Source organism: Dendrobates tinctorius, unplaced genomic scaffold, assembly GCF_039654945.1.
Source record: "Dendrobates tinctorius isolate UK_male_01 unplaced genomic scaffold, ASM3965494v1 ptg000028l, whole genome shotgun sequence".
NCBI classification, from domain to species: domain Eukaryota; kingdom Metazoa; phylum Chordata; class Amphibia; order Anura; family Dendrobatidae; genus Dendrobates; species Dendrobates tinctorius.
Window position 1 is genome coordinate 90,389,483 of NW_027361696.1, and position 60,948 is coordinate 90,450,430.

The 60,948-nt window shown below is 44.4% G+C and overlaps 1 protein-coding gene across 4 annotated transcripts; it reads left to right on the forward strand.

The window, feature by feature from the left end:
• The first annotated feature begins 10,754 nt into the window (after nt 1–10,754).
• On the forward strand, nt 10,755–57,681 carry TMEM143 (transmembrane protein 143). Of its 4 annotated transcripts, none has more exons than XM_073571153.1 (8): nt 10,755–10,908; nt 13,463–13,683; nt 18,227–18,334; nt 19,336–19,533; nt 21,449–21,585; nt 21,794–22,073; nt 42,370–42,559; nt 56,578–57,681. In XM_073571153.1, the coding sequence occupies exons 2-8, from the start codon at nt 13,483–13,485 to the stop codon at nt 56,748–56,750; spliced, it is 1,287 nt and encodes a 428-aa protein (XP_073427254.1). In that variant the 5' UTR covers nt 10,755–10,908; nt 13,463–13,482; the 3' UTR covers nt 56,751–57,681. The 4 variants fall into 4 exon arrangements, with proteins under 4 accessions (XP_073427254.1, XP_073427255.1, XP_073427256.1 ...); XM_073571154.1 differs by lacking the exon at nt 10,755–10,908 and adding an exon at nt 10,960–11,318; XM_073571155.1 differs by lacking the exons at nt 10,755–10,908; nt 56,578–57,681 and adding exons at nt 11,892–12,028; nt 42,680–43,233.
• Nucleotides 57,682–60,948: the final 3,267 nt, after the last annotated feature.

Genomic DNA, 60,948 nt, shown 5'->3' on the forward strand with positions numbered 1-60,948 from the left:
AAAAGACGCTTTTTATTGTAAAAATAGTTTTTGCATCACCACATATTGAGAGCTATAATTTTTCCGTATTTTGACCCACCGAGTCATGTGAGGTCTTATTTTTTGCGGGACGAGTTGACGTTTTTATTGGTACCATTTTCGGGCACGTGACATTTTTTGATCGCTTTTTATTTTGATTTTTGGGACGCAGAATGAACAAAAACCAGCGTTTCATGAATTTCTTTTGGGGGGGTGCGTTTACACAGTTCCGCGTGCGGTAAAATTGATAAAGTGGTTTTATTCTTTGGGTCAGTACGGTTACAGCGATACCTCATTTAGGTCGTTTTTTTATGTTTTGTCGGTTTTTTGCAATGAAAACAATTTTATATAAAAAATAATTATTTTTGTTTCGCTTTATTCTGCGAGCTATAACTTTTTTATTTTTTTGCGGATGATGCTGTATGGCGGCTCGTTTTTTGTGGGACATGATGACGTTTTCAGCGGTACCATGGATATTTATATGCCTCTTTTTGATCGAGCGTTATTGCACTTTTTGTTCGGTGGTATGATAATAAATCATTATTTTTTGCTTTGTTTTTTATTTTTATTTTTTAAGGGGTTCGCTAAAGGGGTTAACTAATGGGACAGTTTTATAGGGCAGGTCATTACGGACGCGGCGATACCAAATATGTGTACTTTTATTGTTTTTGGGTTTTTTTATTTTGAAAAAATGGATTTATTGGGGAATATTTTTTTTTTTTTTACTAATTTATTTAGCGATTTTTTTTAAATTATTTTTAACACTTTTTTTTTTTTTTTTTTTTAACTTTATTACCTTGTCCCAGGTGGGACATCACTGTCCTGTGACAGATCGCTGATCTGTCACATCACAGATCACTGTGACAGATCAGCAATCTGTCACAGGCACTGCTGCAGACTTCCTCATGCCTGCGCTTTGCAGGCACTGAGGAAGCCAGCTTCCTCAGGCCCCCGTCGCCATCTTGGATTCGGGGGCCTGGAGGAAAGGAGCCCCCCGCAGCAGCGCTGCACATTGCGCTGCCGTGGGGGGCTCAGGGAAGCACGGAGGGAGCCCCCTCCCTGCCGATGCTTCCCTTTAACCCCCGGTACACCGCGATCGCGTTTGATCGCGGTGTGCAAGGGGTTAACGTGTCGGGGGCGGTCCGTGACCGCCCCTGACACATTGTGCCGGGTGTCAGCTATGATAATTAGCTGACACTCGGCCGCGATCAGCGGCGCTCACCACGTGGGCGCCGCTGATCGCGATGACGTAATATTCCGTCCATGGTAATTAGGTCCATGGTCACATGGACGGAATATTACGTCAATTGTAGGTAAGGGGTTAAGTCTACAAACTTCTGACAACATATCTCCCAATTTCCAAGCAATACATTTTTTATTTTTTTTCTGACAAAGAAAAATGGTCAAAATAAAAAACAAACAAACATTGCTTTCAGACCTCAAATAATGCAAAGAAAACAAGTTCATAATCATTTAGAAACAACGATACTAATGTTTTAACTCAGGAATAGTTCAGAAATCAATATTTTGTGGAATAACCATGATTTTTAATCACAGCTTTCATGCGTCTTGGCATGCTTTCCACCAGTCTTTCACACTGCTTCTAGCGCAAAAATTTAAGCAGTTCTTCGTTTGATGGCTTGTGACTATCATGAATTGATTGCCCCCCTGCGGGTCGGGTGACCGGGTTCACTGAAAGGTCACCCGACGCACACAGAGGACACTTAAAAGTTAACCCCAGGGGGCGTGGCTTAGCCCCCACGTGCCTACGATCGCTCTGATTGGCTGTTAAAAGTGAAACAACCAATCAGATCGATTTGTAATATTTCACCAATGAAATTTGGTGAAATATTACAATCCAGTCATGGCCGATGCTGCAATAGCATCGGACATGGCTGGACACCGAGACCGAGCCCTCCCACACCGACTGGCGGGGGAGATCGGCCCCCGCCACCGATGGACAGCGGTGATCGGTCACCGCGGTCATCTGCTCCCCCTCCCCTCCCCCCCACCTTCCGACCCCCCCTCACCTCCCGGTACCTCCGATGTCCTGCTGTTGCTCCCGGGGTCCCGCCGTCCTCAATCATGGGCGCTGCCATCTTGGAAAATGGCGGCACCCATGAATTTGCCGGCTTCCCATTCATTTTTCATTTTAATCACTGTGATAAACTCTCACAGTGATCAAAATGAAAAAAAAAGTAAATACACCCCCCCGTTTATCATCCCCATAGATAGGCACAAATAATAAAATAAAAAATATATTTTTATTTTTCCATTAGGGTTAGAATTAGGGTTAGGGTTTGAATTAGGGTTAGGGTTAGAGATAGGGTTAGCGTTAGAAATAGGGTTAGGGTTAGAATTAGGGTAAGAAATAGAGTTAGGGTTGGAATTAGGATTAGGGTTGGAATTAGGTTAGGGTTGGAATTAGGGTTAAGATTAGGGTTAGGGGTGGGTTGGGATTAGGGTTAGGCTTGTGGTTAGGGTTAGAGTTTGGATTAGGGTTAGGGGTGTGTTGGGGTTAGGGTTGTGGTTAGGGTTATGATTAGGGTTGGGTTTGGGGTGTGTTGGGATTGGAGTTGGAGTTAGAATTGAGGGGTTTCGACTGTTTAGGCACATCACGGGGTCTCCAAACGCGACATGGCGCCACGATTTATTCCAGCCAATTTTGCGTTCAAAAGTCAAACAGCGCTCCCTCCATTCCGAGCCCCGACGTGTGCCCAAACGGTGGTTTACCCACACATATGGGGTATCAGTGTACTCAGGAAAAATTGCACAACAACTGTGGGGGTCTAATTTCTCCTGTTACCCTTGGGAAAATAAAAAATTGGGGGCTAAAAAAATGATTTTTGTGGAAAAAAATGATTTTTTTATCTTCACGGCTCTGCGTTATAAACTTCTGTGAAGCACTTGGGGGTTCAAAGTGCTCACCACACATCTAGTTAAGTTCCTTGGGTGGTCTAGTTTCCAAAATGGGGTCACTTGTGGGGAGTTTCTACTGTTTAGGCACATCAGGGGCTCTGCAAACATAACATGACGCCCGCAGACTATTCCATCAAAGTCGACATTTCAAAATGTCACTACTTCCCTTCTGAGCACCAATGTGTGCCTGAACAGTGGTTCCCCCCCACATAAGGGGTACCAGCGTACTCAGGACAAACTGTACAACAACTTTTGGGGTCCAATTTATCCTGTTACTCTTGTGAAAATAAAAAATTGCGGACTAAAAAATCATTTTTTGAGGAAAAAAAAGATTTTTTATTTTCACGGCTCTGTGTAATAAACTTCTGTGAAGCACTTCGGGGTTCAAAATGCTCACCACACATCTAGGTAAGTTCCATGGGTGGTCTAGATCCAAAATGGGGTCATTTGTGGGGGTTTTCCACTGTTTAGGCACATCAGAGGCTCTGCAAACGTAACATGACACCCGCAGACCATTCCATCAAGTCGGCATTTCAAAACGTCACTACTTCGCTTCCGAGCCCCCGACGTGTGCCTAAACAGTGGTTCCCCCCCACATATGGGGTACCAGCGTACTCAGGGCAAACTGCACAACAACTTTTGGGGTCCAATTTCTCCTGTTACCATTGTGAAAATAAAAAATAGCGGGCTAAAAAAATAATTTTTTGAGGAAAAAAAAATATTTTTATTTTCACGGCTCTGCGTTATACACTTCTGCGAAGCACCTGGGGGTTCAAACTGCTCACTATGCATCTAGATAAGTTCCTTAGGGGGTCTAGTTTCCAAAATGGGGTCATTTGTGGGGGAGCTCCAAAGTCTAGGCACACAGGGGCTCTCCAAACACGACATGGTGTCTGCTAATGATTGGAGCTAATTTTCCATTCAAAAAGTGAAAAATGGCGCTCCTTCCCTTCTGAGCCCTGCCGTGCGCCCAAACAGTGGTTCCCCCCAACATATCCTGAGTACGCTGGTACCCCATGTGTTCCCCCCAAGATATAGGGGGGAACACATGGGGTACCAGCGTACTCAGGACACTGAACAACAACTTTAGGGGTCCAATTTATCCTGATACCCTTGTGAAAATAAAAAATAGCGGGCTAAAAAAATCATTTTTGAGGAAAAAAAATGATTTTTTATTTTCATGGCTCTGCGTCTATAAACTTCTGTGAAGCACTTGGTGGTTCAAAGTGCTCACTACATATCTAGATAAGCTCCTTGGGGGGTCTAATTTCCAAAATGGGGTTACTTGTGGGGGGTTTCTACTGTTTAGGCACATCAGGGGCTCTGCAAACGCAACATGATGCCCGCAGAACATTCCATCAAAGTCTGCATTCCAAAATCGCGCTCCTTCCCCCCTTCTGAGCTCTCCCATGCGCCCAAACAGTGGTTCCCCCCCACATATGGGGTATCGGTGTACTCAGGAGAAATTGCACAACAACTTTTGTGGTCCAATTTCTCCTTGTTAAAATAAAAAATAGCAGGCTAAAAAAATCATTTTTGAGGAAAAAAATGATTTTTTTATTTTCACTGCTCTGCGCTATAAACTTCTGTGAAGCACTTGGGGGGTTCAAAGTGCCCACCACACATCTAGATAAGTTCCTTGGGGGGTGTAGTTTCTAAAATGGGGTCACTTGTGGGGGAGTTCCAATGTTTAGGCGCACAGGGGCTCTCCAAACGCGACATGGTGTCCGCTAGCTATTGGAGCTAATTTTACATTCAAAAAGTCAAATGATGCTCCTTTTCTTCCGGGCCCTGCCGTGCACCCAAACAGTGGTTTATGACCACATATGAGGTATCGGTGTACTCAGGAGAAATTGCCCAACAAATTTTAGGATCCATTTTATCCTGTTGCCCATGTGAAAATGAAAAAACTGAGGCTAAAGGAAAATTTGTGAAAAAAAAGGCCTTTTTTCTTCTTCTACGGATCAATTTGTGAAGCACCTGGGGGTTCAAAGTGCTCACTATGCATCTAGACAAGTTCCTTGGAGGGTCTAGTTTCCAAAATGGGGTCACTTGAGGGGAAGCTCCAATGTTTAGGCACACAGGGACTCTCCAAACGCGACATGGCAACCGCTAAATTTTCCAGCATATTTTCCATTCAAAACGTAAAATGGCGCTCCTTCCCTTCTGAGCCCCGCTGTGCGCCCAAACAGTGGTTTATAACCACATATGAGGTATCGGTGTACTCAGGAGAAATTGCCAAAAAAATTTTAGGATCCATTTTATCCTGTTACCCATGTGAAAATGAAAAAATTGATGCAGGTCACTGATGTGTTGGCATGACAACCTGAGAGTCTGCAACAGACCCCCGTGGTTGTCATTGCCAGATTGCATTGAGCGCCGCCCAGCAGTCGGCGCTTATAGCAAGTGAGCTTTTCTGCTACACACAGGTGATCTCATAAGATCAAAGCTTCTAATCTCCCATGGAGACTATTGAAGCAAGTGAAAAGTAAAAACAAGTTTTGAAAAATATTTAAAAATAAAAAAATATAAAAGTTCCCCCCTTTCATCCCATTCAAAATAAAACAATTTTTAAAAAATATACATATCTGGTATCGTCGCTTTCAGAATAGCCTGATGTATAACGATATAAAAAGAATTAATCCAATCAGTAAATGTTGTAGCGAAGAAAAAGTCAAAGCGCCAGAATTACGTTTTTTGGGTCGCAGCAACATTGTAAATAAATGCAATAACGGGCGATCAAAAGATCATATCTACACCAAAATGATATTATTAAAAACATCAGCTCAGCACACAACAAATAAGCCTTCACCCAGCGCCAGATCATGAAAAATGGAGACGCTACTGGTCTCGGAAAATGTGGCAATTTTTTTTTTTTTTTACAAACTTTGGATTTTTTTTCACCACTCAATAAAAATGACCCTATACATGTTTGGTATCTACGAACTCGTAATGACCTGGAAACTAATAATGGCAGATCAGTCATACTCCCGGAAGAAGCTGGTGGTGAAACGCGTCGGGGGGGATGCTGTAGCGGCTATTTCTCATTTGGAAACTATGCTGGGCCCGAAGCGGTCCTTCATCAAGCTGCCCCGGACCCGTCCCAGCCATCCATCAGCGAGGAAGCACCTTGCAGGTCTGCACCACAGTCATCTGGAGACCAGGAAGCTGGTCGCTCAGATGTTCCCCTGTCCAAGGTCTCTGCCACTGGTTTTGCGGGCACTTCCCGCCAGCAGCGGCAGAGGACCTCGGACAGGCCCGTCATGCCCGAGTTCGTTGAATTGAGCTCGGTCTTTCAGAGTAGCCTCAAGGCACTCTCCGACAGACTTGAGAGTGGTTTCCTCCTTTTGGACCAACGCTACAAGTCTATCGAGGGTCGCCTTGAGCGCCTGGAAGTCGACCTCGCCAGACCAGCGCATCATTTCTATACACAAATAGCTCGGGACACGGCGGAACACCTTAGCCCTGAACTCCAGCTGACTGTCATGCAGGCCTGCAACAATGCTTTTATGCAGGCTATGCAGCAGAGTAGGTATATGCAGCAGTCAGCGGTGGCATTTCCACCGGTGCCACCGCTGACTCGATTCACAGCATTACCTACTTCTGCTGCATATCACTGCACGGCTACCACACTTCCAAGCCACGCCGGACACCAATATACCGCCCCAAGTCCGAGTGCAGCTGGACACTTCCCCGCCAACACCATGCCAAGCGCTGCTCCTGCCTGGCCCACCACTGCTGGCGCCACCACCACCGGATGGCCCGTCGTCGCCACCCCTGCCTGGAGCACCGCCACCACCCGGAGCACCACCCCTGACTGGAGCAACACCACCGCCACCACCATCACCGGGAGGACCACCCCGGTATGGACCGCCACCGCCAACACGCCTGCATGGACCGCCACCACCACCACCTCTGAGCAGCATCAGCTGGGGGACCCGCATTCACTATTTATGGCCCCTGCCAGGCCATCCACCACCACCATGCTACAGCAGCTACAGGATCCTGGCAGGCGGTCCACAAGCTCCAGGCGGTCCCCCAGCTCCAGCAGGTCCACGGCCTCCAGGCGGTCCACAGGCTCAAGGCAGTCCCCGGGGTCAAGCCAGTCCTCAGGCTCCAGGCGTTCCAGGTAGGACAGCAGCATGCCGATGGGCCACCATCATAAAAAAAAAAAAGAGGATTCTAACCCTCCCTACTCCCTCACCTCCCATTTCCCTTGCCTCTGCTGCCTTCCCCCACTTCTTTGGTTCCTCCTTCCCCTAGAACCCCTTCCTCCACCCTAAGCTGTTCCTCATCCTTCCACACCCCCAGTTTCCACCAACTGACCTCAAGTAAATTTTTTTTTTTTTTTAAATCTTAAATTCTTTTATTTAAATAAAGTTTAACGTTTGATTTGAAAATATTGTTTGGTTATTGTGTCTTTCGCCGCCTGCACACACTGCGCCGTTCACTTTATGTTTTTGATACCTCATAGCTCCAGTACTGACACGTTTCTTGTGTCAGTCCTGGAGCAATGTGATGTCAAAAACACAAATATATGACTTGTATTTTCATCCACCAGGCTCTTCAGTCTGCTAATATTGGTCAGACTGATGGTGGAGGGTGCAAGGCATATCTATTCTCACCTTTCCAGGTGTCATAAAGAGTAAATTGAGGATGGTGTGTTTTGCCCATCCCCATTTCACTCTTTGTGACACAAGGCCAGGGGATCCTAGATACCTTGTCATGAACCACATCATCTATACAGTCTGTGGCAAATAGACTGAATAGATGATGGAGAAATTACAGGCCATATCTACAAATACCCTGGCCTGGTGTCATAACTATTTAGCACACCTGGCCAGGTGAGTATACCTATGAGTTGTAATCTGCAGCGTTGCTTCAGTCTTCATTATCTACTGCACACAGACTGTAGAGATGCTGGAGGTTAACTCCTATGTGTATTCACCTGGCTAGGTGTCCAAAATTTCTGAAGTCAGGATATGTTTTTTGGGGGCATCATCAATTCATCATGACACCAGGCCAGGGGATTGTAAAAGTTGTATAAACCTTTATCATCTCTCCAATCTGCGTTCGACAGTGGAGATACTAAAACTAATAGTGTTAATCACATGGTCAGTTATCAGACAGAGTGAAGGATGTTACTGCATCCCAAAATCAATATACTTAGGCCAGGTGATATAAATATTAGTTGTATAATCTACACCTTCTCGCCAATATGCCTTATGAACATGGACTGGAGAAATGAGGAAGGTCATACAACCTTTATATGTAGGGTCACATGGTCAGGAGTCCTAGTAAAGTCAGGAAGCACAGCATCCTGATTTCACTGGACACCTGGGCAGGCAAGTAGTGGAGTGTATTAAGATACAGTACACTGGGAAAAAAAAAACGGTATTATATTATTAACAAACAACAAAGCTATTACACCATTTGATCCTGCCATGCTACACGACCCACATCGGATAAGAAGTCCGCAAATTGGTCCCTCATTTGGGCAACTTCGACTGATGACCGAAGAGGATGCTGATTAAAATCTGGCAAAGGGTTGGCAGCAGGTTCATCCATGTCAAAGTTCGGCCGCTCCTTTGCCATAACAAAATTGTGCAGAACCACGCACGCCTTCACCACCTCATCCAGTTTCAAGTTTGAGATTGATGGCGGTGCTGAGAATTCGCCATCTGGACACTAGAATGCCAAAGGCGCACTCTTCAGTCCTGCGTGCCCACGTAAGCCTGTAGTTGAATACTTTCTTGGAGTGGTCCAAGTCACGGCTGGAGTACGGCTTGAGCAGGTTTTGGCACATCTGAAATGCCTCATCCCCAACCACTACAAATGGCAGTGGTGGAGCTTGGGTTTGGGGAAGAGGCCGTGCCAGTGGAAAATTGAACTGGTTGCCGTACAACCTCCGGCCCATATCAGAGTTTTTAAAAGTCTGGGAATCGTTGCCCCGTCCGAATGCCCCTATGTCTACCGCCACAAACCGGCAGTCTGCATCCGCAATGGCCATGAGTACTGTCGAAAAGTACTTCTTGTAGTTGTAGTACTCAGAGCCACTTCTTGCGCGTTTTGTGATGCGGATGTGCTTCCCGTCCACCGCTCCTAGGCAGTTTGGGAAATTACAGACTGCCCAGAATTTGTCCGCTATTTGAAGCCACTTTTCGTCGGTGGGCAAGGGCAGAAACTCCGGACACAGAACATCCCACAGAGCCCTGCAGGTGTCGGCAACAATCCCGGATAAAGTGGAGATTCCCAGCCGGTACTGGAAATGCAGGGATGAAAGACTCTCTCCAGTTGCCAGGAACCTGCAAAACATAAAAAGAAAAAAAATTTATATTTCTGTCTAGGGTATTAATAAAAACACTGAAAATAAAAAGTACATGGCATAACTATTTTGCATGGTTTTTTAATACAACATAGCAGAAAAACATTTTATAAAAGCTTGTGGTTAGTACATGACAGAAGAAAAACCATTATGCAAAAAAGCAATTTCCCAAAAATAATGTTAAAATTCATTACCAAAAAACACAGAATTTTTTAGCCACCCAAAAAAAAAAAAAATGAAAAAAAACATGCAAACATAAAAACATTACATACCGTAAGGTGACGAGGAGCCTTTCTTCGGGAGGAATGGCACGCCGGAGCTGAGTGTCCCGTCTCCGGATGATTCCTTCAACCATAGCCAGCAAGTCCAGGAAGCTTTGCTGGGACATCCGGGTATACTCTGCAAATTTCTCCTGGAGCTCGCTGTACAGCGTGTGATACGCTCCACGGCTTTCCCGGAGTTCAATTATTGGATTCCTCCAAAACCGACGCCGCTGCAGTCTATGCTGTCTCTCCCTCTGTTGCTGGGAAGAAAAGGCATACGCCTGAGACAGCGCAATGTCAAGATCCAACTTGAATCGGAAATTATCCAGACGCAGGTCCATCTTGAAACCGGAAACAGCAGCAAAATCTGAGGAATTCATATTACAGGGTCTATATAAAACATTGCAATAACACACGCCCACTGGTGTCCCATTGGTGTACTCTTTCTATTGCTTTTAAAGGAATGTGAACTGTCACGCCTAGAAACGCATGCGTCAAAAAAACGCAAACGCATGCAAAAACGCATGTAAAACGCAAGAAACGCTGCGCTTTTTTGACGCATCAGCGAACGCATGACGCTTAAAAAACGCGCGTTTGTATTGCGTTTGCATGCGTTTTTCGTTGCGGTTTTTATGCGCACGATGCGCTGCGCAAAAACATGCTAATGTGAAACTAGCCTAACGCATCATTGTGCAGGACGGGCAGCAGCGATGAAGCGTCGATAACTTCTGCATGCGCTGATTGGCTGCAGCGGTCATGCACCATCTTAATTGGAAAGGGCAGGGGGTGATTGATAAACGAGCTGAAGCAGGCGAGTCTGTATTTTTGTTTTAGACCAAACAGAGGGATGAGAACAACCCCCGTGGGGCCTGTGAGCCACTGGGGACATTGCCTCCATTTTCATCCTCACATTTAGCAAAGCTGTCTAGAAGAAAGACTTTCCTGCCCACAGCAGAAATAGAAACCAGCCGTGACTGGCTGCTATTGTTAATAGTTTCAATAAAAGCGCCACATAGTGTTATACCACCAGCGGCTGGTGAACATCGAGGACGGTATATGGAGGAGAGCCCAGCCGCTGGGCGGGAAAACGCTGAAAGATCACATGTACATTAAAGCTTCATTGTCCCACTTTCTCCAGGTTTCAGCTCTCAGGCTGAAGTCCCTGAATCTCCTACAACCACAGTCACAGGACTGCCGCCATTACTATTCTCACCACAGAGATAGAGAGCGTCCACGACTGAATAAGGGCGGGAAAGTCTGACCATGCGCAGTTCTCTCTTTCGTACGTCGTGACGTCGAGGATCGGATGGAAATGAGGCGGAAGTGTGAGAGGCTGTCACTGCGCATGCCCGGGATCTCAATGTCAGCTCTGCTCGCACAGAGGTTAGCGCTCTTAGTATAACGCAGGCGGGGAGGGGGGTGGACGTGTCCATGACGACAGATAGTCGCCGCTAGAATACCGGCTATGTGTGTTTGAGGGGAACGCAGAGAGCGGGGCACGGCAGTGCCATTAACTCTGCGGGGCTCGCACCAGCCTGCCAGCAATAGCCGAGAGTCCTAATAAACTCAGGAGCCTGCTGCTGTTTCTTGGGGGCCATGTGTCTTAAAAGGGATGATTCTGTCAGGGTTAATAGATGATAGCTATGAATGTGTGCTAATCATTGAGGTGCGGTGCCCACCCCAAGCTTATTGGGTTTACCCGAGGTGCGGTGTCAGCCCCAGGGCGTACCGGAGGTGCGGCGCCCACAATGGGCGTATGTAGAGGTGTGGTGCCCAACCCGAGCATACCGGAGGTATAATGCCCAGCATGGGTCTACTGTAGGTGTGATGCCCACACCGGGCGTATGTAGAGGTGCGGTGCCCAACCCGAGCATACCGGAGGTGTGACACCCAGCACGGGCCTACTGGAGGTGTGATGCCCACACTGGGCATATGTAGAGGTGCTGTGCCCACCCCGGGCGTACCGGAGGTGTGATGCCCACACTGGGCATATGTAGAGGTGCTGTGCCCACCCAATACTATAATATCACTGAACCGGCTGTGATACGTGGGAATAATTATGGGATTACTGCCAGTAAATGCACTTTTCTATCCCTTTTGTCGTACAGTTGATGTCCTCATTTCATTTTGTGGAAGGGTCTTTATAAAGTTTCAAATGCTTTTTAAGGGCTCGTTCAGACTAGCATCATTGTGTTAAAGGGGTTGTCAACTACTCTGATCAGCAATTCCCAGTTACTGTATGTCCCAGTGTGCATGGAACCAGCCTGTACTCCCCTCTGGTAAATCGCTGGAACGCTGCCGGCTTGTCGTTACTCCAGGTGACCCCTGCAGCCAATCAGCAACCTCTTCACTCTGGCATCCAAAAGATGTGAGATCTGCTCTGTTCTCTGACCGCTTCCAGGTGTCGGCTATGTCCGAAGGATGTGAGAGTGACGCAGACGATGATTGGCTGCAGGGGTAACAATGTCACGGGAGACCGGACGGTGCGGCAACTGCATCGGAAGTAAGTATGGGCTGTTTTTATTTTACACTGGGGAATATGACAATTGAGAAGAGGGTTTCTGACTTGTGAGCAGCCCTTTAACCCCCTATACCTTGTGTGTGCGTATACAAACCAAAGTACGGATGAAAATGGATTTTTTTTTAAGTGGCTGATTTTTGCATACACTTATTGGAACCCGACTTGCAGCTAGAGTATTATGGCTGCATGTTTGTCCTTTTTGTGTTCTAGTTACTTTTCTTTTTTCTGTTTTTGAATACTCGTTAACATTTTTTTTAAAAGATTCTTCAAATTAGCACACGTAGGTCATGAATATTCTGCCAAAGGAAAAAAAAATATTCTTTAGTTTTGTCTTTCTGAGTTAAAAAGTTGCTTAAAAAAAAAAAATCAAAATTTCCCTGAAAGTGTCGAGAAACTTGCACAGAAATGATAGACGTATATTAAATCCCTGTGAGGGTGGGGAACTTGAGTATATTTACGCAAAAATGTAGCGACTTAATAAAAAAAAACACTGAAAACAAGACAAAAAAAAGCAGAGTTGCTATATCGAATAATGTCCAGTTTTTTTGCATGGTTTGTGAAGCTGTTCTGCTTACAAATCCACATCAAAGTGATCTTAAAATGCTATGTGATGTGGTTTTTGGAGCAGACGCGCGCACACTGATCATTTCACTGTAAAAATGACTTGGTAATATCATTCTCCAGGTCAGTACGATTACAGAAATATCAAACTTGCAAAGTTAATATTTTGAGTGTGAAAAAAAATTCAGAAATAATAAATAAATAATATTTTGCTTTTGTTGCCATTTGCTGTGACTTTTTCTTTACATTTTTGGAATATGGACCTGGTCTTTGTGCCCCCAGTAGATGCTTTTATTGATGTCACTTTTGCATACACTACCGTTCAAAAGTTTAGGGTCACTTAGAAATTTCCTTATTTTTGAAAGAAAAGCGCAGTTTTTTCCAGTTATATTTTTAAGGGTGTTTTTTTTTTTTAACTTTTGCACTGTATTCATTAGTCCCCTTAGGGGACTTGAACCTGCGATCATCTTATTTACATAGCAGAAATTACTTGCTCCTATGAACACCAGCCTTGGGCTGGGGTAATAGGTATACCATCATGACAGGCACAGGGCTAAACACATTGGTGAGTTGGGGAGTGTCTGGAAAATAAAATTGGGCCCAGGAATTGTTTTTGGCATCTGGGGTGTTCTCTATTGTGTCAATGTGCACCTGAGATTATAGCCAGATGGGATCAGGTCTGCGAGTTGTATCACTGTGTGTCTGAACGCCTTGGACTGATTCTCCTGAACATTTGGATGGTGTCTTCCTCACACCGTTACAGTCATTGCTGTCATACTATGTATGTTGCTTTCTATAGCTAGGATATTACATGACCTTCTGTAATCATCGGGTCATTCTGTTTTTCTTGCCTAGGGACACTTTTGGCCTGCAGCATGATGCATGTAGCCTGGGGGGCTCTCCGAACTGGAATTGGGGTGAGGCATTCATTAACCCGTACAATGGGCTCACTGTCTGCTAAAATGGCAGAATACAGAAAAATGTGGAAACCAAGTCAACCCAAGGACTGGACTGTACAATATCAAGAGAGATGTATCCCGCTTTCTACAAATCAGCTGGTGAAGCATTTATCAGAGGTCAGTAAGTTAGATGGAGCCGGCGTTCTGCTGTCTGCACCGATTCTTCATATCTGCCTATTATAGTCAACATTTTCCTGGCTATCGGGACAAATGGGGCATGCTGGAATAATATAATATGTAAGAGCAGTAAAATGCATATGTCCCAATGGACAAATTTAAATAAGCAATAACAAATGGTAAAGAAAAATGAATTAATACAGATAATGGTGATTCCAACAAAAGTGCCCCCAAACACCGTATGATACCCACACAGTGAGTACCTCCAGTCCACGGTACCTTCAACACACAGATGATATGATTACCCTACCACCCCGGTCAATACCCAATACAAAGTACGGTGACCCCAACACAGTGTGATGCCCCAATTTTGATACCCACACAGCTCTCCGTACAGTGTAATGGGCCTCACACAGTCCTCCGTACAGTGTAATGGGCCTCACACAGTCCTCCGTACAGTGTAATGGGCCTCACACAGTCCTCCGTACAGTGTAATGGGCCTCACACAGTCCTCCGTACAGTGTAATGGGCCTCACACAGTCCTCCGTACAGTGTAATGGGCCTCACACAGTCCTCCGTACAGTGTAATGGGCCTCACACAGTCCTCCGTACAGTGTAATGGGCCTCACACAGTCCTCCGTACAGTGTAATGGGCCTCACACAGTCCTCCGTACAGTGTAATGGGCCTCACACAGTCCTCCGTACAGTGTAATGGGCCTCACACAGTCCTCCGTACAGTGTAATGGGCCTCACACAGTCCTCCGTACAGTGTAATGGGCCTCACACAGCCCTCCGTACAGTGTAATGGGCCTCACACAGCCCTCCGTACAGTGTAATGGGCCTCACACAGCCCTCCGTACAGTGTAATGGGCCTCACACAGCCCTCCGTACAGTGTAATGGGCCTCACACAGTCCTCCGTACAGTGTAATGGGCCTCACACAGTCCTCCGTACAGTGTAATGGGCCCCACACAGTCCTCCGTGCGGCATCAGGACCCAACATACAGTTGTGGCCAAAAGTATTGACACCCCTGCAATTCTGTCAGATAATACTCAGTTTCTTCCTGAAAATGATTGCAAACACAAATTCTATGCTATTATTATCTTCATTTAATTTGTCTTTAAATGAAAAAACACAAAAAGAATTGTCCTAAAGCCAAATTGGATATAATTCCACACCAAACATAAAAAAGAGGGTGGACAAAAGTATTGGCACTGTTCGAAAAATCATGTGATGCTTCTCTAATTTGTGTAATTAACAGCACCTGTAACTTACCTGTGGCACCTAACAGGTGTTGGCAATAATTAAATCACACTTGCAGCCAGTTGACATGGATTAAAGTTGACTCAACCTCTGTCCTGTGTCCTTGTGTGTACCACATTGAGCATGGAGAAAAGAAGACCAAAGAACTGAGGACTTGAGAAACCAAATTGTGAGGAAGCATGAGCAATCTCAAGGCTACAAGTCCATCTCCAAAGACCTGAATGTTCCTGTGTCTACGTGTCTACCGTGCGCAGTGTCATCTAGAAGTTTAAAGCCCATGGCACTGTGGCTAACCTCCCTAAATGTGGACGGAAAAGAAAAATTGACAAGAGATTTCAACGCAAGATTGTGCGGATGTTGGATAAAGAACCTCGACTAACATCCAAACAAGTTCAAGCTGCCCTGCAGTCCGAGGATACAACAGTGTCAACCTGTACTATCCGTCGGCGTCTAAATGAAAAGGCACTGCATGGTAGGAGACCCAGGAAGACCCCACTTCTTACCCCGAGGCATAAAAAAGCCAGGCTGGAGTTTGCCAAAACTGACCTGAAAAAGCCTAAAACGTTTTGGAAGAATGTTCTCTGGTCAGATGAGACAAAAGTAGAGCTTTTTGGGCAAAGGCATCAACATAGAGTTTACAGGAGAAAAAAAGAGGCATTCAAAGAAAAGAACATGGTCCCTACAGTCAAACATGGCGGAGGTTCCCTGATGTTTTGGGGTTGCTTTGCTGCCTCTGGCACTGGACTGCTTGACCGTGTGCATGGCATTATGCAAATTTTGCAGCATAATGTAGGGCCCAGTGTGAGAAAGCTGGGTCTCCCTCAGAGGTCAAAACACACTTCAAAAAGCACTAGAAAATGGTTTGAGAGAAAGCACTGGAGACTTCTAAGGTGGCCAGCAATGAGTCCAGACCTGAATCCCATAGAACACCTGTGGAGAGATCTAAAAATGGCAGTTTGGAGAAGGCACCCTTCTAATATCAGGGACCTGGAGCAGTTTGCCAAAAGAAGAATGGTCTAAAATTCCAGCAGTGCATTGTAAGAAACTCATTGATGGTTACCGGAAGCGGTTGGTCGCAGTTATTTTGGCTAAAGGTTGTGCAACCAAGTATTAGGCTGAAGGTGCCAATACTTTTGTGTGTCCCATTTTTGGAGTTTTGTGTGAAATGATCAATGTTTTGCTTTTTGCTTCATTCTCTTTTGTGTTTTTTCATTTAAGACAAATTAAATGAAGATGATAATACCAAAGAATTTGTGTTTGCAATCATTTTCAGGAAGAAACTGAGTATTATCTGACAAAATTGCAGGGGTGTCAATACTTTTGGCCACAACTGTAGTTTTCAGTGCAGTAAAATGGTCTCCACTCAATCCTCCGTACAGTATAATGGGCCCCACATTACCTTTCACAATTTTAGTTGGAGAGAATGTATTAAAGAGGAATAACGCGTCCCTTCCAATAGAAGTGAATCTTGTGACAACTTGGACACACACATGCTGCCTTCAGGTATTGCGTTGCCAACACAAGGTGAACATTTCAGGGTTTATTTTGTAGAGCTAATCTGGAGTTTTGTACCACCCCAATAATACCTTATGTTTCTTCTGACTTCCAAAAAAAATCAATTTTCGCCTCATTGTATGAGTTGCTGAGGGATGCGATGTTGAAAACATTTTGGGAACAGGATAACTGGCATCTACTGACTGAAACAAAATTTGAACACTCAAGTCCCCTATTTAGATATAAAGCTCTTCAATAATGTTTTTCTTCATGGAGTTTTTCTTTCACAAAGATTTTGACTTCAGAGAATCAGGGAGACAAAAAATGATATAGCCAACCTGGTCTGCTGAGCTCAGCGAATAGCTGCCGCTCTGCCGTCATGGTATCACTGCTGCAGCATGTACACAATCACTGAGGCGAGAGGACTAAAAGCTCAACTTGGGTGTTGCTTCTCCTCCCTGAGTCTCTGGAGCGAGTAACTTTGAAAATGGACAACCCCTATAAGGGCTTACCATGCTGTAATAACTGTTAGGCTGTGTGCACACGCTGCGGAAAAGGTGCGGATTCATCCGCGCGGATTTTGTACAATCCGCAGGTGAAACCGCAGGTCAAAAGACCTGCGGTTTTACCCAGGGCTGTGGAGTCGGAGTCGTGGAGTCGGAGTTGGTGCTCATTTTGGTGGAGTCGGAGTTGGAGTCGGTATAAAATGGACCGACTCCGACTCCTAAAATATATAATAAATTGGGTACAGTAATTCAATGCAGGATGTGCTGAATATTTATTCACAGGAGTTTGGGAAAGTTATGAAATGTCCTATAAATGGCTGTTATATTCCTGATCTAAGGCTACATTCACACACAGCGTTTTTCCTGTGTTTTTTGAGGATACGTTTTTCAGCTGCAAAAGTTGATCATCTTTTTAAAAAACTGCTCACCTGAAAGGTTTTTGAGCTCATAGATAATGTTCTCAATAGCAAAAGCAGATTAGAAATCTGCTCTATCTGTCCATTTATCCATATCGTATCTGTACCAAAAAGAATGAAAACCAGGTAGTACACCAATATATATTCTGTTCTATCTAAATATCTTGATTATTGGATCATAAAAATGATTAAATGTCTGAGGTTCACATTGTACTACAATAAATTTTTCACTTAAATATAAGCAATATGTGTGGGAGTTGGAGTCGGAGTTGGAGTCGGAGTTGGAGTCGGAGTTGGAGTCGGAGTCGGTGTAAGGGAAATTGAGGAGTCGGAGTCGCAGGTTTGGCTAACCGACTCCACAGCACTGGTTTTACCTGCGGATTGCTCTGCGGTTTTGCCCTGCGGTTTTTCATCTCCTCAATGGAGGAGATGGCAAACCGCAGGAGAATCCGCAGAAAGAATTGACATGTCAATTCTTTCTGCGGATTGAAAACCGCAGATAATCCGCGCGGAAAATTCCGCACCGTCTGCACTGCGGTTTTTGATTCCCATAGGGAATCATTGTACTGTACACCGCAGCAGAAACTGCTGTGGGTCCGCAGCGGCCAAAACCGCTGCGGAACCGCAGCAAAATCCGCAGCGTGTGCACACAGCCTTAAGGTTTTATCTCGGGCTGGTTAAAAAGTGGTAAATGCGTGTGCATCAGGAGTTGGACTTGGGAACAAATTGAATTTTTTTATGAAGTCTGCAGGAAAGGGACCCAAAAAGCCCATGGTCAAATAGCCAGCCCTGGATGTGCGATGTAATATATCATAGGAACGATAACTTATATAACCCCATCACCATTCTCTTTCTATCTTCCAGGAGTTCCACTCATCAAATCAGATAGAGAAGCAGGCCTTCCTCAGTTTTGTAAAACACCTGGAAGTCTCCCTTCTTCAGCCTTACCACTCCATCCTGCAGGAGCTTCAAGTGAGTGATCTCCTCATACCTCCTAAATGTAGCCCACTTCATCGTCCTCTGTTCTGTGGTGGGAGTTAGTAACGTGAGAAGGCTTTATGTGTTAATTCTACGCCTTGTGGACTGTTTGTGAAAACTTTTTTCATGAATTGATAACCCATTTAAAGGACTAAATATTGAACAGAGAGGGGCCCAACTGCTGGGATAAGCAGCATTTGGCAGAGCAAAGCACTTTTATCCCTGATAAATGTAGCAGCAGTGCACATGCTTTACCTCATGAGACATGTGTTTCTGGTTGTTTCCCCTCCTCAGTACAAAGCATGAGACCTGATTTGCGTTCTCTTCCTCTTTGAAGAGGCCGTTCATTCTCCTGTGAACTTGCTGCTCAGTGCGTCCCACAAATCGGAGAATGCACCCACATTCCAACGATGAAGGGGAAGAATTGTCCCTGAAACGCATTGTTTGTTGACTTTTCTTATCTGACCTGGGTGGTTCCTAACTCATAGCGTGGCACCCTGTGGGTCACCACCTCCCACTTTTCATTGTTTTTCCTCTCTGAAAAGGAAATATGCATATTTAATTTCCCAGCGGAGTATTTCATGGCCTATAAGCCTCCTTACCCTGGCATGTCACTTTCCACAAGAGAAACAATACCCCTTGGACCCCAGTCAGATGCCTCTCATGCAGCCATATCAGATCTCATGCTTTGCACTGACGAGGGGCAACACCCTGAAACATCGTCAGTAAATTGAGATTCTGGTTTGGCTTTTATCCTAAGTCATGTGGCAAAGCTCGTTAAAGGATCAATGACCTTTAGGATTGCTACCACCAGTAGGTGGCGCTAAAGATAAAATCCTCTACTTCTCTGAAGAGACAATTTGCACATACTTTCAGATCATGGTAATCTTTTACAATATGTAGATACAAATATTTAGAAACAGACATAAAACATAGTTGAAAATGTCATGGTAGTAAAGTTTGTACATAATGATTGCACAGTTTTTGTCTCTTAGGTCCTGTATGATCCTATTAACCCTGATCGTGATGCCCTGCTGGAAACTGCTGGCCTTTCAGACTCCGAGAAACTATCCAGGGAGAAGGAAGTGCTGGAACGCTTGCAGCCTATTTTGGATCAGGGAAATTTTAACGTCTTGTCAGAGGATGCCCTGGCATATGCTTTAATAGTGCACCACCCCCAGGATGGAGTGCAGGTTAGGGACTTGATGTTGTCTTCTTTGGGTTGGACCCATAGCCCCGAAAATGCTGCCAATTATTTGATTCTGAATCATTTTCTCATGAATATCTCACGTGCCTCAGGGGTGTCTGTCATTAAGGGGGTTTCACATTTCCAGAAAAGCTCTGTCCCCCCCCCCCCCAGCTGCAGTTTTGTATTGATAAAAACAAACTGTGCTTTATTCCTCCTCCTCCCAGGATCCAGGCCCTAGTATCCGGTGCTGCATTCATTGTTGCATACAGAGTGGACGTCACGTCAACAGCGTTGCAGCCACTCAACTCAGCGGCTTTAAGCAGCTTGTGCTGTCTACTTTGGTCATAGTCACTGATCTCACTGGTTGTAGTGCTGTCGTTGTGACCTCAGCACTGCAGACAATCAGACACCAGAAGCAGCATTGGAGATGTGTCAGTGGACCCATTCAGGGTTAGCAAAGCTTTTTTTTCTTTATAAACAACCAGGGGACTTAAAAAAACAGAAAATCATTTTAAAGTTAATTCCTCCCACACCCCAAAGGCATAATGATGGGGAATTTAAATTGTGAGCCCCAATGGGGAGAGTGCCAATTATGTATGTAAAGCACTGTGGCAATAATGGCGCTATATAAATGAGTAAAATAAAAGGGAATCTGTCACCAGGTTTTTGCTATCCCATCTGAGAGCAGCTTGATGGAGGAGCAGAGACACTGATTCCAGCAATATATCACTTACTGGGCTGCTTGCTGTCATGTTGATACAATTATCATCTGCAGATCTAGCAGTTTCCTTGAGCTCTGTGTAACGCTGCCCACACCACCAATTGGTAGCTTTCTCTCTATGCATAGTGCACACACAAAGCAGCCAATCTGTGATGGGATGAGGCCATAGTGAGCTCATGAATATCCAGGACTACCTGGCAGCAGGCTTACTAGTCCTGTAATGACAATATCCTGGTGATAAAACAATGATTTTTATCAAAATTACTGCAAGCAGCCCAGTAATTGACACATTACTGGAATCAGGGTCTCTACATCATGTTGCTCTTAGCAAAATCCAGATGACAGATTCCTTATAAGACAATGTTAGTACCTAAGCACATACGAATAATTTAATAAACTCTTTGGTCGTATATTTAGCATTTCTTTTTCGTGATACATATTTTGATACCTGCATTACTGCAACATGTTTTTATGTATTATCAGTTTTCTAAAGGGAACATCCATTAGGTCACCAGTATGGGAGCCCCCTGAATCTTGAATAGAATGCAAGTGGCCACAGCTCCTTTCATGGTCTATGGGCTGGAAAGACGTACGGCGGGCTACCTTCAGCAGTCCCATAGACTGTGAAAAGAGCTGTGATGATGCATGCAAACATCCACCCCATCTACACTGCGGAAATGCTGTTCTCTGCATCAGCGGGAACCCCAGACTTACCAATCGGACATATAACGCATCTCCATTGGATAAATGATACGTTTTTATTAGGGAAAATCCTTGTAAGGCCACAATTGGGCATTCAGAGCCTCAATCAGAGTTCACCAGGGTCCGTCTGTCAATTTCTCAGATTCCAACAGCAGAGCCATCTCGCTGTCACGGTTGATGTGCCATCTCGCTGTCACGGTTGATGTGCCATCTCACTGTCACTGTTGATGCGCCATGTCTCTGTTGATACGCCATGTCACTGTCACGGTGGATGCGATGCGCCATGTCTCTGTTGATGCGCCATGTCACTGTCACTGTTGATGCGCCATGTCACTGTTGATGCGCCATGTCACTGTCACGGTGGATGCGCCATGTCACTGTCACGGTGGATGCGCCATGTCACTGTCACGGTGGATGCGCCATGTCACGGTTGATGCGCCATCATGGCTTGACTCCTGGTTACAAATATTATTATTTACCGTAACTTATTTTTCAGGTGCATGTTAACCTCGACAAATATGAGTACATCCGTTACTGGGCTCTTGGCCAGAGATTAGGACCACTTGCTTTGCTAATGAGCCCCAAGCCTCAAGATTCTTGGTTCTCCAGATCTCCTCGCACCCCACCAGAAAGGCAAGACATGTTTCTGGGTGCTCGTCATGTACAATGTAAATATAGAAGTATATACTGTAGAATACATGTAATGTAGGCAGTCTGTTTCGGAGCACACTATAATAATAATTGTTAACCCTTTAATTAGACTGTTTAGTTGTTTCTAATGCTTTATATGTAGTTTAGTGTTTATATGTAGTGTAACGTGATTTTTTTTTTTTTTTGACAGGCGATACTTTAAGAGAGTCATAGTGGCAGCCCGCCCTAAAAATTCTCATATGGTCTTAAAGTGTTTCAAAGACATCCCTCTGGAGGGACTAGAACAACTCCTTCCCATAGTAAAGGTCCGGACGTCAAGTATTGACCGCACATTAATTAACACTATGCTGCTGGTGAGCGGAGGAATAGTGTTTGTCAATGTCGGGATGGTGGTCCTCACAGATCTGAAGATTGGAACTTCTGTCCTGCTCTTCTTATTTGCTGGGTTTATGACATTTCGAACTTGGAAGGTAAGAAGAGAAAAATGATAATTTCTTGCAAACTGCAAAGGCTGCTATAAAGTGGTCGTCCGTATTGAGTGTACAGAGATCATGCTGATCTACATACATGACCACAGTGCACATGGCATCTCACCTCCTGGCATCTGCATCAGTGCGTCCATGAAAAATATCTACCCCATCCTGCTTGTTTTATGCATTTTTACTATTATTTCTGTAACAGTCACCAATGACCGAAAATGAAGGACTGAATTACTCTTGTGTGACCACATGCGTGCGTACACTGAAAAAAGTAGAAAAGCTACTGACCAAAGAAAAGCAGGGATCACCAAAAAATAAATCTTATTGGACAACACCAATATAAAAACACTTAAAAAGTCATTCAACATGACAAAGGCATACACAAGGCTCATAATAAAGCCAACAAAGCATCCCCCACGTAAAGAGAGAGTAACTGAACAGTTCAAAGTAATTTATTAGCAAATCAGAGTGACAAGTAATGGATTGTGATTATAAGTTCATATGGTATACTGTAAAAAATATCATATATAATTCAGGTCATTGTTAATATCACCATCCCCTATCTGTGACAGTAGTAATAGTTATCATTTACCTATAAATAAATCACAGTACTGTAGCAGTATGAAAAGGCATCTGAGATGTATATAAAAACCGAATAATGGGCAATAGAATTAATAACACAAAATTTGCATAAATGCCTCAGAATGACCTGAAAGGTAACCAAGGAATTATTTAAAGTAATCACAATATATGGAAACAACCCATAGTTTTGTCCATAACAATAAATGAACCGTGGTCTTAATAGACTCTAACCATATCTTGCAATACAGCAGACAGTGCAGGTAGAAGATAAGAACAGACTGAAATAGATCCAAAATGAACAAGGACCATAACAAATGAAGGTGAGACAAAAAGGTCCTGCCCGCACTACGCTAATAGCATACAATTACATGGGGGAGCTTGTGAAGTGCACATGCGTGCGTACAGTTATAGGAAATCTTAATGGCCGCCCCGTCAGAGACACTTGTATGAGCACTAACCCTGATCGTAAAAATGTCTGAAATCATATTACACTAAGGTAAAAAGATTTACACTTCCTACAGTTGGAAGTTTGTTACATTTGGTGGTGTTAGGCAATTGCAGAAAAGTCCAGTTAACTTAGCACTCCCCCCTATTAGTTCAGAAGTTAATTCAAACTTGGGTCGTGTATTGCATCTAAAGTTTTTTGGCGGTGTTATTCTTAAGGATATCCATCTGTCGAGCTGTTTTACTTTTGTAGGTTTTTTTTCCATTAACCAAGATTCCTTGGCACAATATCTATTGGGCGCTAATCAATGCTTTCCCTTCATTTTCATTAGTCATTTAGCTGTTTTTTTCTCCCTAACATAATGGGATTTAGGGATGTGGATTGACATGGTTAAAGAGAAATGTCAGTGTCTAAAAAAAATTATCACCTATCCATTGAATAACCCCTTCGCGACTTGTGCCATACTAGTACTGCTCTGCAGGAGGTGCGTTCGTGCCAGCCGCAGTACTAGTACGGCGCCACAATTGCGCGGCCTCACATGGAGCACCTCAGCATTCGCGTGTGTGCGTCAGCTTTTTGTGACATCTGACACCCCTCAGCAATGCCCATGATCGGTGCTAGCACCGATCGTGGGCATTTAGGCCCTCTGATGCCGCTGTCAGGTGTAACAGCAGCCTAGAGAAACATCGCGCAGGGAGGGGACAACCTGCGCACTTGCATCAGAATTACCCAATGCAATTGCGTTGTTCTGTTGGTCTCCATGGAGACCCCGGGCACCAAGATGTCCACGGGATCCTTCCGGGTCCTGCAGGGAAGGTGGCTAGTGAGTGCCTCCTGAGAGCAGGCGCTGGAATGCCTCCTTCCCTTGCTGTCAGATCCTGTGAAGCACTTTGGGGGTTCAAGGTGGTCAATACACATCTAGATAAGGTCCCAAAAGGGTCTAGTTTCTAAAATGGTATCACTTGTGGGGGGGGTTTCCACTTTAGGCACATCAGGTGCTCTGCAAACGCGACATGGCGTCCGCTAGTTTTTCCAGCATATTCTGCATTCAAAAGTCAAAGTCAATTCTTCCTTCTGAGCCCTGCCGTGCACCCAAACAGTAGATTTCCCCCACATATGGGATATTGGCATGCTCAGGAGAAATTTCCCAACAAAATGTATTGTCCATTTTCTCCTGTTACCCTTGCAAAAGTAAAAAAAAAATTAGGTCTAAAGGAAAATTTTTGTGAAAGAAAAGTACGGTAAATGTTTATTTTTTCCTTCCACATTCCAAAAATTCCTGAAGGGTTATTACACTACTTGAATGTGGTTTTGAGCACCTTGAGGGGTGCAGTTTTTAGAATAGTGTCATTTTTGGGTACCGCATTTTCCGGCGTATAAGGCCGGTTTCACATTAGCGCTTTTTCAGCGCGCGCACGGCCGGGGGTAGCTCCGCCCCCGAGCCGGCTCTCTGCCCGGCGTGCCCGCCCCTTCCTTGTAGCGCCGCCTCCTAGCGGACAGCGGCGCCTGCGATTGGCGCACCCTATCTTTAGCATAGGGTGCGCCGATCGTGCGCAGGCCGTGCGCTAGTTGCGCTTTGACCTGCGCTGCGCACTTTTGACGGTGCGCCGTGCGCGCCAAAATCAAACTTTTCGGATTTTGGCGCGCACGGCGCACCGTCAAAAGTGCGCAGCGCAGGTCAAAGCGCAACTAGCGCACGGCCTGCGCACGATCGGCGCACCCTATGCTAAAGATAGGGTGCGCCGATCGCAGGCGCCGCTGTCCGCTAGGAGGCGGCGCTACAAGGAAGGGGCGGGCACGCCAGGCAGAGAGCCGGCTCGGGGGCGGAGCTACCCCCGGCCGTGCGCGTGCTGAAAAAGCGCTAATGTGAAACCGGCCTAAGACGACTCCCCCCCCCCCCCCCCCCCCCAACTTTTCCAGTTAAAATATAAAATCTTCTTATATGCCGGGTGTCATCTTATAGGGCGGGTGCGGAGCAATCTGCATATGGTGGGGAGGGAGTGGTCCTGATGACGAAGGGAGAGGGCGTCTCACAGGAAAGGTGTAAGTGGAGTATCCCCCCTATTACTTCATTGGTGGCAGCAGTGCTCTCTGCGGGTCTCTGTGCTGGGGGGCAGCGGCGGCTCCTCTTTCAGCAGCGTGGGGTCTCTGTGCTGGGGGGTGGCGGCTCTTTGTGCAGCGTCGGGGCTGCACCAGCATTTCCCCGAAGCCCGATGGCCCTGGCAGCTCCAATGTTGAGATGCGGTGGCCTCCGGGAAAATGACTGCTGTGGCAGCGCATGCTCAGATTCAGATCTCGTCCTGAGATCTCGGGAGATGAGATCTGAATCTGAGCATGCGCTGCCCCCGTGGCCATTTTCCCAGAGGCCACCACATCGCAGCAATGCTGCTGCCGGGTCCTACGGGCTTTGGGGAAATGCCGGTGCAGCCCCTACGCTGCACAAAGAGCCGCCGCCCCCACGCTGCTGAAAGAGGAGCCACCGCCGCCCAGCACAGAGACCCCGCAGAGAGCACCACTGCCACCAATGAGGTAATAGGGGGGGATACTCCACTTACACCTTCCCTGTGAGACGCCCCCTCCCTTCGTCATCAGGTCCACTCCCCCCACCATTTGCAGATTGCTCCGCACCCGCCCTATAAGACGACCCCCCGACTTTTATGAAGATTTTCAGGGGTTAAAAAGTCATCTTATACGCCGGAAAATACAGTATTTTCTGTTATATAGGTCCCTCAAAGTCACTTCAAATGTGAGGTGGTCCCTAGAAAAAAAATGATTTTGCAAATTTGGTTGTAAAAATGAGAAAATCGCTCGTCACCTTTTAACCCTTATATCTTCCTAACAAAAGAACATTGTTTCCAAAATTGTGCTGATGTAAAGTAGACATGTGAAAATGTTATTTATTACCTGTTTTGTGCAATATGACTCTCTGATTTAAGTGCCTAGAAATTAAAAGTTTGGAAATTTTGACATTTTCAGAATTTTCCCCAAATTTCCATTTTTTTCCACAAATAAATGCAAGTCATATCAAAGAAATTTTACCACTATCATAAAGTACAATATGTCACAAGAATCCTTTCTCAGAATCACCGGGATCCGTTGAAGCGTTCCAGAGTTATGACCTCATAAAGTGACAGTGGTCAGAATTGTAAAAACTGGCCTGGTCAGGAAGGTGAAAGCAGGCTTCATCTCACAGGGGATAAGTGATAATTTTTAGGTTTTAGATTCGGTTCAGACTCTATCAAAGAGTCTAAACCATGCCAGGTAATGGGCGCTCAGCTGTAATCATATACATGTATTATAAATTGCAGTCACTGTTTAGATGCATTTAACACAATTGCCTATGCAATATAGATAATAAGGAGAAACACTCATGAACCAGATACAACACAAGAAGAAATGGGTCCAGACACCCACAGAGTATAATCCTTAAAATATTATTTATTGAAAGTATATTAAAATTGGAAACAACAATAAAATACAGAGGCTGCTATTTGCTAAGGTAAATACAGGGACAACATGCTCATGAAATAAAGCGCACAGTGTAACATCATAACCAACTTGTTGGATTTATACTATGTAGGTCTATCTTAGGCTAGGTTCACATTTGCAGATGGAGGAGCTGCGGAGGGATGCGGACTTCCTCCGTGAAGCTCCGCCCACTGTCGCACCTCTTCCGGTCAACTCCGCCTACGTCCGCATGCGGCCTGCGTACCCTATCTTTAACATTGGGTACGCAGGCCGTGCGGATGTATGCGGATGCCTCCGCATGCGTAGTTTTGACTGTGCGGCGAACGCATCAAAATTCCAACTTATCGCGTTTGACGCGGGTCGCCGCATCGTCAGAACGACGCATATGCGGAGGCATACGCATACATGAATGGGGGAGCCCGACAATACAGCGCTCAGCTGTGATCGGAGGTATAAAGTTTACTGTGGTGAATTTCAACTGTGCTCAACTCTTCTCTGCACTGTGTGACTTCCTCACGGTGCTAGCGGTGATCTCACCGAGGTCACCGCAGTTCAGCCCGGCTGGGAACGCAGACTCAGTGACATCACCGCTAGTCACTGACGCTGCACTCCCAGCAGCTCATTCACCACTGGTTCTCAGCCTGGATGGTCGCATCTTGGCACTGTCGACTTTCCCTCTATTGGTTAAGAAAATTACGCAGGAACCCACGCCATTTTTTTTTTAGAAAAATAATCTTTTATTAATTAAATACATGTACTGTATTTTGCACACACGCTGTACTAATTGTATTTTCTCTTTCCCCCATGACGGCACCACGGAGAGAGAGGGATCCGCCCTCAGGGACAGGAAACCTACAGATGAAAAAGGCGGTACCTCTCTCCCACATCAGTTGGTTTCCTGTCCCTGACGGGGAACCTACAGCATACCTGACAAGTCGTCGTAGGATTCCGGGGACCGATCCAGTCCGGTGATAGGCAGCGGGGCTCCCTGCCTCGGCTGGGTCGAGGCCTCGAACAGGCTCCCCCCGAAGCACCACCACTGGGGTCGGCGGGCCTTTAGGGTGAGTGGGGAGAGGCAGTGAAGAGGCGTGAAAGTCTGCCGATCCCAGGAAAAGGGCAAAAAAAAATATATATATATATATATATATATATATATATAAATATATATATATATATGGCCTCCTGCAGTATAGTGACGGCGGTCACTACTTGGGAGGCCCGCTGAGCCGCAAGGCGGCACGTGCAGGTGGCGGTGGTCACCGGGTGCACAGGTCGGGGCCAGCCATACAAAGGGGCAGCGCTGGAGCGGCGCAAACAATGGCAGGCCCGGGCGACCCGGAGATAGCGGTGGCTACCATGAGGCGCAAGGTGCGGACGCCGCTACAAGCGTCAAAATAGATTGGGCCGCAGTGCACCACTGGGAAGCCGCAGCACGCATGGGCGGCAGCCACTTCCGGGGGCGCAGGGAACGCTGGGAGAGGCGGCGCCGGGAAGAGAGAAAAAAAAAAAGTACCGCTCACATTTAAAAAACCCCATTAAGGGGTAAGGAGCATCGCCATGAGCGGAAAGCAAAAGGAGACTCGGCGTTCCCCGAAGCAGGGGCCTCGGCAAACGCAGGAACAGCGCCAACATTCACAGCGCCAGCGCAACTCTTCCCAGCAACGCAGCAGCGACGGTCACGCAGGATCACGGCGCAGCCAAAGTTCCACCATGGCGGCACAGCCAGGCGTGGACTCAGCAGTGGAAATAATCCCTACGCCTGAGACGGTACCTCTCGTTCCATAAGGAGGGTGAGTGATCTCCGTGAATGCCCGCTCGCTAATATGCGGTTAATTTCTGTTTTCAGGAGCGTAAATGCACGACTAAATCTAAGCACATGATATGTGCAATATGCACGGAGGAGCTACCCCCTATATGGGAGAAAAAGCTTTGTGCGGCATGCATAGAGCAAACAATTCAGGAGGAATCCCCGAGATTTGCTTCAGATCTCAAAACCCTGGTAAGGACCCAGGTCGAAGACGCCCTTAAGGGTGCTAGATCCTCAAAAAAGAAACGTAGGTCGCCAGAGTCCTGTGTTAGCGAGTCAGAAAGCGAACTGTCGGACTCAAGTAAATCATCCTCCCAATCATCATCATCATCATCATCATCCTCAGAAGGGGGACGTAGCTGCTTCCCCATCGAGGAAACAGACACCCTAGTAAAGGCGGTGAGGACAACAATGGGGTTAGTAGATGAACTGCCTAAGAAAACAGCCCAGGATCTGATGTTTGGTGGGCTGGAACAAAAAAAACGGAGAGCTTTTCCTGTCAATGAGAAAATCCATTCCCTAATTAAGCGGGAATGGAAAAAACCTGACAAAAATGTCCTCTTGACACCCAAGAGGAAATACCCCTTCGACGACCCGGCCTGCTCCTCATGGAGTAAAGCTCCTAAATTAGATGTGGCAATTGCAAAAGCTTCTAAAAAATTTGCCCTGCCCTTCGAGGACATGGGAACCCTGAGGGACCCAATGGACAAAAAAGCAGAAGTCTTTCTAAAAAAATACGTGGGAGTCGGCGGCAGGGGGGCTAAAGCCAGCCATAGCAGCCACGTGCACGGCGCGTGCCCTGATGGTCTGGCTAGATCACTTAGAGTCACAAATAAAGGGGAAAGTCCCAAGAGATACAATGCAGAGGTCAGTTTCAGTGATGAATGGGGCAGCAGCCTTCCTGGCGGATGCATCAGTAGACTCAACCAGGCTGGCAGCCAGAATAGCCGCCTTCTCAAATGCCGCAAGACGCTCCTTATGGCTGAAATGCTGGCCGGGAGACTTACAGACAAAGACCAAATTGTGCTCAATCCCGTGCAAGGGGGAATTTTTATTTGGGCCAACATTAGATGACATCCTGGAAAAGGCAGGGGACAAGAAAAAATCTTTCCCCGGGTTCCCCAGTCAGGCATACAAACGGCCTTTTCGGAACAGAAGGTTCATGCGACGAAAGCCCCCAAGAGGGAACAAAGAAGGATGGGAAGATAGGAGAAATAAAAATAAGGGCTTTATGTTTAACAAACCCCCCGACAACAAAAAGCCACAATGAAGGTACTCCCCAGGTCGGGGGAAGACTTTCCTGCTTTCTCCAGGCCTGGGAAAAAATATCCGCAAGTTCTTGGATACTGGACATAGTGAAGGAAGACCTGAGGCTAACATTCATTTCCCAACCAAACGACTCCTTCGTAATAACACCTCAAAGGACACCACAAGAGCAGCTGGGCCTACAACAGGAAATAGCGATCCTAAGAGACAAAAACGTATTGCAAGAAGTCCCCTACCAAGACAGGGGCAAAGGCTTCTACTCCCCTCTTTTTCTTCGCAAGAAACCAGAAGATTCGTACAGGGTGATTATAAATCTCAAAAAGCTGAACAAATATCTAGAAGTGCAGCACTTCAAAATGGAGACGATAAAATCCTGTATAAAAATGCTTCCCCCAGCTTGCTTTATGGCCGTATTAGACCTGAGGGCCGCATATTATCATGTGCCTATTCACAGGGATCACAGGAAATATCTCAGAGTAGCGGTGATGATTCAGGGGGAGTTAAAACATTTTCAGTTCAGAGCCCTCCCCTTCGGCCTAGCCATTGCTCCAAGGGTATTTACGAAGGTAATGTCAGAGGTAATGGCCCCCATAAGAGAGCAAAACGTCCTGATAGTCCCGTACCTGGACGATCTATTAATAATAGGGGTCACCTTTCACCATTGCAAACAGCAGTTCGACCTGGTCATGAAGTCACTACAGAGCCTAGGGTGGATGCTGAACTTGCCCAAGTCCAGACTCGTACCAAGTCAGGTGCAAGAGTATTTGGGAATCACACTGGACTCAATCGAGCAGAAATGTTACCTTCCGAAAGCAAAGGTTCAAAAAATGACGCAAATAACATCCCAAATGATAGCTTCCCCGAACACCACCCTAAGGAAAGCCATGTCACTGTTGGGGCTATCACAGCCTGCATGCCAGCCGTCCAATGGGCCCAGAGCCATACTCGGGGCTTGCAGTGGGAAATATTAGATGCAGACTTTTCCCTACACGGAAATTTAGACACGCAGTAAAACATCTCGCCAGAAACAAGGCATTCCTTGACATGGTGGACAGCTCCAGCCAACCTAGCCAAGGGGGTTCCTTGGGCATTGCCTGCAGCAAAGATCCTAACCACGGACGCAAGCCCTTGGGGGTGGGGCGCACATCTAGGCACCCAGGTGGCACAGGGGTCCTGGGATCAGGGAAAAGAGTATGCTTCCTCCAATATGAAAGAGCTACTGGCAGTGAAACTAGCCCTCGTTTATTTTCTAGATTCACTACGTTCCCATCACGTGAGGGTCTTCTCGGACAACCAGGTAGTAGTAGCATACCTAAACCACCAGGGGGGCACCAGGTCTCGACCATTAATGGAGTTAACAAAGTCCATCTTCCACCTGGCATAACACAATCTAGAATCCCTGACAGCCCTGCACATAAAAGGTTCAGAAAATCGAACGGCAGACTTTTGAAGCAGGACACGTCTAAAACAGGGGGAGTGAGAACTAAGCTGGTTAGTCTTCAATCAGATCGTGAAACACTGGGGTCAACCAGAGAGACTTATTTGCGAACAGTCAGAATCGGAAGCTGAAGACCTTCTGCTCACTCGATCCCCGGGGGGCCCAGTAGCCCTAGATGCCTTCACGATACCCTGGGATTATCATCTGGCCTACGCCTTCCCCCCCAATATCTCTCATTCCCTTAGTACTGAGGAAAATACGGGAGGACAAGGGGACAGTAGTGGTAATAGCGCCCTTCTGGCCACGGAGAATTTGGTTCTCCTGGCTGAGAAGGATGTCCGTGACAGACCCATGGGTTCTACCAGAAAATCCAGACCTGTTATGCCAGGGTCCAGTTTATCACCCGCACATAAAAAACCTACACTTGACAGCTTGGCTTTTGAGAGGGAGCTCCTAAGCATCAGGGGCTTCTCATCAAACTTGGTAACCACGCTACTACAGAGTAGAAAGCCAGTAACCACCAAAGCATATGGCAAGGTGTGGAAGAAATTTATTTCAGTGTCAGGTTCCGACCCAACGGGCGAAATCCCTGTAGATAAAATTCTGGAAATCCTACAAAGGGGGTTGGAGAAGGGGTTAGCTACCAGCACCTTAAAAGTACAGGTGGCGGCCTTGGGAGCTTTGTATAATCATGATCTAGCCAAAAACAGATGGGTTAAGAGATTCATTAGGGCCACAAGTAGATCTAGACCGATCTCTCTACATACTACCCCATCCTGGGATCTAAACCTAGTGCTAAATGCTCTAACCAAACCTCCCTTCGAACCCCTAACGAAAATTCCCTTAAAAATATTGTCACTTAAGACCTCCATCCTGGTGGCCTTAACTTCTGCCCGCCGCGTTAGTGACATACAAGCTTTGTCGGCCCACTCACCCTTCACGCAAATCCTGGATGATAGGGTAATTCTTAGAACTGATCCAGCGTATCTCCCCAAAGTGTCGTCACACTTTCATAGGACTCCTGAAATCTCCCTACCCTCTTTTTGTCCCGAACCCAAAAACAAAACAGAAGAGAGGTTACACACTTTAGATTTAAAAAGATGCCTGGTCCAATATTTGACAACCACGAGGGAATTTAGGAAGGATAGGGCTCTGTTTGTCTGTTTTCAGGGTCCTCGGAAGGGGCAGAAGGCATCGAAGTCCACACTGGTGAGGTGGATAAGAGAAGCCATCACCTTATCCTACTCCTCCTGCGGGGCGGCCATCCCAGAGGACGTAAGGGCCCACTCAACCAGGGCAGTGGCATCATCTTGGGCGGAGAAAGCCGGCGCTTCAATAGATCGGATATGTAGAGCTGCCACTTGGTCCTCCCCCTCTACATTTTTCAAACATTACTGTCTAGACCTAACCTCCTCTTCAGATCTCACCTTTGGGAAAAGGGTTCTGGAGGCGGTGGTCCCTCCCTAGATGTACAGTCTTTGTAATTCTCTCCGTGGTGCCCTCATGGGCGAAAGAGGAAATCGTAGTTACTTACCGATAACGGTATTTCTCTGATCCCATGACGGCACCCGTACATCCCCTCCCTTTCACACACAGGTGTGCACATAAGAGTGAGTTAGTTAGTGTTAATACTTAGCCACGCGGTGCCTTTGTTAAGCTTAATTTGATTAACGTTGGATTTTTTATAACAGTTTGAGTTGCAGCTGAGAGTTCTGTGTAATACTCTGTAAACCAACTGATGTGGGAGAGAGGTACCGCCTTTTTCATCTGTAGGTTTCCTGTCCCTGAAGGCGGATCCCTCTCTCTCCGTGGTGCCGTCATGGGATCAGAGAAATACCGTTATCGGTAAGTAACTACGATTTTTTCACAGACATCTGTATATCTACCTATTCTATATGGGTTTACTGTATGTAATCCATCTCTTCTATCCTGTCTGCTCCTGCAGTGATTTTACACTACGCGATTTCTGAATTGCCGGCTTTTCTTCTATGATAGAGAGATATATATATATATATATATATATATATATATATATATATATATATATATATATATATATATATATATATATCTCTATGTGTGTGTCACTGACATCTATATATCTATGTATTCTATTTGTATATACCTACTCTTTCTATTCTAACCCGTCACGCTGTGATATTATTGTGCACAGCAGATGAATTACTGGCTTTTCTTCTTATCTATCTATAATATAAAGGGCTAAGCATCACTCTGTCCGAAGCCTTTATAGACTGCGCAAGCGTGACGCGCCTGCGCAGTCTGGCTCCAAGCAGAATGAGGCAGCCAGCGGTGAGGAGTGTGTATGGTGCCCGGAGATGGCGGTATACTTACATACCGCGATCTCGGGCGCCATACTTACATACTTACCTGACCGGGAGGAGTGTTGCCGCCAGGGCTGTGGAGTCAGTAAGCCAAACCTGCGACTCTGACTCCTCAATTTCCCTTACACCGACTCCGACTCCCACATATATTGCTTATATTTAAGTGAAAAATTTATTGTAGTACAATGTGAACATCAGACATTTAATCATTTTCATGATATAATAATCAATATATTTAGAACATACTATATATTTATTGGAACACAACTTTAGAACACAAAAAACTGTAATAAATTGTAAATATGTAATACACTATGTAATATCGATTACATATATACAGTACAGACCAAAAGTTTGGACACACCTCATTCAAAGAGTTTTCTTTATTTTAATGACTATGAAAATTGTAGATTCACTCTGAAGGCATCAAAACTATGAATTAACACATGTGGAATTATATAATTAACAAAAAACAACTGAAAATATGTCTTATAGTCTAGGTTCTTCAAAGTAGCCACCTTTTTGCTTTATTACTGCTTTGCACACTCTTGGCATTCTCTTGATGAGCTTCAAGAGGTAGTCACTGGAAATGGTCTTCCAACAGTCTTGAAGGAGTTCCCAGAGATGCTTAGCACATGTTGGCCCTTTTGCCTTCACTCTGCGGTCCAGCTTACCCCAAACCATCTCAATTGGGTTCAGGTCTGGTGTCTGTGGAGGCCAGGTCATCTGGCGTAGCACCCCATCACTCTACTTCTTGGTCAAATAGTCCTTACACATCCTGGAGGTGTGTTTGGAGTCATTGTCCTGTTGAAAAATAAATGATGGTCCAACTAAACGCAAACCGAATGGAATAGCATGCCACTGCAAGATGCTGTGGTAGCCATGCTGGTTCAGTATGCCTTCAATTTTGAATAAATCCCCAACAGTGTCACCAGCAAAGCACCATCACACCTTCTCCTCCATGCTTCACGGTGGGAACCAGGCATGTAGAGTCCATCCGTTCACCTTTTCTGCGTCGCACAATGACACGGTGGTTGGAACCAAAGATCTCAGATTTGGACTCATCAGACCAAAGCACAGATTTCCACTGGTCTAATGTCCATTCCTTGTGTTCTTTAGCCCAAACAAGTCTCTTCTGCTTGTTGCCTGTCCTTAGCAGTGGTTTCCTAGCAGCTATTATACCATTAAGGCCTGCTGCACAAAGTCTCCTCTTAACAGTTGTAGAGATGTGTCTGCTGCTAGAACTTTGTGTGGCATTGACCTGGTCTCTAATCTGAGCTGCTGTTAACCTGCGATTTCTGAGGCTGGTGACTCGGATGAACTTATCCTCCGCAGCAGAGGTGACTCTTGGTCTTCCTTTCCTGGGGCGGTCCTCATGTGAGCCAGTTTCTTTGTAGCTCTTGATGGTTTTTGCCACTGCACTTGGGGACACTTTCAAAGTTCTCCCAATTTTTCGAACTGAATGACCTTCATTTCTTAAAGTAATGATGGCCACTCGTTTTTCTTAGATGCTTTTTTCTTGCCATAATACAAATTCTAACAGTCTATTCAGTAGGACTATCAGCTGTGTATCCACCAGACTTCTGCACAACACAACTGATGGTCCCAACCCCATTTATAAGGCAAGAAATCCCACTTATTAAACCTGACCGGGCACACCTGTAAAGTGAAAACCATTTCCGGTGACTACCGCTTGAAGCTCATCAAGACAATGCCAAGAGTGTGCAAAGCAGTAATCAAAGCAAAAGGTGGCTACTTTGAAGAACATAGAATATAAGACATATTTTCAGTTGTTCCACACCTTTTTGTTAACTATATAATTCCACATGCGCTAATTCATAGTTTTGATGCCTTCAGAGTGAATCTACAATTTTCATAGTCATGAAAATAAGGAAAACCCTTTGAATGAGAAGGTGTCCAAACTTTTGGTCTGCACTGTGTGTGTATGTATGTGTGTGTATATATATATATATATATATATATATATATATATATATATATATATGTGTGTGTGTATATATATATATTATAGGATCAAACCTGGGGGGGCAGAACCTCATACTGCACACCCCTACACTTGAAAATAAAGTCTGCACCTTAAGAAGATGTGGTGATGAATGCAGTCTATTTATTCCAACTATCTATTGATGTTGATGTGTTACTGAAGACGAGCAATGCCTGTCCTGGGCGTCCTTTTAGGCAGTTATGAGGTGTACCTGACTGGTGCTAAAAAAAAAGGAGTGTTAGTCTGTGTGCTACCCGGCTTTCATTCTTTTTGGTACAGATACGATATGGATAGACAGATATGGATAAATGGATAGAGCAGATTTCTAATCTGCTTTTGCTATTGAAAACATCTATGAGCTCAAAAACCTTTCAGGTGATGCGGTTTTTTTAAAAAGCTGATCTGCTTTTGCAGCTGAAAAACGTATCCTCAAAAAACGCAGGAAAAACGCTGTGTGTAAATGTAGCCTTAGATCAGGAATAGAACTTTCCCAAATTCCTATGAAAAAATATTCAGCACATTCTGCATTGAACTACTGTACCCAATTTATTATATATTTTAGGAGTCGGTCCATTTTATACCGACTCCAACACCACCAAAATGAGCTCCGACTACCTGACTCCGACTCCATAGCCCTGATTGCCGCGGCGCTTCTCTTCGGCCGGAGACCGGGGCAGGAGTGTGGCCGGAATCGCGCATGCGCATAGCTCGATCCGGCGCCATTTTACTGAAGACACATTTGCAGTGTGTCTTCAGCAATATGGCGCCGGACAGCGCTATGGGCATGCGCGTACTCCGGAGCAAGACTCCTCCCTCAGCCTCCAGCAGAACGTGACAGCGCTGGACACAGGGAAGGAAAGTGAGTATAAAAATTTAGTATATGTTTCGATACTGTCTGCTCCCAAATGTTTTGATATAGGCTGATTTTGCCTTGTAATATTTTTAGGAGTATTGTACCTCCCTGCCTGTATCTTTCCCATATGTCAGCTTGGTTAGAATATTTGGTAGCAGCAGTATGTAGGGATTTTCATATTCGATATTTTTATCGATGCTGCTATTTTTGGGTAGCATGGTCAAGTTTTGATTTTTTTTTTTTTGTGTATGTGTGCAGTTTAATAGGGGTGAGGGGGACCATGCATACCAGGATAGGGGGTGAGGGGACCACGTATACCAGGAAAGGGGGGTGTGAGGGACCATGCATACCACAAAAGGGGGGTGAGGGGACCATGCATACCATGAAAGGAGGGTGAGGGGCAGGGCTGTGGAGTCGGAGTCGGTGCTCATTTTGGTGGAGTCGGAGTCGGAGTTGGAGTCGGTATAAAATGGACCGACTCCGACTCCTAAAATATATAATAAATTGGGTACAGTAATTCAATGCAGGATGTGCTGAATATTTTTTCATAGGCGTTTGGGAAAGTTATGAAATGTCCTATAAATGGCTGTTCTATTCCTGATCTAAGGCTACATTCACACACAGCGTTTTTCCTGTGTTTTTTGAGGATACGTTTTTCAGCTGCAAAAGCAGATCAGCTTTTTAAAAAACTGCATCACCTGAAAGGTTTTTGAGCTCATAGATGATGTTTTCAATAGCAAAAGCAGATTAGAAATTTGCTCTATCTATCCATATCTGTCTATCCATATCGTATCTGTACCAAAAAGAATGAAAACCGGGTAGTACACCAATATATATTCTGTTCTATCTAAATATCTTGATTATTGGATCATAAAAATGATTAAATGTCTGAGGTTCACATTGTACTACAATAAATTTTTCACTTAAATATAAGCAATCTGTGTGGGAGTCGGAGTCGGAGTTGGAGTCGGAGTCGGTGTAAGGGAAATTGAGGAGTCGGAGTTGGAGTCGCAGGTTTGGCTTACAGACTCCACAGCCCTGGTGAGGGGACCATGCATACCAGGATGGGGGGGTGAGAGGACCAGGCATACCAGGATAGGGGGGGTGAGAGGACCATGCATACCAGGATAGCGAGGTGAGAGGACCATGCATACCAGGATACGGGAGTGAGACGACCATGCATACCAGGATACGAGAGTGAGAGGACCATGCATACCAGGATTGGGGGGTGAGAGGACCATGCATACCAGGATTGGGGGGTGAGAGGACCATGCATACCAGGATTGGGGGGTGAGAGGACCATGCATACCAGGATTGGGGGGTGAGAGGACCATGCATACCAGGATTGGGGGGTGAGAGGACCATGCATACCAGGATTGGGGGGTGAGAGGACCATGCATACCAGGATTGGGGGGTGAGAGGACCATGCATACCAGGATTGGGGGGTGAGAGGACCATGCATACCAGGATTGGGGGGTGAGAGGACCATGCATACCAGGATAGGGGGGTGAGGGGACCTTACATACCAGGATAGGGATAAGGGGGTACCGTGCATACCTGGATTGGGGGGTGAAGGGACCATGCATACGAGGATGAGGAATAGGGTACCATGCATACCAGGATAGGGATGAGGGGTGCCATGCACACCAGGATAGGAGGGAGGCAGCACATAACAGGATGGGAGACCATATACCAATAAAAATGCTCGCCACCCGGGCGTAGAACGGGTTCATAGCTAGTGTAATATATACAGGGTGGTCCAAAAGTAGGTGGACAGAAAATAACATTTATTTTGATGTATATATAAAATTATATTTACTAACACAAGCATAACATTGACAGGTAAATTTTATTCTGAACAATAATACAAAAGCCCTTAAATGTTATCAACGCAGGTGGTCAAACTGTTTTCCATCACAATTTTCACAGCTTTGAAGTCTGCCTCTTGCGCTTCGACAAACATTTTTGCACAAGTGTCTTTGGGTATTAATTTCTTGAAATGCATTTCTTATGTAATTTTTCAAATCACTGACACTTTTTGGTTTTCGACTATAAACTTTGTTCTTGAGTACTCCCCAAAAGGAAAAAATCCATTGGGGTCAAGTCTGGTGAATGTGCCGGCCAATCCATTTATTAGGAAACTAGATGGTGGCCTGATTCTAACGCATCGGGTATTCTAGAATATTTATGTAGTTTATGTATGTGCACCTGTTTAATGAGTGACACAGCAGTGATGCCTTGAGCAGCTGGTCTGTGCCTGGGCACTAAGCGATGCGGCCGTGTGCACCTGTTTAATGAGTGACGCAGCAGTGATGCCTTGAGCGGCTGTAGGCTGGACTGTGCATGGGCACTAAGCAATGCAGCCGTGTGCGCCTGTTTAAGGAGTGAGGCAGCAGTGATGGCAATCAGCGTCGCGACCTATCAGCGCCGCGGCCGTGTAGCCGCGACCAATCAGCGTCACGGCCCTCTGGCCGCGACCAATCACCGCCGCGGCCCTCTGGGCGCTATCATTGAGCAACGAGGGCAAAGTATTTTACAACGCCTATGCAGCATCAATAGTAAAATATAGAATGTTAAAAAGAATAAAATCAAAATAAAAAAAGGTTATTTCCGCCGGCCCCCGATCTTCTCCACGCGGCCGGCATCGCGGTCCCAGTAATGCTTAGCGCTAAGGACCAGAGATCACGTCACTCTCGCGAGAGCGCGACGTCATCAGCGGTCTTTGTCGCAAAGCATTACTGGGACCACGATGCCGGGCGCGTGGTGAGAGAAGGGAAATAGTCTGGGGGCCGTCGGAAGGTGAGTATATAACTATTTTTTTTTTTTATTTTTTTTTTTTGTAATGATTTATGGTACCCATGGACATCTATTTTTTTTATTATTTTTTTTTGTATACCGGCCGCGACCAATCATCGACAGGTGCAGTGTAGCCACCCACGTCACTGATTGGTAGGTCGCGACCAACATAGCATGTGAAAAAATAATATAAAAAAATTTTAAAAAAGGTTATTCTCACCTTCCGAGGGCCCCCGATCTCCTTTCCACGCGCCCGGCCTCACGGTCCAAGTAATGCTTTGCGCCTTAGACCGCTGATGACGTCGCGCTCTCGCGAGAGTGACGTCATCTCCGGTCCTTTGCGCTAAGCATTACTGGGACCGCGATGCCGGGCGCGTGGAAAGGAGATCGGAAGGTGAGAATAACCTTTTTTTTATTTCAATTCTATTTTTTACACATTAAGCGCTGCGCCCGACTGCGCCTGTCGATTGGTCGCGACCGCCAGGAAACGTGTGATTTCGGTTACGGACTGTCAGAATAACAGAATAAGACGAATATATATATATATATATATATATATATATATATATATATTATATATATATGATGGTGGCCCAATTCTAACGCATCGGCTATTCTAGAATATGGCCAATCTACATCCCATAGAATAGAATATGCCCCCATATGCTGCTCCATAGACTATGCCCCCGTATGCTGTTCCATAGAATATGCCCCCGTATGCTGCTCCATAGAATATGCCCCCGTATGCTGCTCCATAGACTATGCCCCCGTATGCTGTTCCATAGAATATGCCCCCGTATGCTGCTCCATAGAATATGCCCCCGTATGCTGCTCCATAGAATATGCCCCCGTATGCTGCTCCATAGAATATGCCCCCGTATGCTGCTCCATAGAATATGCCCCCGTATGCTGCTCCATAGAATATGCCCCCGTATGCTGCTCCATAGACTATGCCCCCCAAAAAAATGGTCCAAAAACACCAAAACTTGACATACCACCCCAAACATTGACACCAGGCTCATTTAGTTGTTGCTCTAATTTTAAATGCCTGTTCTCATTATTCCAGTAAATACAATTATATGTGTTAATATGGACAGATAATTTGAAAGAAGCTTCACTCACCGCTGTCTGCTGCGTCCCCTGTCTGTGACGTTTAGCTAGCAGAGCGCACGGTGACGTGGTTAGTGCGAGCCGTGCCCTCTGCTGCCTGAACGTCACTGACAGATGACGTGGCAGACGGGTGAGCATCGATGGACCGGGGGACAGGTGAATATCTCAGGTGCCGGGTCCTGAGCAGGAGAGGTGAGTATGGCATAATCTATGGAGCAGCATATGGGGGCATATTCTATGGGGCAGTTTATGGTTGCATATTCTATGGAGCAGCATATGGGGGCATAATCTATGGAGCAGCATATGGAGGTATAATCTATAGAGCAGCATATGGAGGCATAATCTATAGAGCAGCATATGGGGGCATAATCTATGGAGCAGCATATGGGGGCATATTCTATGGGGCAGCATATGGGGGCATATTCTATGGGGCAGCATATGGGGGCATAATCTATGGAGCAGCATATGGGGGCATAATCTATGGAGCAGCATATGGGGGCATAATCTATGGAGCAGCATATGGGGGCATAATCTGTGGAGCAGCATATGGGGGCATAATCTATGGAGCAGCATATGGGGGGCATAATCTATGGAGCAGCATATGGAGGCGTATTCTATGGGGCAGTATATGGGGGCGTATTCTATGGGGCAGCATATGGGGGCATAATCTATGGAGCAGCATATGGGGGCATAATCTATGGAGCAGCATATGGGGGCATAATCTATGGAGCAGCATATGGGGGCATAATCTGTGGAGCAGCATATGGGGGCATAATCTATGGAGCAGCATATGGGGGGCATAATCTATGGAGCAGCATATGGAGGCGTATTCTATGGGGCAGTATATGGTGGCGTATTCTGTGGAGCAGCATATGGGAGCATATTCTGTGGAGCAGCATATGGGGGCATATTCTATGGGGCAGTACATGGGGGCATATTTTATGGGGCAGCATATGGGGGCATATTCTATGGGGCAGTACATGGGGGCATATTTTATGGGGCAGCATATGTGGGCATATGCTGCCCCATAGAATATGCCCCCATATGCTGCCCCATAGAATATGGGGGCATATTCTATGGGGCAGCAGATGGGGGCAAATTCTATGGAGCAGAATCTGGGCAGCATATGGGGGCATATTCTATGGAGCAGCATATCTGTGCAGCATATGGGGACATTGTCTATGGAGCAGCATATGGTGGCGTATTCTATGGGGCAGTATATGGTGGCATATTCTGTGGAGCAGCATATGGGGGCATATTCTATGGGGCAGTACATGGGGGCATATTTTATGGGGCAGCATATGGGGGCATAATCTATGGAGCAGCATATGGGGGCATATTCTATGGGGCAGTACATGGGGCATATTTTTTGGGGCAGCATATGTGGGCATATTCTATGGAGCAGCATATGGGGGCATAATATATGGGGCAGCATATGAGGGCATATGCTGCCCCATAGAATATGGGGGCATATTCTATGGGGCAGCATATGGGGGTATATTCTATGGAGCAGAATCTGGGCAGCATATGGGGGCATGTTCTATGGAGCAGCATATCTGTGCAGCATATGGGGACATAGAATAAGCCCCCATATGCTGCTCCATAGACTTATGTGGCAGCATATGGGGGTATATTCTATGGAGCAGCATATCTGGGCAGCATATGGGGGCATAGTGTATGGAGCAGCATATGGGGGCATAGTGTATGGAGCAGCATATGGGGGCATATTCTATGGGGCAACATATGGGGGCATATTCTATGGAGCAGCATATGGGGGCATATTCTATGGGGCAACATATGGGCATATTCTATGGAGCAGCATATTGGGGCATACTCTATGGGATGCGAATTGGCCATATTCTAGAATATCTGATGCATTAGAATCGGGCCACCATCTAGTAAATAATATGTTAAGGCTTCTACTCGGGATATAAAGGTTATATGTGTGGCTCTCAGTCCAGTTTTCATATTGCATATTTCTTGCAGAGATTCCATGTTGTGGAGGTCACACTGATATTTTTCCCAGTACAGGACATTGTGCATTTTTTTTTCAGAAGTAACAAATATTTTCTTTTGATGTAATCGCTCACACCATGTTAACTTTGAATGCTCGTTGACAATGGAGCCTGCAGGCTGCTTGGAGTTGTAGTGATTTTTTTTTCATGTCTTTCACAGATGTTTGCCCAGAGAAGGAAAGCACATTCACTAGAACTGGCTCACATGCTGTATTACAGAAGCACCTCCAATAATTCTGAACTCCTCGGTGCCCTTACTCTACGAGCTCAAGAAGAACATGCAAAAGAAGTCATCTTGGCGCACAGCTTTATGAAACAACTTGACATACCATGGAATGGAGATAAGATAGGTGAGGCCCTTATGGAATGTAACCTGGAACATAAAGGCATATTTCTGCTTTTGTTACAGATTACCAACGCATTGAGGTAACCCAATCTAATATGTGTTTTTGGTCCCCATGGGGCACTAGGATACAGAAGCAACCAAAAAAGAGATGTGCCAGGAACAGAATGATTTTTATACAAGTCAAGTTTTATTCAAACAAATACTTTTAAGAACAATCCATAAAGACAAACACCAATTACAGACAATAAAGACTAAAAGTTAGATGGATAAGCTAATCTGGGAAATATCTACATACATATATACATACAGTTGTGCTCAAAAGTCTACATACCCCCTGGGCTGTGGAGTCAGTAAGCCAAACCTCTGACTCCTCAATTTCCCTTACACAGACTCCACGACTCCGACTCCCACATATATTGCTTATATTTAAGTGAAAAATTTATTGTACAATGTGAACATCAGACATTTAATCATTATTAATACAATAATCAAGATATTTAGATAGAACATAATATATATTTTTTGGAATACAACTTTAGAACACAAAAAACTGTAATAAATTGTAAATATGTAATACACTATGTAATATCGATTATATATATATATATTTATGAACACTATGTAATAAACTATGTAAGTGGCAAAAAACAGTTTTCAACAAAATCATACTAAATAACATTTGTGCAGTCAATGAATTTGTTCTAAGAAATATAATTGCCTCCATCAGATCCTCTTTCGTAGAGGACCTCAAATCTAACCTAATAATTTTAAGGCCAGACAACAACCTCTCTACACTAACTTCCACATGCGCAACAGCTCTAACAATTTCCGGGTATAAAGGAATTTCCCCGTGCACAGCCAGTTTTGATGAACGGTTGAATTTTTCTATTTCTTTGAGAGCAAGTGAAACATTTTGCTGAAATATGGTCAATCTGCTTGCTGTAGGAGACTGAGTGAAATCTTTTTCCTTGCGGCAACGCTTTGCCTGCTCCATGTCATCCAAATACTTGTCAAAGTCAAACTCCTCATCTGATGAGGATGAAGATATTGCAGCAGTAGCACTGTCAGGACCCAAGTCCTCTTGCGCCTGGCAGTCCTCCTGTAGGCCACTCATCCTAACGGCTACCTCAGTCAGAGCTTCTTTTCCTTTAGTAAGCTGTTGATCATTAAGCAGTATATGATGACTTGGGTCCACATAAACAGCTGCCAGAAAAATCTTATTTTCCAATAGCTGTGTCTCTTCGTTTCATTGAAGCAGAAATGCCATCTGCGATTAAACCTCCTCTTTGGGACAGGCAAAAAATAGCAAGTTCTTCCACTCCCTTATGAAAATGCCAGGAGTTAAATCCTCAGCTTGTAATTTTTTAGTCACGGTAAATGGGTAATTAAGCAATTCCTTCAATTCAGCCACCTGTGTCCATTGACCTTCATTTAGGGTTACCTGAGGGTTCGCCATATCTATAAGAAACGGTTTTAGTTCAAGCAATCGCTCAATCATTAAATAAGTGCTGCCCGACCGAGTGGCTCGATGGACAATTGCCCCTTTCCCAGCACGTCTCTTCAGGATGGAATTAATTTTAGGGGTTCTGGCAGCAATAACCAATTTCCTCACTTTTCCAATCACATTTCCAGCATGTCCCTCTTGCAGACTATCTCTTATTGCCAGCTGCAGCATGTACACAACACAGCGCATGTGATGAATAGGAAAGTGTTTTGAAGCAGCTTCAACAAGATCATCTATTTCTAAACTATAATTTTGCTGTCCTTCTGTTGTAATATCTGTTTGTTTTTCAGTTGCATGAATAGGACTGTGGCCTTCCATCTCAAACATACTGAATCCTAAATTTTCTTCTAGCTGTTCATTACTCTCATTCATCAGTTTAATTGTACTTATCATGCTTGAAGCATTGTCCATTACAATAGCAAGAACCTGTTCTTTTTTTGAGCTCGTAATCTTGCAGAACTTTTTCACTAAGGCCTGGAGAAACTGGCTGCTGTGATGAGCTTTAGTATCTTTTACTGCCAGCATCTTGGTAACAATTTCATTGTTGTCACAAACATATCGAACATTGATGGCAAAATAGTTCACTCTGTGACGTGTGCAGGCATCCATTTTAAGAAACATGAAGCGTCTTTTGAAAGTCTTTTAAGATCTTCCTTTTACAGAGAGCACATAATAATCACCTACAATATTAGCATTAGTTACCTTCCTGTGACAGAGATGAGCAGTAGTACTTTCACTTTCTCCAGCTCGGGGCCCAGGAATCAGATCCTGTGCAGGGCAGGAACCCCTCCCCCTCCTCTCTCTGGTGAAGAGGGCAGAAGACAGGACAGAGGAGGGGAGATTGCCCCCTGCATTCTAGAGCCGATGCAGGACAGGAGCACTGCAGCATACAAGTGAGTTTTGATAGGTGCGTGCCCCTGCTTCTAGGGGGGGGCAGCTGTCCCCCCTGCCCCTCGCTGGCTACGGCCATGATTCACACACTGTGTTTTTGCAGTAAAATGCAGTGACTCTGGGCATCCCAGCAAAATCAGTGGGTTTCAAGATATGTCATTCAGACACATAGTTTTGTGAGGATCCGTTTTTGGGCTCAAAAACGGATCCTCACAAAGAATAAGCATGTCAGTTTGTGCGGCGTTTTTCTAATCTGCTTTTGCTATTGAAAACATCTATGAGCTCAAAAACCTTTCAGGTGATGCGGTTTTTTAAAAATCTGATCTGCTTTTGCAGCTGAAAAAAACGTATCCTCAAAAAAGCAGCAAAAAGGCGTGTGTGAATGTAGCCTTAGATCAAGAATAGAACAGCCATTTATAGGACATTAATTAAGATAAACTCAAGGAAAAAGTGCAATATAAAGATGTTATTTAGGTAAAAGATTAGCACACATGGAATAATAGAGGACACTCGGTAATTAAGATAAAAACAACGAAAAAACACCAAGAAAAAATGTCCAAATTTAATTTATTACCAATTAACAAATATATGAATTAATAAATTGTGTATATAAAATATATGTATGTATATATGTATAAAATAAAATATATATGGTAAGGGGGTCAATGCCAAAGGGCACAACCGGGGACCAAAATTAGCAGTAATAAAATTACATATAAGGACAAAAAATACATATATAAATAGGTACAATAAGTGAAAAATAAATAATAACTATATATATATATATATATATATATATATATATATATATAGTGACCGTGCTAAAGTGAGTATGCTGAGCAAATATAAAATGCAAAAAAATATATATTTTTTATATATTATTAGTGCAACAGAACAATATATTGGAGTGTTAAAATTAATGTGTATATATATATATATATGAAAAAATATATATATGAAAAAATAAATAGTGACTCAAACGTATAACAAGCTCTATAATATTATGCTCCCAATTAACAACGTGACACACAAAAATGCCCACAAATAAAGAGTGAAAAAGGACAAATAATAAACGCTATGTGCAGTACCTTTATGCTGCAAGGGTCCCCGGGATGTGCCAGCCCCGACGCACGTTTCGGCGTACCTTCGTCACTCTTTATTTGTGGGCATTTTTGTGTGTCACGTTGTTAATTGGGAGCATAATATTATAGAGCTTGTTATACGTTTGAGTCACTATTTATTTTTTCATATATATATTTTTTCATATATATATACACATTAATTTTAACACTCCAATATATTGTTCTGTTGCACTAATAATATATAAAAAATATATCTTTTTGCATTTTATATTTGCTCAGCATACTCACTATAGCACGGTCACTTTTTATATATATATATATATATATATATATATATATATATATATATATATATATATATATATTGTTGTTATTTATTTTTCACTTATTGTACCTATTTATATATGTATTTTTTGTCCTTATATGTAATTTTATTACTGCTAATTTTGGTCCCCGGTTGTGCCCTTTGGCATTGACCCCCTTACCATATATATTTTATTTTATACATATATACATACATATATTTTATATACACAATTTATTAATTCATATATGTGTTAATTGGTAATAAATTAAATTTGGACATTTTTTCTTGGTGTTTTTTCGTTGTTTTTATTTATAGGACATTTCATAACTTTCCCACATTCCTATGAAAAAATATTGAGCACATTCTGCATTGAACTACTGTACCCAATTTATTATATATTTTAGGAGTCGGTCCATTTTATACCGACGCCACGACTCCGACTGCACAACCCTGCATACCCCGGCAGAATTTTTGCTTTCTTGGCCTTTTTTCAGAGAATATGAATGATAACACCAAAAGTTTTTCTCCACTCATGTTTAGGGGTTGGGTGAAACCATTTATTGTCAAACTACTGTGTTTTCTCCAGGGCTGTGGAGTCAGTAAGCCAAACCTGCGACTCCGACTCCTCAACTTCCCTTACACCGACTCCACAACTCCGACTCCCACACATATTGCTTATATTTAAGTGAAAAATGTAGTACAATGTGAACATCAGACATTTAATCATTTTTATGATCCACTAATCAAGATATTTAGATAGAACAGAATATGTATTTATTGGAATACAACTTTAGAACACAAAAAACTGTAATAAATTGTAAATATGTAATACACTATGTAATATGGATTACATATATACAGTACAGACCAAAAGTTTGGACACACCTCATTCAAAGAGTTTTCTTTTATTTCATGACTATGAAAATTGTAGATTCATTCTGAAGGCATCAAAACTATGAATTAGCACATGTGGAATTATATAATTAACAAAAAAGTGTGAAACAACTGAAAATATGACTTATATTCTAGGTTCTTCAAAGAAGCCACCTTTTGCTTTGATTACTGCTTTGCACACTCTTGGCATTCTCTTGATGAGCTTCAAGAGGTAATCACCGTAAATGGTCTTCCAACAGTCTTGAAAGAGTTCCCAGAGATGCTTAGCACTTGTTGGCCCTTTTGCCTTCACTCTGCGGTCCAGCTCACCCCAAACCATCTCGATAGGGTTCAGGTCTGGTGACTGTGGAGGCCAGGTCATCTGGCGTAGCACCCCATCACTCTCCTTCTTGGTCAAATAGCCCTTACACAGCCTGGAGGTGTGTTTGGGGTCATTGTCCTGTTGAAAAATAAATGATGGTCCAACTAAACGCGAACCAGATGGAATAGCATGCCGCTGCAAGATGCTGTGGTAGCCATGCTGGTTCAGTATGCCTTCAATTTTGAATAAATCCCCAACAGTGTCACCAGCAAAGCACCCCAACACCATCACACCTCCTCCATGCTTCACGGTGGGAACCAGGCATGTAGAGTCCATCCGTTCACCTTTTCTGCGCCGCACAAAGACACGGTGGTTGGAACCAAAGATCTCAAATTTGGACTCATCAGACCAAAGCACAGATTTCCACTGGTCTAATGTCCATTCCTTGTGTTCTTTAGCCCAAACAAGTCTCTTCTGCTTGTTGCCTGTCCTTAGCAGTGGTTTCCTAGCAGCTAGTTTACCATGAAGGCCTGCAGCACAAAGTCTCCTCTTAACATTGTTGTAGAGATGTGTTTGCTGCTACAACTGTGTGGCATTGACCTGGTCTCTAATCTGAGCTGCTGTTAATCTGTGATTTCTGAGGCTGGTGACTCGGATGAACTTATCCTCCGCAGCAGAGGTGACTCTTGGTCCTTTCCTGGGGCGGTCCTCATGTGAGCCAGTTTCTTTGTAGCGCTTGATAGTTTTTGCCACTGCACTTCGGGACACTTTCAAAGTTTTCCCAATTTTTCGGACTGACTGACCTTCATTTCTTAAAGTAATGATGGCCACTCGTTTTTCTTTACTTAGAATTTGTATTATGGCAAGAAAAAAGCAGCTAACAGTCTATTCAGTATGACTATCAGCTGTGTATCCACCAGACTTCTGCACAGCACAACTGATGGTCCCAACCCCATTTATTAAACCTGACAGGGCACACCTGTGAAGTGAAAACCATTTCCGGTGACTACCTCTTGAAGCTCATCAAGAGAATGCCAAGAGTGTGCAAAGCAGTAATCAAAGAAAAAGGTAGCTACTTTGAAGAACCTAGAATATGACATACAGTATTTTCAGTTGTTTCACACTTTTTTGTTAATTATATAATTCCACATGTGTTAATTCATAGTTTTGATGCCTTCAGAGTGAATCTACAATTTTCATAGTCATGAAAATAAAGAAAACTCTTTGAATGAGGTGTGTCCAAACTTTTGGTCTGTACTGTGTGTGTGTGTGTGTGTGTAATATATATATATATTTTAAAAAATATCACTATGACTTATCTCAGCTAAGACAAAGCCTAGCTCCTCAGGCTACATGCACACCATGGGCGTAGCCAGGATCAAACCTTGGGGGGGGCAGAACCTCATACTGCACACCTCAGCTGCTGCAGAACCTCATACTGCACACCCCTACACTTGATGATAAAGCCTGCACCTTAAGAAGATGTGGTGATGAATGTAGTCTATTTATTCCAACTATCAATTGATGTTGATGTGTTACTGAAGACGAGCCTGGGCGTCCTCTTGGGCTGCTATGAGGTGTACCTGACTGGTGCTAAAAAAAGTGTTAGTTTGTGTACTACCCGGTTTTCATTCTTTTAGGTACAGATACGATATGGATAGACAGATATGGATAAATGGATAGAGCAGTTTTCTAATCTGCTTTTGCTATTGAAAGCATTATCTATGAGCTCAAAAACCTTTCAAGTGATGCAGTTTTTTAAAAAGCTGATCGGCTTTTGCAGCTGAAAAACGTATCCTCAAAAAACACAGGAAAAACGCTGTATGTGAATGTAGCCTTAGATCAGGAATATAACAGCCATTTATAGGACATTTCATAACTTTCCCAAATTCCTATGAAAAAATATTCAGCAGATCCTGCATTGAATTATTGTATCCAATTTATTATATGTTTTAGGAGTCGGTCCTTTTGATACTGACTCCACCAAAATGAGCTCCGACTCCACAGCCCTGGTTTTCTCTTTTTAAATCATAATGACAGCCCAAAACATCCAAATGACCCTGATAAAAAGTTTACTTACCCTGGTGATTTTGGCTTGATAACATGCATGAAGTTGACACAAATGGGTTTGACTAGCTACTAAAGGTAACATCCTCCCATGTGACCTGTTTATAATCAGTGTGTGTGCATAAAAGCTGAGTGAGTTTTTGGGATCCAGACAGACTCTTGCATCTTTCATCCAGCCACTGATGTTTCTGGATTGTGAGTCATGTGGAAAGCAAAATAATTGTCAATGGATCTATGGGAAAAGGTAGATAAACTGTATAAAACAGGAAAGGGATACAAAAAGATATCCAAGGAATTGATAATGCCAGTCAACAACGTTCAAACTGTGATTAACAAATGGAAAATCAGTGGCTCTGTAAAAACAAAATCACGGTCAGGTAGACCAGCAACAATTTCAACCACAACTGCAGGAAAATTGTTCGGGATGCAAAGAAAAACCTACAAATAACATCAGCTGAAATACTGAACTCTCTGAAAACTAGTGGTGTGGCTGTTTCAAGATGCACAATAAGGAGTCACTTGAAGAAAAATGGGCTACATAGTCGAGTCGCCAGAAGAAATCCATTACTGCGCAAATGCCACAAAGTATTTCACCTACAATACGCAAAACAGCACAGAAACAAGCCTCAAAACTTCTGGAACAAGGAAATTTGTAGTGATGAGACCAAAATTGAACTTTTTGTAGAGAGGTCAACAAGGCCTATGATGAAAGGAACAACATTCCTATTGTAAAGCATGGAGGTGGATTGCTGATGTTTTGGGGATGTGTGAGCTACAAAGGCACAGGAAACTTGTTCAAAGTTAAAGGAAAGATGAATGCAGCACGTTATCAGCAAATACTGGAAGCAAGTTTGCAGTCATCAGCCCGGAAGTTGCGCATAGGATGTACTTGGACGTTCCAGCATGACAATGATCCAAAACACAAGGCCAAGTGACTTGTCATTTGTTACAGCAGAACAAAGTGAAGGTTCTGGAGTGGCCATCCTCAGTCTCCTGACCTCAATAGCATTGAGCCACTCTGGGAGACCTGAAGCGTGCAGTTCATGCTAGACAGCCCAGGACTTTACAGGAACTGGGATTTTTTTTTTACCGAGAGTTGGCAGCTTTACCATCAGAGAAAATAAAGAACTTCATCCACAACTACCACAAAAGACTTCAAGCTGTCATTGATGTTAGAGAGGCAGTACACGGTATTAAGAAATGGGATTGGTGAACTTTTGATCAGGCCCATTTGGATGTTTTGGGTTGTCATTATGATTTTAAAAGAGAAAACACAGTAGTTTGACAATAAGTGTCTTCACCTAACGACTAACCATGAGTTCAGAAAAAGTTTTGGTGTTATCATTCATATTTTCTGAAAAAAGGCCAAGAAAGCAAAAATTTGGCCGGGGTATGTAAACTTTTGAGGACAGCTATGAGTAGAATGTATAATTGGTAATACAGTGAATACATGTATTAAAAATCAATAGTGTACACATATAACTGTGTTCAGTTTAGATTAATTTTATAGCACACAGCTTTCCTCACAATTCAGTATGAAACAAGTTCGTTCATGACATGAATAAATCCCAAGGAACAGACGTGAGTATTTCCCAACAAATAAAAGTAAAGATATGTATCAAGGGTTAAATACCCATATCATATAATGTAATAAGCTCATCCACCAAATACCCTACGTACGTTACACCAACGCTTCAAAGCATTGTTACACATAACTTAATTTATGGATATCTTTAGTTTGATTTATTTGCCTGTGTGGATTGGATGGATTGTTACTAAATTTCATGTCAGTAACACCTTTATAAACACATTTACTTAGAAAATTGGTGACACATTCAATATTATAGAGATGTACAGTGCCTACAAGTAGTATTCAACCCCCTGCAGATTTAGCAGGTTTACACATTCGGAATTAACTTGGCATTGTGACATTTGGACTGTAGATCAGCCTGGAAGTGTGAAATGCACTGCAGCAAAAAAGAATGTTATTTCTTTGTTTAATTTTTTTTTAAATTGTGAAAAGTTTATTCAGAGGGTCATTTATTATTGAATCCCTCAAACCACCAGAATTCTGTTTGGTTCCCCTAAAGTATTAGGAAGTATTTCAGGCACAAAGAACAATGAGCTTCACATGTTTGGATTAATTATCTCTTTTTCCAGCCTTTTCTGACTATTTAAGACCTTCCCCAAACTTGTGAACAGCACTCATACATGGTCAACATGGGAAAGACAAAGGAGAATTCCAAGGCCATCAGAGACAAGATCGTGGAGGGTCACAGGGCTGGCAAGGGGTACAAAACCCTTTCCAAGAAGTTGGGCCTACCTGTCTCCACTGTTGCGAGCATCATCCGGAAGTGGAAGGCTTATGGAACTACTGTTAGCCTTCCATGGCCTGGACAGCCTTTGAAAGTTTCCTCCCGTGCCGAGGCCAGGCTTGTCCGAAGAGTCAAGGCTAACCCAAGGACAACAAGGAAGGAGCTCCGGGAAGATCTCATGGCAGTGGGGACATTGGTTTCAGTCAATACCATAAGTAACGTACTCCACCGCAATGATCTCCATTCCAGACGAGCCCGTAAGGTACCTTTACTTTAAAAGCATCATGTCAAGGCTCGTCTACAGTTTGCTCATGATCACTTGGAGGACTCGGAGACAGACTGGTTCAAGGTTCTCTGGTCAGATGAGACCAAGATCGAGATCTTTGGTGCCAACCACACACGTGACGTTTGGAGACTGGATGGCACTGCATACAACCCCAAGAATACCATCCCTACAGTCAAGCATGGTGGTGGCAGCATCATGCTGTGGGGCTGTTTCTCAGCCAAGGGGCCTAGCCATCTGGTCCGCATCCATGGGAAGATGGATAGCACGGCCTACCTGGAGATTTTGGCCAAGAACCTCCGCTCCTCCATCAAGAATCTTAAGATGGGTCGTCATTTCATCTTCCAACAAGACAACGACCCAAAGCACACAGCCAAGAAAACCAAGGCCTGGTTCGAGAGGGAAAAAATCAAGGTGTTGCAGTGGCCTAGTCAGTCTCCTGACCTTAACCCAATTGAAAACTTGTGGAAGGAGCTCAAGATTAAAGTCCACATGAGACACCTAAAGAACCTAGATAACTTGGAGAAGATCTGCATGGAGGAGTGGGCCAAGATAACTCCAGAGACCTGTGCCGGCCTAATCAGGTCTTATAAAAGACGATTATTAGCTGTAATTGCAAACAAGGGTTATTCCACAAAATATTAAACCTAGGGGTTGAATAATAATTGACCCACACTTTTATGTTTAAAATTTATTAAAATTTAACTGAGCCACATAATTTTTTGTTTTTTAAGATTTATGCATCTGTTAATAAATCCTGCTCTTGTTTGAAGTTTGAAGGCTCTAACTTATTTGCATCTTATCAAACCTGCTAAATCTGCAGGGGGTTGAATACTACTTGTAGGCACTGTATGTGTAAGGGGTGCAATTTTATTGTAAAAAAAAAAAAAATAATGTCACCACTGCGCTTCTGTCACCACCTCTGCACTAAGAGGAGCAATGATGATAAAAGGAGCACTTTAGAGCTGTGGGGACAGCATTATAACTTTGGTTGGAGGAGAGCAGTGTTGACAGCGTTGGAGCATTAGTGGGAGGAGAGCTTTGAGGACAGCATTAGAACATTAGTGGGAGGAGAGCGGTGAGGACCGCAATAGAGTATTAGTGGGAGGAGAGCGGTGAGGACCGCATTAGAGCATTAGTAGGAGGAGAACGGTGAGGACCGCATTAGAACATTAGTGGGAGGAGACTGATGGGGACAGGAGGAGAGCGGTGAAGACAGCATTACAGATTTTGAGAGAGGAGAATAGTGGTGACAGCATTATTATTATTGTAATAGCGCCATTTATTCCATGGCGCTTTACATGTAAGGAGGGGTATACAAATAAAAACAAGTACAATAATGTTAAACAATACAAGTCATAACTGGTACAGGAGGAGAGAGGACCCTGCCCGCGAAGGGTCACAATCTACAAGGGATGGGTGAGAATACAGTAGGCGAGGGTAGAGCTGGTCATGCAGCGGTTTGGTCGATCGGTGGTTACTGCAGGTTATAGGCTTGTCGGAAGAGGTGGGTCTTCAGGCTCTTTTTGAAGGTTTCGATGGTAGGTGAGAGTCTGACATGTTGTGGTAAAGAGTTCAGAGTAGGGGTGATGTGCGAGAGAAATCTTATATGCGATTGTGGGAAGAGGAGATAAGAGGGGAGTAGAGAAGAAGATCTTGTGAGGATCGGAGGTTGCGTGCAGGAAAGCACCGGGAGACGAGGTCACAGATGTATGGAGGAGACAGGTTGTGGATGGCTTTGTATGTCATGGTTAGGGTTTTGTACTGGAGTCTCTGGGCAATGGGGAGCCAGGGAAGGGATTGACAGAGGGGAGAAGCTGGGGAATAGCGGGGGGACAGGTGGATTAGTCGGGCAGCAGAGTTTAGCATTAGAGCATTAGTGGGAGGAGAGTTGTGAGGACAGCATAAGAGCATTAGTGGGAGGAGAGTTGTGAGGACAGCATTAGTGGGAGGAGAGTTGTGAGGACAGCATTAGAGCATTAGTGGGAGGAGAGTTGTGAGGACAGTTGTGAGGACAGCATTAGAGCATTAGTGGGAGGAGAGTTGTGAGGACAGCATTAGCACATTAGTGGGAGGAGAGTTGAGGACAGCATTAGAGCATTAGTGGGAGGAGAGTTGTGAGGACAGCATTAGAGCATTAGTCGGAGGAGAGTTGTGAGGACAGCATTAGAGCATTAGTGGGAGGAGAGTAGTGAGGACAGCATTAGAGCATTAGTGGGAGGAGAGTAGTGAGGACAGCATTAGAGCATTAGTGGGAGGAGAGTAGTGAGGACAGCATTAGTGGGAGGAGAGTAGTGAGGACAGCATTAGTGGGAGGAGAGTAGTGAGGACAGCATTAGTGGGAGGAGAGTAGTGAGGACAGCATTAGTGGGAGGAGAGTAGTGAGGACAGCATTAGTGGGAGGAGAGTAGTGAGGACAGCATTAGTGGGAGGAGAGTAGTGAGGACAGCATTAGTGGGAGGAGAGTAGTGAGGACAGCATTAGTGGGAGGAGAGTAGTGAGGACAGCATTAGTGGGAGGAGAGTAGTGAGGACAGCATTAGTGGGAGGAGAGTAGTGAGGACAGCATTAGTGGGAGGAGAGTAGTGAGGACAGCATTAGTGGGAGGAGAGTAGTGAGGACAGCATTAGAGCATTAGTGGGAGGAGAGTTGTGAGGACAGCATTAGAGGGAGGAGATTGATGGGGACAGGAGGAGAGTGATGAGGACCACATTAGAGCATTAGTGGGAGGAGAACAGTGAGGACAGCATTAGAACATTAGTGGGAGGAGACTGATGGGGACAGGAGGAGAGTGGTGAGGACCGCATTACAGATTTTGTGAGAGGAGAGTAGTGGTGACAGCATTAGAGCATTAGTGGGAGTAGAGTTGTGAAGACGGCATTAGAGCATTAGTGGGAGGAGAGTTGTGAGGACGCCTTTAGAGCATTAGTGGGAGGAGAGTTGTGAGGACGGCATTAGTGGGAGGAGAGTTGTGAGGACGGCTTTACAGCATTAGTGGGAGGAGAGTTATGAGGATGGCATTAGTGGGAGGAGAGTTGTGAGGACGGCATTAGTGGGAGGAGCGTTGTGAGGATGGCTTTACAGCATTAGTGGGAGGAGAGTTGTGAGGACGGCATTAGTGGGAGGAGAGTTGTGAGGACGGCATTAGTAGGAGGAGAGTTGTGAGGACGGCTTTACAGCATTAGTGGGAGGAGAGTAGTGGTGACAGCATTAGAGCATTAGTGGGAGTAGAGTTGTGAGGACGGCTTTAGAGCATTAGTGGGAGGAGAGTTGTGAGGACGGCATTAGTGGGAGGAGAGTTGTGAGGACGGCATTAGTGGGAGGAGAGTTGTGAGGACGGCTTTAGAGCATTAGTGGGAGGAGAGTTGGGAGGACGGCTTTAGAGCATTAGTGGGAGGAGAGTTGGGAGGACGGCATTAGTGGGAGGAGAGTTGTGAGGACGGCTTTAGAGCATTAATGGGAGGAGAGTTGTGAGGACGGCATTAGTGGGAGGAGAGTTGTGAGGACGGCTTTAGAGCATTAGTGGGAGGAGAGTTGGGAGGACGGCTTTAGAGCATTAGTGGGAGGAGAGTTGTGAGGATGGCATTAGTGGGAGGAGAGTTGTGAGGACGGCTTTAGAGCATTAATGGGAGGAGAGTTGTGAGGACAGCATTAGAGCATTGGTTGGGAGGAGAGTGGTGGGGTCTGTACACTGCTGCACTTTGAAAGGCCAGTGACAATTCTCTAGTCTGTATTGCAGTGCTGTAAAGACTACAGATAGGCACCTATTGTGTAATGCACTTGTTATTTGTATATGGGGGGAGTATTTTTAATCTAGGGAAATGTGGATCCATGATCAAGGAGTCATCTCTACCATAGCGCTGGTGTATCAGACTAAACCACTTCCACTTATGATGCTAAAGCGCTACCAGCAGCTCACACAGAAGCATCAGAGCAAGCTCTCACAACTATTTTAAAATATAGTCAATGCCTAAAATAAAATAAAGTAAATGTCAGTTTTGTATACCCCTTTAAGTGTCTGCTCTTCCGCTCTACCATCCATCTTTTTGTTTTTCTAAAGCTCCTGAAGAAACAATCACTGTGAACATTTCACATTTGTTCTGAACAGCAAAAGGAAACCTGCGAGGAAGCGGATTTCATTACTCTCCACAGTAGTACAGGGCCGCAAAGCTCAGATTTATTGAATAAAGTGGTCACGTATAGTTGTCATATTGGGGCAACCATCCATGTATGCTTCCTGTTGTGTTCATAATGGATAGTTCATATTCACTGCACAAATGCTAAAGATTTATTTTATGTCGGCACTATTGCTTATTGTAGCTGTATCTGGAAGTCATAAAAACCCATGTCTGTTTCTTTTTTATTTTATTTCTGACAAGACCCTGAAATAACGCTAAAGATCAAAAAGGAAGTAGAATCCTGGCTGCAATCAAAAGCTGGATTACAGATTACATTCTCCTCAGAACGAGCACTCGAGAATCTGAAGAATTTGAATAGAAAAGAAGAAAGTACAAGCTCTTCTAAAGAGCATGCTGTACTGATGCACAACTGAGGGCTCGGATATTAGGAGGATGGGCATTTGGTTCTGTGATCCAAAACAAGTTACACTCCGCGCGTGTGATGTGTTGGTGAAAGTATGGAATGTGTGTTGCACTGCAGAAAACTACTATTGTATATTGGTTGTTAAAGGGGCTATCTCACTAGATACATTTATGACCTATCCGTAAATGTCTGTTAGATGCAGGTCTAACCTTTGGAATATTCTGGCTGGTGTCGGACAACCATTGACTGGAGAGCTGCCAACGCATGTCCCAGCTCTCTCCGTTCATTTCGATGGGAGTGCCGAATACAGTGCGTTTTTGTTCAGAACTCGTTTAGCAATTTATGGAGAGAGTCGGCACATGTGCCACCACCTCATCAATCAGTAGTGGTCACTAGCCGTCCAGAATGGGGGATAGTGGATTCTCTGCTCTGGAAATGTGTGGTCCCAGAGGTTAGACCCGTACTTCATCTACTGTACTTCATAAATGTCTGGTGTGACAACCCCTTTAAATGTTTATATATTCTGCATGTTTTATATGTATTTGGGAAGCTTTGTTTAGGTCTCCCAACTAAGCTGCTTCATTTATTTATCCATTTGTGTTGGGAAAAAATATTTTATTAGTAATATTTTTTCTGACAATTTGTTGAAAGGCCACCCACACTCCAAAGATATTGATTGTAAGCCCAATGGGGAGCGTGATTGACTACAGTGTCTGTAAAGCCCTGGGGAATATATTGGTGCTATACAAGCAACAGACTGAAATAAATGAAAGGTGATGAATAATTTTGTAAAATATTTTTATAGCGGTTCTAATGTGAATTTATGTCTACACAGTATATTCTGTAATCAGTGCTCCAGCCAACATAAGGCACATTAAGTAATCAGTCAAAACCATGTTGGACATAAAAACGAAGTTGTTGTGATAAAAGTTGAACATTCACATTGGGTTTCTTGGCATTTATTACTTCCAATTTGCACTTTTATGTTATAGAAATCAAAGGCATTCTCATGAAGATTACTAAAAAACACATAAAAAGGAAGAAATGATTTAGCAGAGCAGAAAATATCAATAGATGGAAAGATTTCCATTAGGTTATGACGAACAGGGGAATCTGCTGTGACATTTTCTATATTAGTAAGAATTTGAAATATTTAAACATTGAAATAACTTTTATAAAAGAGATTTGTCAGGTATCTCGAAGTTGAGCAGAAACTCTTTTCTACCTGTACCAGTATGTATCATTCGCTAGGGTTGAGGTTTTATGATCACAAAAAATTATTAAAAGTACTGGTCAGCTCATCTATATGTTTAGGCTAGTTTCACACTTCCGTTTCCTGGAGCTGCGGAGGGATGCGCACGGCCGCTGTGAAGCTCCGCCCATGGCCGTACCTCCTCCGGCCAGCTCCGCCTATGGGCGCATGACTCTGCATGCGACCTGCGTACCCTATCTTTAGCATTGGGTGCGCAGGTATGCGTTTGCGGCGCATGCGTCCTTTTGACGGTGCGCCAACCTGCGCCAAACGCACTGTGTTGCATTTTTACAAAAAAATTACAAGATTGTGTATAGACTGCATATTTCGGTCTATTTTTGTTTTTACTGCTCTACTTCTGTAAATGTGCATTTTCTCCCTCTAATTGCGCTGAGGAGATGGGATCTTACTGGTGAGGAGCTGGAGAGGTGAGCTGCATGCTCTGACAAATGAGCTACCCCCCCCAATACAGCTCTACCACCTCTCTCACAGCATGAGTCTCACAGTGTGATGCAGAGAGACTGCGACATCACCTCCTTTCCAGTGTCTTCAAATACTGTGTACTTGAGTCAAGCTTTCTACTAAAGTAGCAGGTTTCTGAGATGATCCTGCATGGGAGAGGGAGACTACATGCTACTAAGTGAGGAAGATAACAATTTCACCTGATAAAATAAGTGTTTCATATTTTTGCAAATTGGCTCTTCAGAGAGGAAGGGGACTAGAACTCTAAAGGTTAATATTGACGCTTTTATGACTCTTGACACATGGGTAGAATCTTGATTTGCAGACTCATGTTTTGGGGTGTTGCCTTTCCTTAGTACAAAGCATGACACCTGATTTGGCTAGGAGAGAGACCTCTGACTGGTGTCTAAGGGGTAAAGTGTCTCCTTGCAGAGAGTGATATGCCAGGGTAAGGAGACTTTAAAAGCCATATTTCTCTAGTAACCCCTCACAACAGCACAGGTTCCCTGTGGACAACGAAACTGCATAATTCTCATCAGAGATTCCAAAGGTCGATGTTATCGAACCCTGTGAGATGAGCATTCTAGCTAAGATCCTGGAGTTGGGACATGACTTCAAAAATAAAGTTGTGTTCTATCCCCCCTTCAAAGGGAAATACATATTAGGTCCGGCCATCGCGAGCAGTTAGAGAAGGTTTCGGATAAAAAGAATACCTTACCTGAACCTAGGAATACTAGGAAAAGGCCCCCCAGCAAGATCATACACTTCAGTAAAAGGGGAAGGGCAAATCAGGTCTCTGGAGCTGCCCAAAAGGGGAACAGGCAGAAATCTTTCCCCCACTCTGAGACAAAATAAGCCATGATGCCAACATAGTAGAAGGCTCAGACTTCCTTCCACAGTTGCACAAGTTCTGTTCAGTTCAATGGACTTGAACATCAGTCAGAGAAGGAATAAAGATAGAGTTTGCCTCATATCCTCCAAAAACAATAAAAACAATGCAACTCCTCTTCAGAGCTACAGTCCACCTTGATAGCAGGAGTGCAAGGGTCTATTGTCTACAAAGGTAGTCTCCATAGTCCCAGAAAGGAAAAGAAACGGGACATTACTCAAACTTGTTCCCATAAAAAAAACCAAAGGGTCCCATCGGGTTATAATCAATCTGAAACCCCTAGATCGCTACATAACATACAGAAGATTCAAGATGGAATCTGTCAGGTCAACAATACCTCTGATTGGGCAGGATTTCATCATGGCGACAGTAGGCCTACAGGATGCATATTACCACATCCTAGTCCATCCAACTTATCTTAGATTTTAAGATTCACAATTATCCAGGGAGAGCACACAGTCCATTATCAGTTCAATGTCCACCCATTCGGTCTACCATCGGCCCCATGGATCTTCACAAAGATCATGTCAGAGGTCACGACATACATCAGAGATCAGCACCTATTATGCATAGTTCCATACCTCGACGATTTCTTGTTGGTGGCTCCTTCATTACCCATGCTACAGGAACATCTACAGACCAGATTGTATCGTATCTAGGCTGGATAGTGTACCTCAAGAGGTCAGATATGGTTCCTGCAACAAAAAAGACATTCTTGGGCGTCCTACTAGACTCAGACAACCAAACATTTCTTACCGGAACAAAAACAGATCTTGTTAAATTCAAAGATAAAGATACTACAAAGCAAGAAGGTGGTGTCATTAAGGTGGGCCATGTCGGTTCTAGGATCCTGTGAGGTTCTGAGCCATGTTTCTGTTCTGCTTGACTTTGCCCTTAATTTTGCCCTTATCAAAGATGGAGTGAGTAGCTTCACAAGGGGCCATCTTGTTCCTGTTTGACTTTTCCTGTTTCCTGCCTGCTGTGTACTAAAGGGACTCTGCACATTATACCTGTGCTTGTGTATCTGGATCTTCACCTGCTGCCAAGCTTGGAGAACTTGCATTGTGCCTGCTTCTTCTAAACCTCGGGATTCCCCGTTTGTTACCTGCCGTCCTGCCTGACCGCCTCTCCTGTCCGGATCTGCTCTGCTTCTGTCATCTCTGCGGCCTGCTCTCCACTTGGAGCCCGGTCCAGTCTCAGGACCTTAGGACTGTGTGCGCCTGGACCTCAGACTCTCGCCAGTTGGTTCGTACAGACTTTACCTGTTGCCAGAACTTATATCTACGTACCGTGCAATACTGAAGCCTGTTTACTGTAATACCCTGAACTACACCTGCATAGTACTGAGACCTGTTGCTACAATACAATACTGAACCTTTGAACATATACTGTGTTTGTCTTCTCTGACCCATGCCACCGAGTTCCATTGAACCTATAGCACTAATTTGACAGGATACACAAGCCATCAAATATGGAGCTCGCTGGGTCAGATTCTGTGGATGTACGCCTTAAAAAGATATGCACATTTATCTCAGGATTTCAAGGGGAGCTTCAGGCTACCAAAACAAAATTGTCAGCACTAGAGACTCAAGCTAACCATAATGC

Coding starts and splice junctions, on each gene's coding strand:
- TMEM143 (XM_073571152.1), top strand. CDS start 11,989: ATGTCACGGGAGACCGGACGGTGCGGCAACTGCATCGGAA. Junction 21,586..21,793: donor CCTCGCACCCCACCAGAAAG/GCAAGACATGTT, acceptor TTTTTTTGACAG/GCGATACTTTAAGAGAGTCA. Junction 42,560..56,577: donor ATGGAATGGAGATAAGATAG/GTGAGGCCCTTA, acceptor ATTTCTGACAAG/ACCCTGAAATAACGCTAAAG.